General features: G+C 36.7%; 4 protein-coding genes across 4 annotated transcripts in view; all 4 read right to left on the bottom strand.

The window, feature by feature from the left end:
• Nucleotides 1-810: 810 nt before the first annotated feature.
• Nucleotides 811-3,113, bottom strand: LOC142354449 (dnaJ homolog subfamily C member 16-like). Its single transcript, XM_075406783.1, has one exon. The coding sequence runs from the start codon at nt 2,982-2,984 to the stop codon at nt 1,029-1,031; it is 1,956 nt and encodes a 651-aa protein (XP_075262898.1). The 5' UTR covers nt 2,985-3,113; the 3' UTR covers nt 811-1,028.
• Nucleotides 3,114-11,854: 8,741 nt separating this feature from the next.
• Nucleotides 11,855-14,038, bottom strand: LOC142354373 (centrosomal protein of 89 kDa-like). The gene has a single exon (XM_075406682.1). The coding sequence runs from the start codon at nt 14,000-14,002 to the stop codon at nt 12,014-12,016; it is 1,989 nt and encodes a 662-aa protein (XP_075262797.1). The 5' UTR covers nt 14,003-14,038; the 3' UTR covers nt 11,855-12,013.
• Nucleotides 14,039-17,290: 3,252 nt separating this feature from the next.
• LOC142354277 (chromodomain-helicase-DNA-binding protein 1-like) lies at nt 17,291-34,647 on the bottom strand. The gene is made up of 2 exons (XM_075406580.1): nt 34,189-34,647; nt 17,291-20,315 (listed from the first exon to the last, which is right to left on the bottom strand). The coding sequence occupies exons 1-2, from the start codon at nt 34,300-34,302 to the stop codon at nt 17,520-17,522; spliced, it is 2,910 nt and encodes a 969-aa protein (XP_075262695.1). The 5' UTR covers nt 34,303-34,647; the 3' UTR covers nt 17,291-17,519.
• A 26,247-nt stretch (nt 34,648-60,894) lies between these two features.
• The window catches only part of LOC142344301 (uncharacterized protein F54H12.2-like), a 1,284-nt gene continuing 1,230 nt past the window's right edge, over nt 60,895-60,948 (bottom strand). The window contains exon 1 of the mRNA XM_075395892.1: nt 60,895-60,948. This exon is cut by the window's right edge and continues 1,230 nt beyond it. Within this exon, the coding sequence (XP_075252007.1) occupies nt 60,895-60,948 (54 nt within the window).

The following is a 60,948-nucleotide window of genomic DNA, read 5'->3' as shown; positions in this document are numbered from 1 at the left end:
ACCACTAGGCTGTATACCTAACTTGTATACTCGAGTGTCATAATTTGAGGATCTATCAAAAATTAAATGAACAAATATGAAATACTAATATTATTCTGAACGCTTCCCATCTCTACTTCATTTGGTTGAAGCATTAAGCCAAGGCTGTGAATGAGCTGGGTCAGATCATCATGTGACAACGCACATTAGCGAGTCCTCTGTCATTTACTTTCATCAAATACCGGTGAAAAACATCCTTTGATGTTTCAATGATACCAAGCCTTTACAATGTGTTAACATAATCGACTTCAGTCTGTCGAATTGCTCTTAAACTACAAGGGGGTCAATTGTGCCTTACTTTGACCAAGAAGGGGTATAGTGTCACTAACGGCCTTAAATTGATGGTAATAGAGTTTATTGTAGACCTAAGAATTGAAATGATAAAATGAAACCATTTTTGGCTCACTTTTGGTTTGATTTTGTGCAGTAAACTGTCACGAATTAATTTTGCGACTTAAATTATGAACAAGAGCAATTTCGGTTGATCAAAAACTAAGAAGTCAGTTGCTCAAAAAGTCAAATGGTGAGAAGAAAAATGGATCAAGCAAAAAATGCATAAAACGATTATACCGAACGACATAAGTAAGTAAGCACCATAAGTAAGTAAGCGTCATACTTTACCTTTTCACTTTGTAAAACTATAGGGTGCTAAAATATTATGGTAGAAAGGTTCAGTATATTTCCAAAAAACTTCCTTTGAGAGCAATTAAACAAATTTAAATATCAGTTAAAAATTCCTCCAATGTGCCAAACTTTTACCCAGACAAAAACTTTGGTGTACACCTAATATATATTGGAAGTCGTGGTTAAGTAAATAAAGAATGCAAATAATTTATAAATGTACAGGGTAATTTGGAAAGAATTAAGAGCTAGCAACATTTTAATTTCAAAATGCTTAAAAGTGATTTAGCTATTCAAGTCTCGAGCGGGCAGAGTAACTAGACACAAGGAAAAAAATCTTAGCATAAGCTTCACAGCGACAAATTGCATCATTGGCTGAAGCAGCTATTTCCAACATCACCGTAACCGTTACTGGATGCCTGGCTGGCACTGGACGGCGAATTTGAAACCTCCTCGTCATCATCCTCATCAAATAATTCCTCATTTTCTGGCTCATGTTTTCGGTGCCTCAACGTACTGTCATTTCTGCCACTGTAGTATTTTTCACCCCCTCCCGAGAGTCTGTAGCTTGTTGATGATGGCGTGCTTGATTGACTCGAGTACTTGTTTAAGGTTCTACGCTGGTAATTGGAGTTTCCAGCTGGAACTGACGTCACGGAGGAGAACGCGCTGACGAGACTACCACCGAATATGAATATCATCATGAACAGAACAGACATCATGATGAAGCCGTCTTCAGAATGAAACATCCAGCTGATCCAGTCAAATATGACAAAAATAGAATCTGTGAAGGATTCCCACGCTCTTGTCAAAGTGCGTACAATAAACCCTGGAGCTTCTTCATCGCTTAGCTCAGCAAATTTAGCACTCGTTGACAATTTTGTTCGACCAGAAGCAACATTCATCAGAAAACTTTCAACGTTTTCATATGAAGCTGGTGAAGCCCAAGAGTGCCATTTGAAATACGTCTCTCGCTCTGAGATCCGCAGAAGAACTGCAATTTGAGGTTTGCCTGAGTAGGAGTAATTCAAAGCCGAAAGGAACCCGGCTTGGGAAGATTCCGGCGAAATATACGAGAAAGTAGTTTTCAGAACGTATGGCAATCCCGAACGCTTCATTTTCTCAATCTTTGCTGAGTAAGCTTCAAGCTCCGATGCATCAGGATGTACAAGTACTACACAATATTTTCTATTGCTTATTGAGGTAACTGTAGGGCATATACTGTCAAAAATCACATGATTCGAAAGTCGAGGGAATTTGACCAACTTGAATTTTTCGACCAAACTTAAAGTGCCAGCATACATTGCAGCTCGACTTATAGTTTCGGCAGGACTCTCTTTTGATACATATATTGACAGCATTCCATTCCGTCCCAAAAATTCATTTTCGTTGTCTTTATAGTCCCTTGCAGAAACAAATGCGAAAGAGTGACTTTTCTGCTTTGCGAATGCCAAGACTTTCACCCAATTCGGTGGCGCTTTCGAATCTGTATAAATAACAACTCGAGGTTTGTTTTCTGTGATTAGCTCATCCAAGAAGTGATCTAATTCTTGTTTAGACCTGAGTTGATGAATGCGAACATGTGGTATGTGCTCAAATAGAAACTGCTCAATACTCGATAAGGACCATTCTCTTCTTTGGTATAATTTAGGCTTGCCTTTGACAATAGCTAAAACTGAAGGTACTCTCGACAGACCCAGTTTGTAAATGAGGGATCTGTCAACGTCTGCATCAGCTGTCACAAATCTGATTCCTTTGTCTTGATACATTTTATGCAACTGATCAAACATTTTCCTCACAATTTTACAATTGCCACACCAATCAGAATATGCAAACATAAGAAACACTTGTTTATGGCTCTGCGGGAGAATGTCCTTTTCATAAACGTGCCTGTTTATTAACAAATCATCAGGCTCTGAGTCAAAAAAGGATGAAAACGGTCCACCGCGGAACCCACCACCAGGCCTGCCTCGACCTCCGAAGAAATCTGAGAACCCGAACGGGAATCCGTGACCCCCGCGACCTTGCTGCCCTTGAGGATTGTCGTCTGTGGCACCATACTGATCATAATTCCTCCGTTTGTCATCATCAGTTAAGAGCTCATAAGCTTTACTGATTTCAACAAATTTTCCTTCAGCTTCTGGGCTTTTGTTTTTGTCAGGGTGCCATTCACGAGCCAAACGTTTGTAAGCCTTTTTGATTTCTTGTCCAGTAGCTTGCCTGCTAACTCCGAGTATTTCATAAGGGTCGAAACAGGCAGTCAAAACAATCAGACAGAGAATCAGAAAAAATTGACTCAATTCAAGCACAGGTGTAGTTGCCATGCCTGACTGAAACACGCATTTACGAGTGTTCACATAGTTTTCAACATTCTTTATATTTCAATGGTCCGTTGTTCGTCACTCAAATAATGAGACAAGCTCAAACAAGGGACAAGAATTAATAAGATTTTCGAGAATTAATTGTAGCAGTAGAAATACTGGATGTATACCTCCATCCAATCAGAGACTGAGAAGACACTATTCTCTTTCATATAGCGCTTATATTGGGTCAGCCTTATAATCCTTGCAAAAAATTGCAAAGCTCTTGTTACTTAAATACAATACATATCTAAAAATGTTTAAGTTTGGTCTCTTGATGCCTACTGGCAAGAAAATATTCTCAAGGTCAATAAAACTTGGTTATGGAGATTCCTTCAAAAACGCTTGGTTGTTTCGGGTTCTCATATGCACATGATTAGCAAAAATGCCCATAAAGTTCATTTGCAGACAATTGCCCAGTTCACGCCCAGTAAATGAAAATTCACGGAGTCGGTTACAAGCGCTACTTTCTGCCTAAAAAATTCAAGCATAAAAAGTACGGAAAACGCAAACGAGAAAATTTTCCTCTTACGAAAATCTATGGAAATGAAGAAATCTGTCATCGGACAGTAAAATTCTCGGACCAAAGAAAATATGTGCACTGTTGATTGCTTGCTATTTTTCTTGGTTCATGAGTAACAGACAAAATCAAATTTTACATTAAACGACAAACAGTACATATTTCGACAAGGCGGCTCGTTAATGTGCGTTCGCACATGATGTTCCGACCCGCGCTCATCTACATTTTTGACTTAACTGTCATTTGACTTAAATTTTTGACAATGAGATAAACAAAAATAGATGTTTGAGTTTAAAAAAATTGTTACACAACCAAACTAATAATTGAATTAAATATTGCCATGCCTCATTACAATGAGATCTGCCATTAAAAAGAGTACGAGAAAAAACAACAACAACAAAAAGGAAAAACAAATTGCACGGCAAAAACTCAATATCTAAAATTAAAAGCACCTAGTATCAACATCAAATTACAATCAGACAAAACCCTAACTACATAAATTTAATTTTTCCTAACTACGCTGCAAATAGTATCTTTCCCTAATAAGACTAGGCAACAAGTCGACAAACAGAAGAAATAATGAGGCGATAATCAAAAAATAATAATTTCAAAAGTCTTAAAAAACAATAGCTTTTAACGAAATAACTCTTGATAAATTTACTAAAAAGTCATAATGAAATCAATAGGACCTAACTTTGGTTAGACTAAGCCATCGGAATGGACTAAAGAAGCAGAAACACTAAAAAAATTACGATCAGCAGTTTACAAACAATCCGAAAACACAAACTATTGGTGCCATTGAAATCATTAGCTATTGTCTGAAAATTATGCCCTTTTATTCCAATTTCTAATTTTACTAACTCAGATAAAACTATACTGAATGAACAAATAAGTTCAATTGGGTCATATTTGAAAATCATTTGGATCTGTTATTACGCGATTGTGCTAACGGAACACAAATACACCACTCACATAATTTTTTTTATCAAAAACGCATTTTGTCCAACAAACAAAACATCCTTTATTTCAGAATATCGGTAAACATGTTAATTTTGAAAAAACAAGGAATTGTATGGGACCTCTCAATGATGAGAAAAAGTCACAAGTTGACGAAAAGAACCACAAAAACTGAAAGAAATGACAAATCCATTAAAATCTTAAGTATTTATAATATCATAAACTTCAAAACTATTCGTTATAAACTAACTGCTTCGGGTCACATAAATTATTCGATCTTCAATTGCAAGCTGATGAGAATGGTCAACACTTTACGGCTACCTAAAGAATAAAAAACACAGCCAAGAGAGCAAATTCAAAATAAAAATTGAGCGAGAAAATTGTCGAAGCTATAAAGAAATGAATTTTCAGTAAAAACTTTTCTACTTTCAACTAATTTTATAACAGCAATGCGATACTTCTTTTTAACAATTTGACTCCAATAAATCAACAAACATGAACAAAACATTAAAACCACGAAATGTTTTAGAATACCCGTGGTATTAACGCAATTAAAATCAATAGCTTTCAACGGAAGCTAATAATGACGCTAAGTCATGAGGAGACAAAAAGGATATTTGTCATTCATAAGTCATCAGAAGGACATTACAATAAAAAATTGACTATGAAAACCAACAAAAACAGGCAAAATCCAAAAATTCAAAAATTAAGTAGAAAAGTGCGAGAAGAAAGTGTCGAAGCCGTTCAAAGCATAAACGTTTCTCTGAAACTTTTATGTATGATCCCTCTAACGTCCTCTCTAATCCAATGCAACAATCAGAAATAGGATAATTTGTTGAAATTTCAAAAGGAACCAAAATTATGAGAAAAAATATCTTAAAACTAAAAAAAAATTCGTGCATCGAAGTCATAACACCAATAGTTAGCAGATAAAACCGCTAAATAGATTATTTTTAGTTGAATTAGAAAATAAGGGAGTTTGGTCATTCCTGAGACTGACTTACAGTTCACGAAAATAAGTTTAGGACTGGTTAATGTTAAAAAAATTTCCCGAAAAATCATTTATGTGAAAGTCTTAACAGACATTAAATTCAATAGCTTTGAACTAAAATTAACAAATACGCTCAGTTATGCCTCAATTGGAGGATAAGGAAATTTGCCGTGCATAGGTAATCAATAAGACATCACAAAGTCTTATGGCTATGGAAGCAACAACAAATACAGACAAAAACCAAAATTTCAATAGAAAAGTGCGAGAAGAAAGTGTCGAAGCCATTTAAACCATAAGCTTTCCTCTGAAAACTTTAACCATGATCCTTTGAACAATTTCTCTAAGCCACTGGGAGATATCAGTATCAGGATAATGTAATATAATTTCGAGAGGGACCAATAATAACAAAATATTGAAACTTTTTTTTAATTTTGAAATCTTGTGGCATTGAAGTCATATAAAGAATAGTTAGAAAATAGAGCCACTAACCAGATTAATTTTGGTTGCAGTAGAAAGGAAGGGGGTCCTTTCATTACTGAGACTGACTTACAGTTCACGAAAAGAAGTTTAGGATCGGTTAATGTTAAAAAAAAATTCTCGAAAAATCTTTTTTTTAAGTCTTGACAGCCGTTAGCTGTCCACTCAAATCTCTAGATAGGTTCAATTATTGCTCCTTACGAAACTTATTGCACTTATAGTCAAAGAGTCTATGCAATAGGACTCCAAAAAATTAGTAAAACCTCAAAAAGGAAATCAAAAATTCATTTAAAATTAAGAAAACTATGAGTCGAAGCCAAAAAAAATACACGAGTGGTTCCCTGAAAACGAATTTTTTTGTTCATTGGGCTTCCATAGACTGTAAATCAGGTTTGTCATTAACGCAACCTCGATATGAGAAGTGACTAGTCTCTAGGTGACTTCAGAAAACAAAAAAAAACATATTAAAAATTTCTAAAAAGCTATAAAAAATTAATTTGAAGTTTTTTGATACTTAACTTCCCTATGAGACCATAACGAGACTTTTAATCGGCTTTCGTCTATTAGGGACTCGTAACCTCGTAACTGATCGATTTTGTGGCTTGAAATCAAATTTTGAATTAATATTTTTATTTAAAGATCTTTTTTTGAAAAGTTACACTAAATGTGACCAAAATCATGCTAATTATCCCGTTTTCGCACAAAACTTCAATCCTCGATAACTCCTCGAAAAAAACGAATTGCAAAAAAATCTTTATGATTTTGAATTCTACGCTGGACGAGCTTTTTAATGATACCACTCACATTTTTCTACGATGAATATATCGATCGGCCAAAATTGACTGAACAAAAAAAAACCCATTTGAGTATATAGTTCCTCCCCCACACAAGTGGGGTCGGAACAATTAAAACTATTTCTTGAATTGATTTCTGAAAGACTTAATTGATATAACCCATTTTCTAGGATAATCTGCAACCTCTCTTCTTGAACCACATTTAGTAATATACGCGCCTCGTTACTATAGAACCGACTTGAACAAAAACATTTACTTATTTCTTGATATTGGCACTTTTCAAAACAGGGAAGCTCGGTAATGTGCATTTGCACGTAAAGTTCCGACCCCGCTCATCCACATTTTCGATTTAATTATCTTCCGACAAATGAAGAGATAGAAAAATTACCAGACTATATCAAAAATTATTGGAGAATGAGTAAAAATGATTTAAACTAAAACCATGAAACGAATAATACAATACCGTTTCAGATGAGCTACGCCGTTAACAAAACTACGAGACAACACAAACAAAATGTATACTTTAAAAACATTGAACAGAGTCGGATTACCAAATTGAACAATTCAACTTGTTATTCACTAAACACGATATGGGATATGACCTTGATAAGACTAGATAACAAGCTGACCAAAAAAAGAACAAGAAAGGAACAGCTTAACAAATACGTTTACATTTTTTGAAAAAAAACTGAAGTCATGAAAACTGTTACCTAACAACTGAAATCATTAAATGGGTTCATTTATACTCCAGAAGAAGCCATTGAGACCTCTCGTTAGCCCTATTACGTCTTACAAATAAAAAAGGAAAACAAATACCGAAAACACAGACAAATTCAATAAAAATTTGTCTAAAATCAGTGTCCAATTCATTAAAATGCCAAGATTTTGTCTAAATTAAAACTACATATACATAACTGGGTATGCATTCAACGCCAATGAATTTTTCATTTAGTTTGCTTCTGTAACAAAACACAACAAAAATTCAAATCAAAAACATATTTATGAGAACTTGTAGAATCAAAGCAAGAAACCCAGCGTTGAACCACTATTTAAAAATGTAACTTCAATTCACAAAAAAACAGGAAAAGCTGACCTGAACAATTTGTCGGTAAATGAGTAATAATATGAAATCATTCCGGTGTAAGTACATTCCGGTAATTAACTGAGAGGAAACAAAGCGATTTTTTAAAAACAGCGACCTACACAATTCGATCCCGCTATCAGACAAAAACTAGCCCCGTTATTGTGGTCGCTGACCTGTTCTAACTGTTAGTGAGATAAAAAATTTCAGGGAAAATCTCAACAGATCAAAAATCATTGAAGAATGTTTGATAATTTTACGAAAAAGTTTATCAAAAATAATTGACGATTGTTTGATAACTGACGATTGTTTGATAACTATCGTGTTAAATTTGAAAACCAGCAGAAATTTAATTTCAGATTGCTCCCATAGATAAAAAATTGAAAGAGTAACCATTTTTAAAGTTAGAAAAAACTGTTTCAACAGTTTTTAGATTTGTACTTCCCACTAAATTATGATAAATGGGCTATAGAAGTGAAATTTTGATCAGGCTAAACATTGAAAATTTCAGCCAAAATTTTGGAGTACAATGTTGAGCGACTTTCTTGTCTTAAACGGCAACCACTAACACGTTTATTAACAAACTTGAAAGTTTTTATTGGCAATGATGACAAAATATTGAGCAAAAAACGGAAAATGTGAACAAATACAAATTAAATCCGCCAAATGTCTACAAAATTTGAGAGCTCGATAACTCCATGCAAAAACTAAATTTAAAAAAAACTTCAATCTATATTCAACGCTGGACGGGCTTTCTTAAGATACCACTCAACACTCTCCAATGAATACATCGATCGGCGAAAATTGACTGCATAAAAAATAAACCGACGAATGTCGGAAGACTTGCTCTTGAACGACAGGCGATGCAATTTAATTCTGGAGCTGTAGACTAGATAAAATTTTCTTTATGAGTCCAAAAATAGCTGCCCACGCCGGGTTTCGAACCAAGGACCTCACGATCCCTCACCAGCAGCACTGCCCACTCGGCTAACAGGCCCTCATTGTTGCGATACTCAAATCGATTTTATTTTAGCAAGAAGCCTTACTGCGGAGAGAGAGCAATAGAGATCACTCAAATATGAAGCACGAAAGCGTGAAAAGTCACTTGAGAAGTCAGAGAATGATCTACAAGAAAGCGCAAAAACGGTCAAGCAAAAAAATTGCATACAGAAGACCAACACGTATTAATTAAGTGCTACTAACTTTGTTGAGAGCAATTAAAAAACTCAAATATTTGAGAATATAGTTCCTCTCCCACCAGGGTGGCTCGGAACGAAAAAAACTTGAGGTGTACATAGCTTTTTGGTACCATATTGTATATTACATCTATTAGTTCCTTTAATTCATCTCTAACAGATATCGTGGAAATTAGGACAGTAAGCTCAAAGCAAATTTACGTTTTGCCGCGTAACGGCACTGAAACCATAATCAACACAAACAAGATAGAAAAGCAAAAAATCAATTTCAGAATGCTCTCATAGCAAGCAAATGTAAAAGTGGCCATTTTTTGAAGTTAGAGAAAAATGTTTCAGCAGTTTTTAGATTTGTACTTCCGGCTAAATTGTGTGCCATAGAAGTGAAAATTTAATGAAACAGGCTAAACTTTGAAAATTTCAGCCAAAACTTTGGATCACAATGTTGAGCGACTTTCTTGTCTTAAACGTAAACCACTAACACGTTTATTAACAAACTTGAAAGTTTTTTTGGCAAAGATGACAAAATATTGAGCAAAAAATGGAAAATGTGAACAAATACCATTTAAATCCGTCAAATGTCTACAAAATTTGAGAGCTCGATAACTCCATGCAAAAACTAAATTAAAAAAAAATCTTTTTAATTCTATATTCAACGCTGGACGGGATTTCTTAAGATACCACTCACAACTCTCTTCAATGAATACATCGATCGGCGGAAATTAACTGCGTACAAACATCAATCGACTAATGTCGGAAGAAATGCTCTCAAACGACAGGCGATGCAATTTAATTCCGGAGCTGTAGACTAGAAAAAATTTTCTTTAAGGGTCCAAAAATAGCTGACCACGCCGGGATTCGAACCAAGGACCTCACGATCCCTCACCAGCAGCACTGCCCACTCGGCTAACAGGCCCTCATTGTTGCGATACTCAAATCGATTTTATTTTAGCAAGAAGCCTTACTGCGGAGTGAGAGCAATAGAGATCACTCAAAATTGAAGCACGAAAGCGTGAAAAGTCACTTGAGAAGTCAGAGAATAATCTACAAGAAAGCGCAAAAACGGTCAAGCGAAAAAAATTGCATAAAAAAGACCAACACCTATTAAATAAGTGCTACTAACTTCGTTTGAGAGCAATTAAAAAAACTCAAGTAATTGAGAAAATAGTTCCTCTCCCACCAGGGTGGCTCGGAACAAAAAAGTCTTGAGTTGTACATAGCTTTTTGGTACCATATTGTATATTACATCTATTAGTTCCTTTCATTCATCTCTGACAGATATCGTGGAAAAAAGCGACAGTATGCTCAAAGCAAATTTACGTTTTGCCGCGTAAAGGCACTGAAACCATAATCAACATAAACAAGATAGAAAAGCAAAAATTCAACTTCAGATTGCTCCCATAGCAAGCAAATGTAAAAGTGGCCATTTTTTGAAGTTAGACAAAAATGTTTCAGCAGTTTTTAGATTTGTACTTCCGGCTAAATTATGTGCTATAAAAGTGAAAATTTAATGAAACAGGCTAAACTTTGAAAATTTCAGCCAAAACTTTGGATCACAATGTTGAGCGACTTTCTTGTCTTAAACGTAAACCACTAACACTTTTATTAACAAACTTGAAAGTTTTTTTGGCAATGATGACAAAATATTGAGCAAAAAATGGAAAATGTGAACAAATACAATTTAAATCCGCCAAATGTCTACAAAATTTGAGAGCTCGATAACTCCATGCAAAACAAAATTCAAAAAAAAATCTTTTTAATTCTTTATTCAACGCTGGACGGGCTTTCTTAAGATACCACTCACAACTCTCTCCAATGAATACATCGATCGTGGAAAACAGCGACCGTATGCTCAAAGCAAATTTATATTTTGCCGCGTAAAGGCACTAAAGCCATAATCAACACACAATATAAAAAGCCTGTTCATGGGCCACAATCGACGAGCTCAATATAATAACAATCTAGCTTAAATTCGCAACATGGAGCTATAAGTAAAATCAAAAATTTATTCTTTAGAAGCTTCTTTTCCATACAGGTGTATAGCTTGTAGCACTGTTAAGAAAACAGTTGTCTGTATGTTTTTCTTGACACATTTTGTCCCAAAATAAAGATTAAAAGTTCAAAAAGCAACCGAATTTTGATGTTGTGCCTTTGATTCAACATTTTCGAGGAAACTGAGCAAACATACATGAGAGGCTGCAATTCTAAACATATTAGCAAATAGAAAACTGCATGACTAGAATCAATCGATCAATGCAATTGGAAATTGAACATTTCGAAAGGAACCACAAACCATTATAATGAGAGCTTTAGGACACTTCGATCACTGAAAAGAAAAACATTTTTTGCAACCAAGAAAATTTGATTCACTACCTCTTACCCATAGACGATACGGCAAAAAGCACTCGTCAGAAGGAAAATCGGATTGCCTTGTTTAATTCATTTTCCTCAGCAGCCCGCAGTTTCTCTACTAACATTCTACAACTAGATTATTCAAAAAATTTCAAACTCAAATGTACCCTGACCGTTCACATTTTACAGCTTTTTCAAATATTAGATCCAACCTTTTTTGACTTCTTGGATGTTTTCAAGAATAAAAATCCAGCTCACTTATTTTTGTGTTAATCAAATCAAAAACAAGCCAATGTTCATGGCAATACTGATAATCTAGCCGAATGATTTCTAAAAGTCTAAAACCACTGCTAAAAACTTCCAACATCCGTCCTTTTTCAATGACGCTCGCCACAAACCTGGACAGAAAAAATGCTGACCACAAAAGTTGCTAACACAAAGGCTTTGAGGTCATAATATTCCAAAAAAATCAAGTGCGAAAGAATTTATTTCTCGACTAACAATACCAATAATATATACAAATTAGCGATGACATATACAATGGATGTTTTATCTACAGCGTAAATTTCTAGAAATAATTTACAACAAAGTGAGCCTCTGAAAAGAGTTGATGAAACTAAAGCATATTTTAGAAAGGACTTTTCGATAGCCTGACTGAGCTCAACAAGTGCTCATTTTTCACAGTTTCGCTCATCAAACTCCTCCTCAAACTCTCAATTTCCATCTTGTAATTCGCCTCTTTTAAGTCAAACTCTTTTTTGGCCGATATGTGATCTTGGGCTACTCTTTTAAACTTTTCTTTCATAACCAATTTGTAAGACTTCAAATTTTCGTCCAATTCTTTCTGCATGCTCTGTTCATCTTGCAACTCCAAGATTGTCTGATTTTTCTCGTCAATTTGAGCCCTCAATCCTTCCGCGTATAAATTGCGTTCATCTGTGGCACGCTCTGCAGCAGTGAGAGCCAACTCAAGCTTTTCACTCAACAGTCTTTCCTTTTCCTCAGCAGCCATCAATTTCTTCTCCAAGATTGTAGCTTTTCTCTGCCACTTGATCTGGGCTTTCAGAACGGATTCCACTTTTTCCTCAAGTCCTTCGAGTTCAACCTTGCTCATGGATCTCTCATTCAGCAAAGTATTGAACTCCTCTTCCGATTTTTCAACTTTGGCAACAAGGCCTTCGATTTCAGCCTTATGATGGTCCTCAATGTTCGCAATTTTTAAGTTCAACTCGCTCAAAGCATTTCCGTGCTCTTCGATTGTTATTATTTTGTTAACACCCATAGCTTCAAACCTTTTAATCATCAACGCGTGGTTCTCACTAACTCGCTTCAGTTCGCTGGCGTAGAAGTTTCGATCGGCCTCAGCTGAAACCAGACTTCGTGACAATCGGCTAATCTCACTTTTGTGGACATGGTTGACCTCACTTGACCGTTTACTTTGCACGCTTAGTTGCTCAATTAAGATTTGGTTTTCTTCCAGTACCAACTTGGCTTGCTCTTGAACGTTAAGCCATTCCGCATTTTCTGCCTCTCGTTCTCTGGCAAGATGCAATTGTCTGTTCTCTTGAACAACTTCATCAACTGTTTCTTGAAACTCCTTCAACTTCTTTTCATAATTATCAAGTTGAGCGTCTTTCTGATTTATTTCATCTTCGTATGCGAGCATTAGCGGCGACAGTACTTCATTATTAGTTAGCCAATCAGGTTTCGACTTCTGAAAACGATCGTCAACTGGTAGCTTTTCAGGAGCAATTCCCAATTTATCTTGATATGCCTTTAACTGATCGCTCATTTTCAACATGGTAGTGTGCAACTGTGAAACTTGTTTTGTTTTAGTGTCTTTCATCTCCGTTTCGTTAACTGTGCGCTCTCTCATTCCTGAAAGTGATTCGCGGAGCTGTGTATTCTCTTGCTGTAAATTATCAACAGTTTTGTTAAGCGTCCTAATCGTGTACTCTCGTTCGTTTAAACTTATCATGTAGTTTTCTTTCTGCGTCTGCAACTCATTAATCTGTTTAATCACATCACGCAGTTTAAGCTGCAACTTTTGGTTCTCTTCCTTCAAAGATGAGGTCAAATCTCTTTCTGTATCTTCTTTGAAGCTCACCCGACTTGCACTTCTGGACAAGTCATTTTCATCATTCAATGTAAGCCCACCAGTGGCCACTTTACTGTATTGATGAAGATGACTTGACGATTCCATCGTATCTTCGGCAACTTTAACCGGCGACGGCGGAAAACTTCCTCTCATCGAAAGACTTCCTTCCAAATCGGAGCGTTGATCAACTTCATCCTCATTCCCGGAATGGTAGCCTTCAACGTCAGGGTATGTAAGATCATGTCGCATATCCTCGTAACCTTCGACGTGAGACAGAGTACGAGCGTTTGCAGAGCTGGCACCAGATTGACGTGCGTTTTCTTTTGATGACTTGTAATTGGGATCGATGAAATTGAAGGAAGCGGCCATATTACCCGCATTGACGATGGCCATGTGAATTGGATTGGCATTGTATAGTTCAGGTGAAACCTCTGGAGTTGCAGCGATCAGAGTGTGAGGTAGGAAAGCTCGTGCAAGCAGCATGCTTCCATCGTCTGGCTTTTCCTTCTTCTTGCCCATTACTATTCTTAAAAATATAAAGCGCTCATTACCATCCTTCAAGTCTTAATGCGCTAATCACTCGATATGATCACTTACAACAGATTTCTGTTGTTTTCTCGCCATGTTACTGCCAATTTTGAATTAGGGGAAAACAGCGCACGATGAAAAGACATTCTAGTTTCTGGTATAGATTCGACATTATAGAAATTACATAACGCCTCAACTCAAAATCTACCCGCTCTAGTGTAACTCATGTATCACTTTGGTTTAATTGAGACAAGTAAGCAAATAAGTCAGCAAATAACTCTCTTAAACGACTTGACTGCACTCAACGATTTAAGCGAAAGTCATAAAAAGAACCAAGAAATGCTTTCCGGGAAAGCTGATTGTTCCGATACTGCGTTTAAAAGAGACATGAACCATACAACAAATTGTCTTATGTTGCACGATCACAGTTAAGACAATAAAAAAGGTTTTAAAAGTCGATCGTCACAAATCAGTCGTTGATATCAGATTTCTGAAGAAGTTTTCCAATGAATCGAACTGATCACTCGTATTACAAGTAAACATTACCAGATTCTCAATCCAAATCAGCATCATTGTAGCTGAGGTGACAGAAGAAAGCCAAAAGAAGTCTTGAAACAAAATAATTTTTCTCAACTAAGGATAAATATCACAGCCAAAATTGTTTAGCCCAAATTTCGTTCTCTTCGCATTTATCTATGCCGCCTGTCCCCAACTCATTAAATGTTCTAAAAGCAAAGTTGATTCAGCATGACAAAAATTGAGAGCAAGAAGAGCGACTGTCAATTTTTTCATCTTCGAGCAAGCATGGTGAGATACAAAATGCAACGACTAATATGAGTGTCATTTTCCTACAACCTCAGCAAAATGTCCATTTATATGTTGTTATATGCTCGTTTTAAACTCAGAACAAACAACTCGCATATTAATATACACGAAATACGCCATTTTCAGTATCTGACAGATTGATTAATTTCAGTTAAGAAATAGAAGGAGGAAGGAACAAATAAATCAATTGCTACGAAAATTTTTCAACTGCTTAAATTTTTCAAACTACTAATTCAGGGAGAAGTAGAGTCAAATACCTCATCATTATCAATTCGGACATCATTATCAATTCGGATCTTCGATTGCGCCCCCCCCCCCCCCCCCCCCAAAGGTGCATGGGTATATCATTTGCACCCCCAAGAGCACGTGCCATATTTTTAAATAATGATTTACATAATGATGTAATGGCACATGTTCTGTAACTAGGGTGTACAGTGTGCATAATGTAGTGGGGGGGGGGGGGGGTACCAACGTAAAATATCCACTTATTGTTCTTGTCACGAAAACATTCCAAATACTTCATCAATCTTCCAGAAGCGTTCTTCGTTTTATTTGAAAATTATGCTAAAATTTATGCCCTGATATGCTAGTATCAAAACAATCTGAATTTAAAGAAATAACGAATCATCCACCTCTCAGATACTGCGAAAACCAGATGCTATTGCTACTCATTTTCGCACGACAATAAGTACGCAAACTGTCAAAAGCTATTGCAAACGTTATTTTGCTACTTTATCTAAGTTTAGGTGCTGGCAATGAGTTCACTGAGAGGCTACAATGACATTATCACAGAACACTATTAAAACTTGGGGTGATAAAATGACAATTTCTGGAGCTCATTTCATTTGACTATAGAAGTAATCTACTACCAATTGAGTACGTCTGCTTCGAATTGTAAACGAGAGAGGAGCTCTTTAGACAACTATAAACCCAAGAAGTCACAGAAAGTCAGTCCGATAGTCTAAAACGGTCAAGCAACCGTTTTGCATAAATAAACGCAGTTCTACAATAAGTGCTTCAAACTTAGTTCAAAAATTAATCGTCGAAAGGCGTTGTATCACGAATTCAAGGTCATTTGAGACAAAAGATATCAAACATACACGAATAACCTCGGGCGATTTGCTTTCAAACGACCGACACGAGCGCTTGGCTTCGGTATTCCCAGCTGCGGCTCAACGCTCAGAGACGCTAGCGTTGGGGACGGGGTTAGCAGAGTAGGGGGGGGGGGGGGTTCAAGCGATGGGGGGAGGGGAATTAATGGAGGGCTGGAGACAAGGGGGTCGAAACCGCCAGGCACTGGAGGGTGGACTGGGAGTGAATGTTGGGGGTTGTAGGGGGGAGGGGATAATTGAGAAGGGGATCTAACTTCGTCAAGTTTCAAGATCAAGAACCCCCTTCACACCATTTGTCTCCGCAAAACAGTTTTGGCTGAATTGCATTCTTAAGAGACCGTTTAGGCGTAGGGCTCTTAGAAAACTTAATGCCCTAGCGTTACCTGAGCGTTAATGCCCAAGCGTTACCTGTTTAGTCTATCCCGTTTTTAAGGACGAAAAGTCAAAAGGGGTCAGACGAAAAATCGGTCAAGCAAAAAATTGCATTAAAAAGACCGCGGAACTATTATAATTGCTACAAACTTCGTTTGAGAGTAGTTAACTACAAACTTCGTTTGAGAGCAATTAATAAGAGACCCATGTCTCACAGTAATCGACCCTCCAACGTATCCGTCTGGCAAAATTGAGAACAGGACACTGCCCCCGGTCAACTCCTACTTGAGTATGATTCGTAAGAGCATTAAAAACCGCTGTAAAAAATGTGAAACACCTCATGAGGTACAACCACATTTTCAATTGCGCTAAGAAGCCAACGGACCTCAGGATAAATTATGTGAGAACGACCAGTACAGGTAGCGAACTGGCTGGACTTAATACCATCAGTGAAACACGATCGCACTGCACAGTTATCCACCTTCCCAACGAGTATGAAGATGCCCCCCTGGTCCCCATTACCCAGGGACTGCATATGACCCACAACTGAGATTAAGAAAAGTAGCCGCACCATTTTGTGGATAGGGAAGCACCTTCTTATTTATACTTAATAAAATAATTAAATGAACTAGGTGACCAGTTAAAAATGACAAATAAGCGCCGAACTTCCGCTGACATTACTAACTATTCGCAGATCTGTGAAGCCGCTACAACAAGAAGTAATAACATACAGTACAAGAAAATAAAACTAACCAATGGCTCTTCTCGAAGAATAGATTTGCTTGAGACAGTTAACACACTACACTAATCACCCTGAAGAGCGATCATCATCGTCTTTCTTCATTCCTTTCATGAGCTCAACATTTTTTCATATACGAAGCATCATTTTTTCCTATATGCATTTCTCGAACTTTTTACCCCACAAACACCTAAGCTCATATCATCATTTTATTTGTCCATCAAAACACCATTGAGAATAAAGTGTGAATTGATTAGCTGCGTGAGCGCACTCATGAGGATCCTCTTCTGTATAAACGTAAATTACATTGATAATAGCTATGAAAAACTCACTCAACATGCTTTCGCTGCAGCAATTAAAACTATTTCACAACAATCATTTTTTTTAATCTGATATTTTTAGTTCTAACATCAAAATATTCTATAGACAAAAATAGCTCATTATTTACAAACTAATTTGTTCAAAGCTTCGGGCGTAACTTTAGTTTGATACATCGGACAAGCTGTTGTACTGACAAAAACTTTGAATTACTCCGATCTGTAATCTCATTTTGTTCACCAACATACACAAGGCCCTCCTCAGAAGATTCCGAATCATCTTCGCTTACAACTTCACCATCAAACGCAATTATATACCGTTCTAATTTGGAGGCCATATCACTGGCTACACACGATGAAATCTCAAATTTTAAATTATTGAATATATTCGGAAGTGTAGTTTGAATATCGTTGATATCGTCACATTTTACATACTGATCACTTGTATCTGCATTACGTTCGTTAATCTCATGTGCTCCTGAAGTATTAACTTGAGATGTATTTGACGATGTTTGGCTTGTACCATTAACTTCTCGTAGAGAATGATTCCTTGATATTCTTGACCTGGAATAGTAGTAGACACACGTCTTCAGCCCTTTGCTCACAAAATGTTTTCTCATTAGCCTCTCGGCACAGTACCAGTTGAAAGTTTTCATAGAATGACCTAATCGAGGCGAATGGATTCCCACAATTTTCCCTTCATTGCTTTCCTTCTTCGCAAATTGGGCAATAAGTTTAAATGACTTGTCCAAAACTGTGTTGTCAATATCAGATATCGTACCTTTTGAGCTTCGTTTTTGCGCAACGATTAGAGCAACACAGATATTAGTTTTGCTTAGTTTAATTAAGTGAGTATCACCGAAAGTTAAGTCTTTCATATCAGCCGCCAATTCGTACCTCTCGCCGATAGAGGACCCGAGGTTATTCAAAGCTGAAAACATGCCACCTTCTCCCCAGCCTCCAGAATTGTCAACACAATGTATAATTACACAAACTTCACCACTGTCCGAAACCGGCTTCGTAGCGTCACCAGACACGAAACGGATTGTCGATGATTCATCTTCAGTTTCGGGAACATCTTCGACTCCATTTTGTTCCCTTCGTTCTTCAGATTCGACTAATTTAAGTGACTCATAGCCTGATTCTTGCCACATTGCTTCCAGTTTCTTTTTCCGTTTCTCTTCTCGCTCCAACTTTTGCTCTTCTTGAAGTTTTGCCCTCTTAGCTTCATTTCGTATCCTCTCCTCCAATTGCGCTTCAATCTGTTCAGCTGTCAACGTTCGCTTCGGTCTACCTTTTGGAGCTGCATTTGAGCTCTCCGCTTTCGGTATCTCAGTGAGAAGTGACGTCACAAGGTTGTCCAGGGCGGAATTGGACTCTTTCATTTTAGTCTTGAAGTTCTCCCCGTCAAAATCATAAATTGTTTCAGGTATCACTTCTGTCTCCTCTTCAGCTTTTAAACTTTTCTCACTATCACTGACAACTGAACTGTCTTCAGACCAACAGCCTTTAGAGTCAGTAATACCTAAAATGTGATCAAAATTGACGTTAAGGTTATCTGTGGAATCAACGTCGCTCAAAATAACATCAAGGCCAAATTTTACAACTTCAGATATGTCCGTAGGAACATTTGGCTGATCGTCGTTTGCCATGTCTTTGCCTTGCAAATCACCCGTGTCTAAAACATCATGCGATAACTGTGCTTTCTTCTGTGCGCGTGATATAATTATTTCTTCAACTGAATTGCGACACACAAGTTTGATTACTTTTACAGGTCTCTCCTGACCAATGCGATGAGCTCTAGCTGCCGCTTGAATGTCATTTTGAGGGTTGAAATCACTATCGCAAAAAATGACAGTATCCGCGCTTGTCAGCGTAATACCTTGACCCCCAGCTTTCGTGCTCAACAAAAATACTGCAGTAGTTTGATTTTTGTTAAAATTTTTAATGGACAAAAACCGTTCCTCGCTCCTGCAAGAACCATCAAGTCGTTCGTAAACAAAGCGTTTATACTCAAGATAGTCTTGTAAAATATCAAGCATTGTCGTGAATTGGGAAAATATGAGCACTTTGTGTTTCAACGGCAGCAAATATTCCAGCAGTAAATCAAGCAAAACAAGTTTTTGGCTGGCTAGAATAAGATGATCGCCAATCATGAATGGTTCCGGCTCTACTCCTTGAAATAGATATGGATGAAGGCAGCATTTCCTGAGTTGGATTAGAATGTTATTGAGGGACGTGCGTTTAACAATTGCTGTGCTTTGGCTAGACAATGAATAAAGTGTCTCCGTGTCCTTGAGAAGTATAGATTTGTACAGTTTCTTTTGTATTGACGTTAGGCCGTGATAAATCAAAACTTCAGTTTTTGTAGGCAACGTTATTGAAACGTCTTTCTTCGTTCTTCGAAGAACATAACGTTTCAACACATTCAAAAGCTTTTCATTTGACTTTCCATTTTTAGATGAATATTCCCTGAGAAACGTATTAATATCATCTGATTGAAAACTTTTGTGATCAATCAAAGACAACAAGTTGTACAACTCTGTTAGGTTATTTTGGATAGGTGTACCAGTTAAAAGAACTGTTGTTTGAATTTTCACTTCTTCTGAAAGGATGCGATATAAAACGGCGTTGGAGTTCTTCAAACGATGTGCTTCGTCAACAATTAGCAAATCGAATGACAACCCAAGGAACGATTCTCGATCGTGGATCAATGTTTCATAGTTCGTAACTATTGTCAAGGGCTTTTTAGTTAATAAATCGTCGTAGCAATTTAATCGTTCTTCTTTGGTTCCATGAATAATTGTTGAGCTTGATTTCAAGTTCTCGGAGAACTGAATTTCGTCCTTCCAAGTTTCAAGGACAGATAACGGACAAAGAACCAGGCATCGGAGATTTGGGTTACTATGTGTGAGTATTGAATCGATAAAAGACACAACCTGGAGAAAAAACTGCCAATGATTGAGTTAGACACACCTTTCAACCCTGAAGATTGCATGATTGCTCCGCACTCAGAAATTATTTGTTGGATGAGAGCTTGATCATAGCCTGACTATTGTTAAGTCAATTAAGGCAGATCTGAACATTTTGCGGGAGTATATAAAACTAGTGTCAATGAAACGCTATCGAAAAATTGAATCGAACTGAATCGAACTTAAACATAGCCGACAGACTGCCGGAATAGCTGCGCAATAGACTTGCGTGAAGTATAATTTAGTTAGAAACAGATACAGATATAACTTGAAAAAGTTATCGACGCCAGTCAAAAAGCTATGTAAAAAACATTCAGCGATAAAATAAAAACCCAGTTAAAATTCATTCCACAGAAGTCTTTTTATTACGGGCCTTTATTGCACGAGTTCCTTTGACCTTCAATGAATTCAAATTAAACCTAAATTTGAAAGTGCCAAAGTCAATTTGAGTGAGGTCACGTATGATCAAAACCTAAATCCCGCAGATGATCCAAAAACCTTCGCTACAGAGACTGAGAAATGACGTCACGCAAGCAAATACCGTTAGTGAGTGAAAGAAATTCAGAAATTTTGACGGCTTTGCTGAATGAACAAATGTAAAATGAAGAGCTTCAGACGAGGAAACAAAAAACATAGCAGGACAAATCCTGAAATACAATCCAAAGAATTTAGGACTACTGTGACTGACCAGCAGATCAATCGAAGAATGCCAGACAGAAAAACAATGAGAAATTAAAATAATCAAACAAATTAAACAAAAATAAAATCATTCACAAAACTTTTGAAGCTATTAACATGAGAGCCAAATTTGAACCATTCAAATATACTCATTAACCCACGCACAAGCCTTCTAAGAAATTTATGGGCCAAAAAACCGAGAAATGACACAAAAATTAACAATTGCAAGGTTGAAGTTTTTCTTTCACAAAAATAAAAAGTTCAAAACCAATTTTTTGTCTTTGGAATCTGTCAAGTAACCCATCTGCAAGAACAAAAAAAGTTTCATTAATACGTAAAGATCAACAAGCGTAGACAAAGACAAAAAATTTAAAAACAATTGCACATTTTAATGAAAAATTGCTAAAATTTGTAATATCATTACCTTCAGAATCATTTCCTTCTCTCCAGAGGCTAACTCAAAACCAAGACTTAAAGTTTCATTAGCTCACAAAGATCGATAAACTAGGAGAAACACAATACTATTCTGAAAATTTCGAACAAAAAAATCGGAAAGTTATAAATTTATATAATTTTCTTCAGCAAAAAAATGCATTCTATAAAACTTTGAACTGTCAAATCTTAGTAGTAATACCTATAAAACAGCTCTATGATAAAAAAGGATAACGAACAGTTGTTGCCAAAAGCCTACTTCTGAAGAAATAGGCAAAAACTTTAAAATATTCATAAATGGGCGAAAATTCGATTATAAGTACAATTTTTTTAGCAAACACAATTCAAATTTAAAATCCATTAAATCAAAAATCAAAAGTCAGGCCAACAAAAATGAATATGCTCAATGCCTTAAAAATGGTTTGAAGAACTTGTAAAAAGGATCCAACAGGGTAAATATTGCGCCTATAAGTCAAATATTTTTTATCAGATGATCAATAAGGTGTCCAATGGCACTAATACTTATGAAGTTAAATGATACAAACACCGTTATTCGATAAAATTGAGTTCAATGAAAAATGTGCTTCAAAAAAGCCGCACGTGCTGGCGAAGCCAGAAATCAAAAATCAATAGTCTCTAAAAATCTAAAATTCTCTCAAAACGATTAAATGCGACCTACCAAACAACATTCAGAGAAAACTGCTAGATCAGACATCCAACCAATAATTGCCAGAGAAAAATCAAATTGAGAACTATAAATTGAAAAAAACAGGCAAAAAATCTAAAAATCGACAAAAATTAGGCAAATTTCGTTCAAATTTACTCAATAACTGTCTTTAACTAAACACGTCACAGTCAATACTAATCAAATTGAAAGATAATCAGGATGTCTCAGAACAACTGATTTTCACCACGTAACTCCAAAAATTTCAACGCTATGCTGAACTCCACATATAACCAAGCTGACAAAAATTAAAGTATACAAAAATTTCTGAAAAATTTAAACCAAGGCAAAATTGAAAAAATAGCTAAAAACTGACACAAAAGTCAAAACAAATCGCTTCATATGACCAAAAAACTTCCAAACGCACTACTAGCAGTTAAGATAACTGTGCAAAACCCCTATGACAATAAAAGTTGGCGTTAATTAACAAAATTGCTTTCAAAAAGCCGAATGTAATCAAAGATGTCCGCTCCAAAAAAAGACGCTCCACCAATACTGCTCTTCGAGTCGCAAAAAAACAACCCCAACTCAATCCAATTCTTGGATTGTAAAAACCAAAAGCACCACAATATAGCTCCACTCCGCTTAAAGCTTCGCAGCTGTAAAAAGAATTCAAAATTCCAAGGAAGAAACAAGGCTTGAACTTTGAAAATTCTTCCTTCAACGCTACATATACGCTGAGGTACATATGAAAGATGGATCTTGTCCTTTTGGGTCTCTCCAGTATGTTATGCACCCCACTTTAGCGCAAGTACCATTGCATAGTAAAACATTAAGTAAAATATGGTACGTGCGTCTGGGGGTTTAAATGATACCCACCAAGTAAGCTGGGGACAGAAACGGAAAAAATCCAGAAAAGTACACAATTCATACACGTTAAGTTTGCAGTTTATGCAATTTTAATTTACTTAGAGAACGTATGATCAATTTTTAGACTTCTCATCAGTTTCAGTCGCTCCAGTAAGAAAAGATTTTAAAAATTGCTCAAAATTTCTCCTCAAAAAATAAGCATTTTTTTCATTTTGTCACCACAGAGTTAAATTTTATTTCGAGTAAGGAGCAAACGTTCAACCGCACTTCACACGTTGCAAAAATTTTTTATTGTGAAACTCAGAAGCAATTCACTAATTTTTGAAAATTTTCAGATAAATTTTCATAAATATTTATTTCAATCTAATTTAAACCATCAAAAAATGTAAATTTGTTTAAAATGCACTTCAATCCAGCTACCTAGTTTCATATCCAAAATTTTAATGAAGACCAGAGATGATTTAACGTGAATCTTAATCAAAAGTGGACTGCAATATATTTATTTGAAAAAAACCTTATTAAGAAGACAAGTGATATAATGTTAGCTATGAAAGCAGACAAATTCGATATCATTCATGTTTAGATGAAAATTAGATGAGTCACAAGTTTAATTCATTTGTTACGATTAGTTTTCTTTTTTTCATCATATGAAATAGAGAGGACCCGAAACTCAAACTCTGGATGGGTAAAGCAGGACCCATATGGTACAGCTTCAAGATCTTAGAAAATTTGAACTCAAAAATATTGGCGTTTCCATTTCTTTTTCTTTATGGAATTTTAAAAATACACAAAAATGCTTGAACAGAAGCTCAGATCTAATTTTTGACAGATTTTAGACAGATCTGATTTTTGACAACTCCTTTGACAGCTGTCCGAATAATACTTTTTCCACAAATAAGTCAGTATAATGTCACAATTCCGAGATGTCTGACCTCAATTTTACCAGTTGGCGGTTTGGATAATGAAAACATCTATCATGTGACATTTTTCAAATATAACCAGCAGATTCCCTCGAAATGATAGAAGCGATAGTTCTCCTTGTGATTCATTGGAATTGACAAAGCAAAGAACAGAGACAGATAAAATGACATGTTATTTTCTAGGAGCATTACTTTCCTGACACAGGAAGCAAAAATAAAGCAGCTCTGTTAGAATTGGATGTTCCCAATGAAAAGTCCAAAACTCGAGCACTTAATTTATTCAAACACCATTATCCGATATAAAGTTAAGTTAGAGTAAACAACTGCTTTGAAGAAGCCGCACGTGCTGACCAAGGCAGAAATGAAAAAAGTCAATGAAATTCAAACAAAATTCTTTAGAGACGATAAAATGAGACCTCCCAAACAATATTTGAAGATAACTGTTTATTACATCTTCTGCTAGATGAAATTGCCAGAGAAATGTCTTAAAAAACAGTAAAAAAGCAAAGGAGAAAGAACCTGAACAAAAGTAAGAATTTGTATCACTTATCTCAGTGAAAGGCGCCCTGGCCTGTCTATCTTTAAAGTGTCACTTCAATGTAACAACGCCTATAAAATTGCTCCTAATCAAGAACTGATCAAGAAAAACAAAAATGAGAACCATAAATTGGAAGAAATAGGCAAAAGAAAATTAAAAACCGACAGTAGGCAAAATTTGCTCAAATTTACTCAATATGTGTCTCGAACAGAACTCTTCACATTCAATACTAATCAAATTGAGAGATAACCAAGAAGTGCTAGAACGACTGATTTTAACCACGAAACCCCCAAAAATTCGACGCTATGCTAAACTCCACAAATGACCAAGCTATCAAAGATTTAAGAATACAAAAAATTCCGAAAAACTTAAAACAATGCAAAATTGTAAAAATAGCTGAAAACTGACACAAAAAAGTAAACAAAATTTAATAAAGACGATTAAAAAAGCACTATTAGTAGTTTTGATAATTGAGCGAAACACCTATGACAATAAAAGTTGGTCTTTGTCGCTCCAGAAAATGTAATTCTTTTCAAAACCTCTTGGAGACAAAATTGGTTTGAGATATTTGTCAAGACAAACTGACAGAAAAGCAATTTACCGGAAAATTTCAAAACTTAAATATTTACAAAATTTTTGTGTGGGCTTTGGGAACGACAAGAGGCAATTTTGACACAAAAATTGATCATATTATCAACAAGAAGGCTCGCTTGTTCTGTATAAATATATCGAATATGATATCTCAGAAACGTTTGTTTTAGCACCCCACATCGTTTTAATCAGGCTGCCGCAAAAAAGTTAAAGTTAGCTGAAGTTTTCATAAAACGTGTTGTAACCAAACACGAACCCTTTAAGTTTAAATTCCTTTGCATTATACGCAAATTTGATTGAGCTTCATCGGTTTTTATCTAGAGCACTTCGAGGAATTAAAGATTTTTTTAAAATTCAACAGTCAAATTGATAACTTCTGATTCAACGTTAAGCTTCAAAATTTTCGTACCCTGTAATTTTCTCATCACGAACGTTTTAGTTAAAAACCAATTGTGAATGTGGCTGTAGAAGTTACAACAGTTTTAATAAAAAATGTTTTCATGTTTTATCTAGATAATCAAAACCTAAAAACCATTAGGGAACCACAATCTCCACGTCAAGTGTATTCAGTGGATGCTTTCTCATCTTAAGCTTTTACTAGCAGTGCCGTAACAATTTTTTTTCTAGAAATGCAAAAAAATGGAAACAAACGTTTTTTTAATAAATATCACATTTATTTCGATTTTGTGGCACCCATAATAAACGGGAAAAAACTGTCTCAAGTTTTCTCAAGTCTATGTTCAACAAGCATCTCCAAACGTTGTTTTGGTAAAACGAAAGAAAGCAGCATGTAGAGGTCAAAATGAAAAAATTGGATGTACCAACAAGCAGCAAAATTGGGTAAAACAAATCAATCAATCAATCCATAAACCTAGGACATTAAGGGCATCAAATTCAAAACAACAAAGGAAACTCAACTCGGACAAACTAATTGTTTTCATGACTACTGAAATGTTCTGCTAAAAATAAAGCAGAGTGTTACACAATTGAGAAAGAACTGATAGTTGGACAAAAACTGTGGAGAGCTGGAGGTCTCGCGAAATTAGCAAATGTGATTAGGTTTTCCAAAAAAGGTGACGTTTTATTTATTCCAAAACTGCTATTTTTTATAGCTTTGAAAAGAACCAAAATAAAAATATAAGGCATAAAAACTAAATTAGAACAAAGTAACAGTAAAAAAACATAGGATTTAAATAAGATAGCTCAGCTTACTCCTTCACATCTTGAGACGTTTTTCTATGTGACAACACTGAATCAGAAGAAATATGTGGTAAAATTATAAACCTGCAAATTTAAATTGAAAAGCTCTCTGAGGCACGATAACAAATAGTATAGTTTTATGCTGTAGTTTTGGTTCTGACACTAGGAGAAAGAATACATAATTATATGAGCATCAAAACTAAATAAATTCACATTCTCAAATTCACAAAAAATATCATATCGGAGAACCATCAGCTACGTACGAGAAGGTTCAAAAGGATATATATATATATATATATATATATATATATATATATATATATATGAGAGATGATATCGGAGAACCATCAGCTACGTACGAGAAGGTTCAAAAGGATATATATATATATATATATATATATATATATATATGAGAGATGGACCCGTTGAAATCCGAATTGTTTCAGACTGCTTCAGTTGGAAGCTAAATAAAACTGTCAACAACAGGAAGGAAACAGAACAATGAAGAAACGTCATTCCAGAACAAAATTTAAAAACGTAAATTGCGCTGTTTTGAAAAACACATCGTTTCTAAGCACGTCATTTCCGTGATTAGGTATAATATTTATTGCACTAAAAACTGACTCTGCTCAATATAAATTGCCACCATTAATGATAATCAGGCAAACTGACAAAAAAAACTATGAATAGAACTGGAAATGAAAATGCCAACATTTTTTAAAAAACAATTATTTTCAAAGTCCAAAAATTACCATTCTAACAAAAAGGATTCACACAGATGAAGCACTAATGGATTTAACTTGTTGCTTTTCAACAGTCGTAAGGAAATTTAATATGGAAAAGGGATACAACAAAAGCAGCAGTCAACAAAAGCAGCAGTAAAAAGCAGCAGTCAAATTAGCAAATGTGATTAGGTTTTCCAAAAAAGGTGACGTTTTATTTATTCCAAAACTGCTATTTTTTATAGCTTTGAGAAGAACCAAAATAAAAATATAAGGCATAAAAACTAAATTAGAACAAAGTAACAGTAAAAAAACATAGGATTTAAATAAGATAGCTCAGCTTACTCCTTCACATCTTGAGACGTTTTTCTATGTGACAACACTGAATCAGAAGAAATATGTGGTAAAATTATAAACCTGCAAATTTAAATTGAAAAGCTCTCTGAGGCACGATAACAAATAGTATAGTTTTATGCTGTAGTTTTGGTTCTGACACTAGGAGAAAGAATACATAATTATATGAGCATCAAAACTAAATAAATTCACATTCTCAAATTCACAAAAAATATCATATCGGAGAACCATCAGCTACGTACGAGAAGGTTCAAAAGGATATATATATATATATATATATATATATATATATGAGAGAGATGATATCGGAGAACCATCAGCTACGTACGAGAAGGTTCAAAAGGATATATATATATATATATATATATATATATATATGAGAGATGGACCCGTTGAAATCCGAATTGTTTCAGACTGCTTCAGTTGGAAGCTAAATAAAACTGTCAACAACAGGAAGGAAACAGAACAATGAAGAAACGTCATTCCAGAACAAAATTTAAAAACGTAAATTGCGCTGTTTTGAAAAACACATCGTTTCTAAGCACGTCATTTCCGTGATTAGGTATAATATTTATTGCACTAAAAACTGACTCTGCTCAATATAAATTGCCACCATTAATGATAATCAGGCAAACTGACAAAAAAAACTATGAATAGAACTGGAAATGAAAATGCCAACATTTTTTAAAAAACAATTATTTTCAAAGTCCAAAAATTACCATTCTAACAAAAAGGATTCACACAGATGAAGCACTAATGGATTTAACTTGTTGCTTTTCAACAGTCGTAAGGAAATTTAATATGGAAAAGGGATACAACAAAAGCAGCAGTCAACAAAAGCAGCAGTAAAAAGCAGCAGTCAAATTAGCAAATGTGATTAGGTTTTCCAAAAAAGGTGACGTTTTATTTATTCCAAAACTGCTATTTTTTATAGCTTTGAGAAGAACCAAAATAAAAATATAAGGCATAAAAACTAAATTAGAACAAAGTAACAGTAAAAAAACATAGGATTTAAATAAGATAGCTCAGCTTACTCCTTCACATCTTGAGACGTTTTTCTATGTGACAACACTGAATCAGAAGAAATATGTGGTAAAATAATAAACCTGCAAATTTAAATTGAAAAGCTCTCTGAGGCACGATAACAAATAGTATAGTTTTATGCTGTAGTTTTGGTTCTGACACTAGGAGAAAGAATACATAATTATATGAGCATCAAAACTAAATAAATTCACATTCTCAAATTCACAAAAAAATATTATATCGGAGAACAATCAGCTACGTACGAGAAGGTTCAAAAGGATATATATATATATATATATATATGAGAGATGGACCCGTTGAAATCCGAATTGTTTCAGACTGCTTCAGTTGGAAGCTAAATAAAACTGTCAACAACAGGAAGGAAACAGAACAATGTAGAAACGTCATTCCAGAACAAAATTTAAAAACGTAAATTGCGCTGTTTTGAAAAACACATCGTTTCTAAGCACGTCATTTCCGTGATTAGGTATAATATTTATTGCACTAAAAACTGACTCTGCTCAATATAAATTGCCACCATTAATGATAATCAGGCAAACTGACAAAAAAAAACTATGAATAGAACTGGAAATGAAAATGCCAACATTTTTTAAAAAACAATTATTTTCAAAGTCCAAAAATTACCATTCTAACAAAAAGGATTCACACAGATGAAGCACTAATGGATTTAACTTGTTGCTTTTCAACAGTCGTAAGGAAATTTAATATGGAAAAGGGATACAACAAAAGCAGCAGTCAAATCACGGCAGGTCAAGAAAAAGTCTCTTACGAAAATTGATTTTCTCTTAGCACAAATCCTTACAAAAAATTAATTTTCTCTCACAAAAAATGATTTTCTCTTACAACTGAAATCCTTACAAAAACTGACTTCTCTTACAAGAACTGAATTTCTCAGCAAAAATTCGGTTTCTCTTATCTGAGAAACAGCCGTCCGCGCACTGCACACTAATGTTTTCGTAGCCTGTGATGCCTTAGTGTTCCATTGTGTCGCCATCGTTCTGCTACTGCTACTTGATGTGCCCTTATATATTTGACTTCCAATTAACCTGATAAAAACATCAAAAAATTATGAACAAAGTCTTCTTTAAAAAGGTTGCATCCAAAAACAATCTAAATTATATAAAATTGGAACTCAATTTAAACTGACTGAGAACGTTAAGCCGCTCTTAACAACTCATGTTCGTTGCTGTTTTATTGAATTCACAGAGATGAAAATATTAGTATCATAAAATGTGATCAAAATTTTAAAAACGGCAAAAAAAATGTATATGATTTCTTCTTCAAATCTCAGTCAAGTCCAAAAAAGTAGAAAAGGCAGAATTAGTCATCGTTGGTTGGTGGTGTCAACTGTAGATGAGTATAAAGTGCATGCTATCACTTAAACCTGAAATTTGTAAGATTTTTAACAGTAAACCTTTAAGGGACAGATCAAGACAATTTTCTCCCTGTTTATTAAGATATAAACAAGGATCGAAACAAACTGCACTTTGCAGTAAATAAAAAACAATTTTTTTCGTAAACCTGTACTATTTGGAGACATTTACAGAGCAATGAAACACTACTTTTTCGAAGACACTCGAAAAGAAACGCTAGCAGTTGTAAATGATTGATTTTATACAAAATTGTAGTTAAACTTGATAAAAAAAAATATAGGCTAAATTGGCCAAATCTTGGGAGGAAATTGTTGAATTCTATTCGAAAAAAGAAAAATTAGTAAAAACTTCTCTTTGTAGTGAAATTCTCGGCGCACAGGTCCACAACAAAATAAGATTTCCCGCTTGTGACTTCTTGTACCTTCTCTCTCCCCTCCCTCCCCCGGAAACATAGCACGCGCTTTTACATTAGGTAAAAAAATGGCACGCAATCTGGGGGTTTGCAATTAATACACACTAACTAAGCTGCTGACACAAAGCAGAAATATGTACAAATTAAACGCCAAACATTTCCGCAACATCCGATAACCGAATTTTCAAAAGAAAGACTCAAATGTTTAAACATAACTGACTAACGTCTGGCGAACTGCTCTCAAACGAACGGCGAGCGGTTGGCTCTGTCAGTAGCTAATCACGGGTTAGTGAGGTTAGCTTTAGCTTAAATGAGGGGCGTGAGGTGAGCGCAGCAGAAGGGGGAGGCAAAGGGGATCTACTAGTAAAGTGCTAGTAAAGTCATTTATGATAAAAACGATTTTATAAAAAATTCAGCGTTTTTGAAGCTAATGGATGAAGACATCACGCAACATAACAGCAGCTGATGCGCGGCACCAACAAAAGAGTTAAGAAAAGAGAGAGAGAGAAAAATAGCGTGCGAGAGATAAAAAGTCAACGAGAAAGGGAAAGAAACCTCAACCAACACACACACACACACACACACACAGAGAGAGAGAGAGAGAGAGAGAGAGAGAGAGAGAGCGAGGGAGAGAGAGCCAGGAATATTTTCAATGATGAGATTCGACTCTGCAACTTCTAGTTTTCGAGACTTGTTAGAAATTAAATCATATAGAATACCGAAAAATCAAAATTCAAGTTTCCACATTTCGCATTGAAAAAAGAAATCAAAACCATTTTTTTGTCCCTGGAGTTCTGTCGTGTAACCCATCTGCAGGACTGAAAAAGTTTTGTTGGCCAGTATTGATCGTTAAACTCGCGGACAAAAATAATCAAAAATTATTAAATCAACTGGAAATTCTAATAGAATCTTGATAAAATTCATGTTTCTATCTTAAGAATCACTTCATCATCTCAAGAGACTATCCAAAATCCCATTTCAAGCCATGAAAAGTTTCACCGGCTCATAAAGATCTATAAACTAGAAACATAACAATTTTTCGAAAACTTCAAAGCATAACCGACTAACGTCGGGCGATTTTCTCTCAAAATGACCGGTGAGCGGTTGACTTTGTCAGTTCCTGGCCACTGTTTAGTGAGGCTAGCTTTAGCTTGATTGAAGGGGCGTGAGGTAAGGGTAATAGACAATGACATCATGCCACATAACAGCTGCTGATGAGCGGCAAAAACAAAAGAGTTAAGGAAAGAGAAAGTGTGAGAGAAAAATCCGCAAGCAAGAACGAGAAAACAAACCCTAACCGACAGAGCCAGAGAAAGCTGGAAAAATTTTCCATGATGAGATTCGACTCTGCAACTTTTCGTCCTCTAGCCTTGATATCGTTAGGGTTACTTAGAGGAGGCTTCTTTGCTCTTGAGGCTGGAGAAACCCAAAAAAGGACGAAAAAAAACTTGAAAATTGCTAGTTTTATTTTAAAAAATGGTAAAATTTGTGATATAAAACAGTTTAAACTACTCCATGGCCAGTAAATCTTTTCAGAAGCTTAATATCAAACCCCTAAGGAGATTTTCTAGCCCTTGGGGCTGGAACAACTTTAACAAATGTTCAAAAAAATTGAAAATGCAAGTTTAGTAAAAAAAAAAAGATAAAATTTGTAATGTTAATATCTTGAAAAACATTCCATTGCATCCAAAAACTATGCAATAAACTTTCATCAAACCTTTAAGGACGTTTCCCTGCTTTTGAGGCTGGCGAATCCCAAAAAATAACAAATTTTAAAAAACTTGAAAATTGCTAGTTTTATCAAAATGCTAAAATTTGTGATATAAAACAGTTTAACTACATGGCCAGCAAAAAACTTTTAAGAAGCTTAATATAAAACCTTTAAGGAGGTTTTCTAGCCCTTGGGGCAGGAACAACCTCAATAAATGTTCAAAAAAAATTTTAAAAAATGCAAGTTTCGTAAAAAAAAAAGCTTAAGTTCCTAATGTTAATATCTTGAAAAACATTACATTAGATCCAGAAACTATGCAGTAACCTATTATCAAACCTTAGAGGTTTCTTTGCTCTTGAGGCTGGAAAAACCCAAAAAACGACAAAAAATTTTGTGAAAAAAACTTGAAAATTGTTAGTCTTATAAAGAAAAATTGGCTAAATTTATGATATTAAACAGTTGAAAACTACTGCATGGCCAGTAAATTTTTTTAGGAGCTTCCATGACACACCCATTTAACCTTATGTTTGAAATAAAGTAAATAAAAGTCAATTTCTAAGTGAGGAAGTCATTTTTGTGAGTCAGGCAAGTCAAATGTGATCAAAAACTTAATCACGCAAATGAACAAAAAACTCGCTCCAATAAGAGCGAAAAATGACGTCACGCACGCACTTCAGTTGAAATTGCATGAACGAATGAACAAAACCAGATTTGATGTGGCTGTGACCTCATATGTAACGAAATTAAAAAAAAAACAAGAGAAGGCCAATAATAGCCCCCGCTATCGCTGTGCGGCTGTTAAAAAAATGCAAGTTTTATTTTTAAAAAAATGGTAAATTTCGTGATGTTAAAATGTTGAAAACCATTCAATTACCACGAGGAATTACGCAGTAAACTAAAATCAAACCCTAGACGGGTTTCCATGAAACCTGGCTCTGAAAATGACAAAAAATTTTAGTGAAAGAAATTGAAAATTAGTATAAATTGAGTCTTTGTTTGGAGTACATAAACATATAGCTCTTAAAATGGTTATTTAGTCTTGCAAAAGACATTTATCAACCTTACCCAGCATCAACTTCAGACTGGTACAACAAAAAAAATGAAAAAAGACAAACACGAAAAATGAAACATTTTGGGCTATAACTTTCTGATGGGATTTTTTGATCTTTCATCAAAACCGAAGTTGTCCAACCTGATATCCAAAATTTCGCAATTGATTGAGTCAAAAGCTTTTGAAAAATCAAGGAAAGCTGCTGTGACAAATTGCCAACGTCAGTTTTGCTTTTGATGAATTCTGTGCAAAATATTAGGAAATCGATTGTTGAGAATTTTCTCCTGAAACCATTTTGATTTTTACATAGTAAGTTGTTGTTGTGAAGGTACTGACAAATATGATTCTTCAAGATGGTTTCAATAATCTTAGGCACGGATAGTCACAGGTGATGGAGATTGGGCGAAAGTTATTAGGTTCTTCAGGGTCATCTTTCTTGTACAGTGAGCTTGTTTAAGTTCATTAGGAAAGCAAGATATTCTGATGCAATAGTTCACAAGAAAATTTAGATGAGGAACAATTACAGAACTTGAGTCTTTAATAGCCCATGCTGGAATGAGCGATGGTCCGATTGATTTAGTTCTTCCCAGTGCTTTAATTGCATCATGACAGTCTTTTTCCGTTGCAAAGTGAAATCTAAAGTTTTTTGTTTTAGAAATGCACGCCACCTGTGTCCACCTTCGAGCCACCTCAGTGTCCTAGGACCTCGGATGTCGCAAAAGGACAAATATGCTTTCTCAAAATCAATAATGCGTTGCAGGTATTATTTTCTTTAGTTTCGTGATAGTCGTAGACCTTGTCGAGATTTCGACGCTATAAATCGCTTTCAAGAATGTAAGAAGCGCGGTGAATGGCTATTCGAATTGCAGTTTTTTGCATTAATTGCGGTGAAAATAAAAGCTCAGCGCTTAAAATAGAGCAAATAACTTGCGGGGAATTTGTAAGAATTTGATTTTTAGCGATGAAATTTTGATTTTTATCACTTAAGCTGACAACTGCGGTTCTTAGTCTATACGCAATAAGTGACACAAATATTACTTCTGAATAAACCAATCAAACGCAGAAGACTGGTGCGGGTGGAAACATTAGTGCCCCCAAATACTTGGATTGGAATCTGAGATAAAGCGGGGATTTTTGTAAGAACTGTTGTTTTTCCGTTTAAAATACAGCAATTTTTTAATTACTTTTCGGTAAAATATTGACCCCGAGTATTCACTACTTATCTCAAGGCAGCCTTTTATCAGTGGGTTAAAGAAATTGCTTCACTTCTATGAACTTACTTGAAACGTCTTACCAAGTCCCATTTCGTCCGCCAAAATAGCCCCCTCTCCTGCCTGATACTTCCGCAGCAACCAGCCCACACCCGTGATCTGGTAATCTTTCAAAGAACGCATGCTGAGATAATAATTAAATCTGAAACTTGACAGTAACCCATGGATTCGTTTTAAGGCATGTTACGCTCAGTTGACAAGTGACTATGAGACTCAAAAACTATGGCAATTTCGCATTCCTCGATAGCTCTGGCCCATATAGGAGAGGGATTGGGAGGAGGCGCTATATACACAACTGGTTTATTTTGTTCAATCTCTCTTGAATAATCTAATTCAAAGATAGCTGGCAGATCAGAAAAACAGCTTCGTAGATCTGCAGTTTTTTTCTAAATTACAAAATAAAGTGGGTTTGTCCTTAAGCCGCGTAGGACAAACCAATGGATGAGTAGTGATCACCCGATAAGAGACATCACTGCATCTTATTATTTTAAAGACAAGGCACTATAGCTCTTTTAGAGCTGCGTCATGAGAAATTTAGGATCTTTTCCGTTCCGTTTGTGCCTTCCAGTACGTTATGCCCCCCCCCCCCCCCCGTTACAGAGCACGTGCCATTACATAGTACATCACTATGTAAAAATATTGCACGTGCGTCTGGGGGGGGGGGGGGGGTGCAAATAATATTCGCCCACTAAGCTGGGGGGGGTTGGCACAGACGGAAAAGATCCGAAATTTAAACAAACATCACTGCATCGTATACAATTTCAAAGACAAGGCACTCTAACTCTTTTAGAGCTGCGTCAAAAGAACTGAATTCCTCTATAACCTAATTTGCTATGAACATAATCTCTTCTCCCGCACTATGGCACTGCAAGACCTATCAATGTCGGTCGGGCGTTTGGAACCACAGACCCTCTGAGGCATATGATAGCGCTGCGCAGAAGAGCAAAACTTGTTTTCGTGCGTAGTCCACATCTGCAAATCACTCTCCATAAGCATTTGTTCTCTTCCACATAATGATTTGTGAAATTCCAGTATAATTTCTGTAAAGTAATTTTGTTTACGGTCTGTCCATAATCATTAGAGACTCTAGGAACGTAGTTGAAGAGCAATTTCGTTCCTCTAAAAAAGTTATCATGTTTTGTTAACTCTCGCTTTTGTGATTCGATATTCACCCAGTTCAGTCTGTTGTTTCTATTGCTTCTTCAACATCATCATAAACAATATCTACATCATAATCCCGTCGAATAATGGATAAAAGAAGCAAACGATCGTGCATTTCTGCATAGACTCAGTGGAAACGGTTTTATGGTTACTAAGCGATTCCGGTAGCTCTGATTCCAGTTGGTATCGACTTCTTTGCATGGTGTTGGAGTTTTTCAAATTCCACTGCAGTCCAAAGATTTGCACTAGTAGAACAAGAGGATATGAAGATAGTTCATCTTGGTTTAGCAACCCTTCATTTGTCCAGGTTTGCATGTTATTAAATAGATTGGTGTAGAAGAAACTAATTCAACAAACTAAAATTTCTTTGCGCCTGAATTGAAGCTGATTGTACATGCGTAAATCAGACGATATTGCTTCATTTTTCTGCAGGTGATGACACGGTTTGCTGCACAGACCCTGCCTCGGAATGCACAAGATTAAGTAATTGGCGCATTCAGGACACAATATATTGAAGACAGCGCAGTCGGAGCATTTATCTACTCATGTCGCGGAGGTAACATAATCCACAACCATTTACAAGGGGGAGGTAACAACCATTTACAAGACGACAGATGCAAGACGACAGATGAGGAGCTAGATGAAGAGTTCGCAGTATAACACTTTCTCAGCAACGACGATAAGCCGACTTAGTTAATCTCTTAGTCTCTTTTCCAAGAGGCGAGGCTTTCGTTGCGCGCCACCCCCCTTCCCAAAGGCCCCCTGCCAGAACTGCGCTGCCAATCTACACTACGCGGGAGTTGAGGCTGAGTCTACGCGGGACAACCCGGGCACCAAAGCACTTACTCCTGAGCTAGCTCGCACTAGGTCAAGAGTACCTGGTGCTATAAGTTAGAGTGTTGGCGGTACCACTTGCACTTCGGTTCCGTCGAGAGCACAAGCCCAGGTTTAGACACCAAAGGGTTGGCGAACTCTCACGAACGCAACACTCGCCACCCCGAGCATCCTTTTCAGGAAGCTCTTGCTAGCTCAGTCGACCTTCAAGCTCCCTGGTGTACCCCCGTACCAAGAAGAAATCCCTCGAACAATAACCCCTAGTCTGAAGCAAAGGAATCACGGTGTTAGCCGTCCTGAGCTGAGGGCTTGATTCTAGCACTACGGCCTATATAGGAGGTAAGCTGCTAGTTTCACGCTTAGTGAGAGGGGGACCGAGCAAGACGCCGCGAGGACGATCTAAGAAAGTGCTAGACGCCGCGATCCCAGACGAAGGAAGTGCAAGACGCCGCGATCCCCGACGAAGAGAGTGCAAGACGCCGCCATCCCAGACGAAGAGGGTGCGAGAAGACAACTCTGCCCACATAGTGGGTGAAGACCAGAAGCACCGCCTGGAAGTGCCTCTCTCCCTAGCCTCTGACACCTCAGTACACGAGTCCTTCTGCTGAATGCCCCCAATGGCACACCGAAACCCCCTCGCTCGACCCTTCTTCCCCAACAGCTCGATGAACAACGCAGTGAACTGCTCAGATGCCAACCAGAGCCTAAATATGACCGCCTTGACCAACATTAGCTCAGTCAGTCTACAAGGAACCAAGAGGAAAGCCCAAGACAATGGTCCCCGAACAAGCTCCAAAGTCCGACGAACCCAAAGTGACAAACCCAAAGCGAAGTGATCTACTTCTCCTTTGACACAACAGTACCGAGCCTCAAAGACTTCAACCTCAAGCTGATTGCCCTGACCAACTGCCAGAACTATGGAGAACTAAGGAAGTCCAAGAACGGCAAAGGCTACTCCATCAAGCCAAAGACCACTGACATAGCCAAGACAATTACCCCGAGCAAAGTTACCGCAGCCTTCCCTAACAGCAAAGTGAGACTGAGCACCATGGCCTCCAACAACTCAAAGCCAAGCTTCGTGATCACTAACATCGATCTCGATGTACAAATTGATGACATAAAGACCGAGCTACAGAGCCAACACATTGACGCTGAGACTGTGCACAAAATTACTAGCAGAGCTACCAACAATCCAACCCGACTAGTTAGAGTGTTCACCACCTCTGAAGCCAACGCAAGAGAAGCGGTAGAAAATGGAGTCTCTATCTTCAACCAACGCAAGAGATGTGAGAAATCAAGACAAGAGCCTCAAGTGATCCAATGTTTCAAGTGCCTCGAGTTTGGACACAGGAGCCATGAATGCTGTAACAGCCTAAATTGTCGAAGATGCGGAGGCGAGCATCTCGTAAAAGACTGCGCACAAGCTGAACAAGAGACTAAGTGCCCAAACTGTGGCGAGAACCACTCCTCCAACTACCGAGGATGTGCAAAGTACCAGGAGGCAAAGTCAATCAGCTATGCTCAAGCAGTCAAGAAGAGCCAACCAGAAACCTCTACAGCTTTGACGAAGATAGAGAAGATGTTAGAGACAATGAATGAGAGACTCAGCAACATCGAAGACAAACTAACGCAGAGAGTAAAGACTTTAGAAGACGAAACAGCCCAGCTGACCATAAAGACACGTTCAATCGAAAACAGCCAACTGAACAACTTCATGACCCTCGCAGCCCTCATACAGTGCACACTAGACTCCTCACAAAAGAAGATTAACATCATGCAAGCTCTAAACTTCATCACAGGACAGACAATCAGCAATTCTCAGTTTGACGGAAAAGTGAAAGAATTCAAACAATACTTCGCCAGCCACAAAATCACATCTCAACATGGCAGATAACTTGACAGTTCTACAACTCAATGTTAGAGGGATGAGATCCCAACTTAGTCAACTCGACACTCTACTAAGTGACAAAGGCGCTCATGTTGCCTGCTTCAATGAGACCAAGACAAAACAGCCGCCAAGACTCAAAGACTTCATCTTAGCTGCAAGCATTGACGATAACAAACATGGCTCAGCCATCTATGTTAGAAGCGGACTCAGCTTCAAGCTCATCAACATCAATGTTGTAAAATCAGACTCCAAGACCAACGAGATGCTACACATCAGACTCACGGACTCCAACATCGACATCATACTAATCTACTGCTCTCCTGACTTAGCCATCGAAGTGACCCACCTCCAATACTCAAACAGAAGAACTCTCATACTGGGTGACTTCAACATCAAATGTCCATACATCAACCCCAAATCATACAGCTTCAATGCAACTGGACGAACAGTAGAGGAACGACTAGATGACGGCCTTGTGCTGCTGAATGACGACAGTGCAACGCACAAGAGTGGCTCAATCCTAGATCTCCATCTCAGCACGATTGACCTCGCCTTCGACCTTGCATCTTTTCACACTGCAGACGGAACTTTAAGTGATCATCTAATGACGATAAGCCAATTTAACATCAATGCTCCGAAACCCTACTATCTAAGACCAGATTGGAAACAGTTCAAGAGGAAAGTGGCGGAATTCACCAAGAGCACAGATGAACTAGATGAGAAGGCTATAGAGCTGGCGACTCACATCAAGCGCTGCTATGACGACTGCCTAAGACCTCAACGACGAAGCTCCAACAAAGAAATAGCCAATCTAATCAAGACCAAGCATCGAATACAGAGGAGAGTCAGAAAACTCAGACGAAATGGACTAAGGGGTGATATGGACGAAAGAGAACTGACAGCTGAACTAAACAGAGTCTCAAAACAACTGACCAGAACAATTAGGCTTGAGAAGCAACAACAAGAGAATAAACTGATTGAACAGCTCAATGACGACAAAAACTGCCAGAACTTCTGGAAGGCCTTCCACAGACTCAACAAAGACAATCAGCACAGCACAAATCGACTCAAGATGACTACACAAGAGGCTGCAAACAGCTTCGCAAACTCCCTCCAGCAGACCATGGTGACGCACAGACCCGAGACAACTGAAGCGAGCGATCATCAAGAAGAAGTTGAGAGAAGTATTGACGAAGCTGCGATAGACGCCTATGAAACACCAAGAGAACACTGGCAAACTGATGTACGACCACAACTGCTTAGACGAATGATTTCTGAGAGAAGGAACACAGCCCCAGGCGATGACCAAGTTTCTTATAAGATCCTGAAACAACTGCCAGACAACATCATAGAGAACCTTTGCGAACTCATTCAAGAATCGCTCAAACGAGGCAAGATACCAACGTGCTGGAAGAAGGCCAAAGTCTGCATGCTCCCTAAACCAGGCAAGGATCACACAAACATCAAGAATTACAGACCCCTCTCTTTGACAAGCTGCATTGGCAAACTAGGCGAAATTATCGTAAAGGAGCATCTGATCAAACACTGCGAGGACTTAAACGTATTCAGAAACACCCAAGGTGCATACAGAACGAAGAGATCAACTGTTGACAATCTGCTATGCCTGACTCAACACGCCTTCAGCGAAGCTCTCTGGAAACGACCAACTGCAGCAGTCTTTCTTGACGTACAACAAGCATTTGATGCAGTGTGGAACAAGGGACTACTCTACAGACTCCAGGAGAACAAAGTTCCAATGTGGATCATCAAATGGACCAAAGACTACCTCAAGAACAGAGAACTGAAAGTTGTGTACCAGCAAGCTATAGCAGAGAGCTTCGTCCCAAGTGCCGGTGTCCCTCAAGGAGGAGTTATAAGTCCAGTTCTTTTCAACATCTATGTCAGTAAACACGAAGTAGCAACAGCCAATGTCTCCCAGTATGCAGATGATATAGCACTCTACACGACCAACGTAACCTGCAAAGCAGCCACTCTAAGACTACAAAGAGCACTCGACACACTTGACCACTGGTGCAACCTGTGGAAGATCAAACTCAATCCTGTCAAGACGCACTTCATGCTCATCACTCGACTGAAAGACAAACAACAACTACTGACCCTCAAAGGAGCGCAATTGAAGACAACAAAGAAAACAACTTTTTTAGGAGTAGAAATATCAGACAGCTTGACTTGGACAGAGCACATCAACAAAGTTGAACAGAAAGTTTTCGCCAGGACAAACGGACTCAAAATACTCAAAGCTAAGGAATCAGCTCTAAAAGCCTAATCAAGTTTTACAAGATGACTATCAGACAAATCATGGAGTACGCCTCACCAGCCTGGGCCAATGCTCCGAACTCACTCTTACAAAGACTATAGATACTACAAAACAGAGCACTGAAGACAGCACTAGATCTACCTTCTTGGACATCCACGACAGAAGTACACAGCAGAGCTAACATACCGACCATAACTGAATACTTAACAAGTCGCAACATCAACTACCTGAAACGAGCATCGAAGTACAACTCCTCTATAAGAGAACTCATCCAAGATGAACTGAAGACATTACAAACCGACAGCAATCTCAGGACTCCGATACAGACGATACTGTTCCAAACAGCAATTGAGCGGCTTTCAAATACATCAACTGACCTTCCAACTTAAACGGACAAACCTCTAAATCTTTACAAATACAATTCAACTTTTTCTCCCCGACCTTCAAGACATTAACGACTTTCTTACTTCTCTTTTGGTGGCCTAAGACGACAAAGCAATGTAAGGTGCAAACTGACATCTAACTCATCTCTCTTCTCTTACCCAATCCTGACGAACAGACGCAAAACCAAGAACTGACCAAACAAGAGACTGCAAAGCAAGACGCGAGTTTACACGGCTTCTTGAAAAGAGGCCATAGAAGCTCAAGACAAACCCCTTCAATTCCGTCGCGGAGGTAACATAATCGACCTATTCAATGTAGTCAACCAGTATCCTCCCCTCAATTTGGGCTCAGTTTGCATTTTCGCTGGATTCAATGATCATCACTACTCATGCTCTCACGTCAAGATACCGAGTTCTGTTGGATGTGATATGTTATAAACTCCATTCGTTTATTGTCGTGTCATCTGAAATAATGGCCACTTCAAATAATAAACTTGTCAACAGGAAAATATATTTCATGATCTTGGCTCTGCATCAATTTTTTCAATTTGAAACGGTTCCTTTGATCATTTTACCACATTTTTTCTTCAGAAAGTCTGCTTTCTGTTGGAATGAAATCCATTTCTCCTTCTATGGCAACCATTTGTTTACCATGTATCTACATAGCGTGATATCCTTTTGCAATGAATTTTATGCATAGTTATATTCACCTGTACCAAAAAACTACGCTCGGTAAACCTCTTGCCTCTGAAAATGTCAGATACTCAAACTAATTGCTCTAAGTGTTCTTTTCACCTGGGGGTGGAGTTTGGTGCTACGGTTGCGGTACACTTATGCATATGAAACGCAGCGGCTTGTCAACTAAAAACGATCACCATCCAAACGTCATTGGCAAACACTGCAGTGTACCTGCAACAATTGAGCCTCAAGAAACAGCTAAACATGGTCAACCATCTTTAATTGAAACACCCCCGGAACCATGTCATATTTGGAAAAATTTTCCAAAGCAAACGAATAAGAACATTACGGAAAATTTACAATGAAATAGTTCACTGGAAGCCAATCTTCTTTACCATTAACAAATATAAAGTAGAATTCGAAGCAGAATTGCAGAAGTCATGAACATCATTATCACCAGGACGCTTGAAGATGGGCCTCAGACTGAATCCGCTATGATTTGCACAATGGTAATGCCGCACTTACTTCTGGCAAGGTTCAAAAGTGAAAATGATGCTTAAATAACAAAAACTTTGTCTAGAAGGCTCAATCTGTGCATCAGGTGCAAATTCTTTTTTGTTGAGGCCAAGGCACTTCAGGAGCGCTTAAGGAAATTAAATAGAAAACGAGAAGTGGATGAATTTAAAGCCTTTGAAAAACAAATGGAATCTGGTAAGATATCGAATGCTTAACGATGTCTTTCAGACAATGCAAAGAATGCTGTGCTATCAACAACTGATAAATAAAAATACTAAAGAAAAAAACTGCACCGTGCTCGATCTTCTATAAGAAAAGCATCCATGTAGTCAAAAACCTGATCTTATATACGAAATAACGGACCTGAAAAATTGGGATTTGCCTTTCCATCCTTCTATTTTTGAAAAAAAATTGCTCTGTAAGAAAATGCGCCGCAATGAAAACAAAGGCAGCCATGGCCCCTTTGATTTTGATGCAGGCAAATTAGGACGACGGTTGACATCATACAAATCCTCCTCAATTGATCTTTGAAAAACAGTGTCCAAAGTTCCAATCACAATTGCCGCAGAAGAAATAATTTTTTTGAGTTCTTTTAACAATTGTCGTCTGATCGCACTAGATAAATGCTCTGGGGTTCAACCAATTGGCATTGGCGAGGTCTTAAGACGAATTATAGGTAGGAGTATAGTGAAATACGTTAAACGAGATCTCCAGTTACTTGGGGGAAACGTACAGATGTGACTTGGACAAAAACGTGGAATCGAACATGCTATCAATGCAGTCCGGTGGCGCTTTCATGAAGGTCGTACTGAAGGGATACTAGTGATTGATGCCAGGAACGCGTTTAATGGCTTGAATAACTCTAAAAAACATCGGAAAGTTTTGTACCTCAGTTTATACAGCAATGAAAAACTCATATAAGAACCTATCAGTCCTTTTCTTTGATAAAAGAGTAATCAAGTCTCAAGAAGGAACAACACAAGGTGATCCAATACCCATGGAAATGTACGGAATTGCTACATCTCCTCTCATCGACAAGCTCGAAGATCAAAAATTGACTCATAAGTAGTGCGCAGATGACGATGATGTGACCGGTAGCCTTGAATCACTGCAAATTGTGCTAAATAAGCTCTCTGAACATGGTGTTGAATTCGGTTAAATTGTGATCAATTGTCATATCATTACAAAACCTGAGTTTGTTCAGAAGTCGAAAAAAGTTTTCGGGATTGGATGTTAATTTTATTGAAGGTTATCGATTTCTCGCTTCAGTTATTGGTTCTGATGAGAACGGTATTTATTTTCTGAAAAAAGTCAATGAACTACTCTAATATGCTTGTGAAAATCGCCAAGCATATTAAGGCGTCCCCTCAGAACGCGAAAAAATCTTTTACTAACGGATTGCGACAAAAATTGAATTTTATTGCGAGGAGTACTCCACACTCAGACAGTCTGCTGAGAGAAGCCGAAAAAATGATAAAAATCTTATACCTTTAATGTTGAATCATCCCTTTTACAATGACAGATACCGAAAGGTTTTCTCTCTTCGTCTTAAATAGGGTGGCCTAAGCATTCTTCTTCCTGAAGTTAGAGCAAAGAAATATGCAAGATTTATTTCGATTTGTTAGCCGTTACAGAATCATAACGTTATAGATGCAGAATTTCATCAGTAATAAATCTTTCAGAAAATCAGAAAGGAAAAAAGAAAAACGGGGACAAGCTCGAGCGAAAAAGTTGGCAATCAAGGATCTCATCATTGATAAATAGGCATATTCTCTGGATTTGGCTATGGAAAGGGAGCATCATGCTAGATAAACGCATCTTAACTGAAAAGATATCATTTTGATTTTACCAAGCAATAGTAAAATTGCCATCAAGAGGCGCATGTGAGGAAAACTTTAATTAGCAAATGTTCTTCATTGTCCAAAAGGTGGCTTTACGCACATTAGACAAAATGAAATCCGTGACTCTTTCGCCTACCTGCTCAATGAGGTCTGCCATGATGTAGAAGTGAACTCCTGTCTTCAGGCTTTGCATGGGGAAACCTTCGCAAAAAGAACTAACTCTATTGATGACGACGCTCGACAAGATATCAAAGCTGATGCTTTCTTCGATTCACGTTTCAGCAGAACATTCTTTGACAAGAAACTGTTTAATCCGTATGCGAGGTTTTGCCCAAGAAGCAGACCGGGTTCGTACAAAAACCAGAAGTCCATCAAGAAGCTGAAATACGAACAAACCATAATCAAAGTCGAGAAAGCTAATTTCTGACCATTAAACTTGTCGTTTAAAGGAGGAGCTGGATCGTTAGCATCAAAAGCCATACAAAAATTGGCTTCCAGAATCAGCGATAGGAAGGACGTGAGTAGTAAGGTGTCTTACTGGGCACGCAACGGGGGGGGGACATTTGGGTGTTACTGTGTTCGCAACGCGACACAAAAATTTTTCCCAATTTTTTGTAATTTTTCGGCGTTTTGGCGAGAACAGTCCCCCGTTGCGAACACATAAACACCCAAATGTCCGCCACCCATTGCGTGCCCAGAAAGACACAATTTCTTTCAAAAAATTTTCATGGGTTAAAAAGGGAACCTATTTATTACTAAAGAAATTGTATTTGTACACTTCATGGTAATAACAAGCGGATAAAGCTTTCTGGTTTTCCCCTCAAATATTCCAAACAGTTTTCGGTCATTTCATTTTGTTATTTGGTTTTGTTTTGATTGTTTGTTTCAACTCTCGACTTTATTTATAATTCCCTCAAATACTTTGCAATTGCGTTCTGGTCATTTCAGTCTTCTACTTTTATTATTTGTTTACTAATTATAGTTGAAGGACTGTTCTGTCAATTTCGCCTGAAATACTTTCTTTTAATTACAAAGTGGAATGTTCACAATTGAATGCTTGAAAGCGGCGAGGGAAAACTTCAAAGAAGGATTGCCTGGGTGCAATAAAACTGTATTCAGTGTACTATGAAACATGTAACCGCGCTGGTTTGAGAATGCTGTTGAGATAAACGACAAAATAGCCCGTCTGTTATTAGCGCAAACACATTTGATTGTTTGCGGGCATTTAATTAGAAAACAGTGAGAATCGTTTCTGTTCTGTCTCTAATGAATTAAGCACCGCAGCTATTTCAAGCAACCCAAATTTTTAATTATCTCTGCCTACGGTGCCAAAAGGGAATTCTTGTGTATTAAGGTTTAGAAAGAAGCAAGATGAAGCAAAATTTTTGCAAGCTGCGAAGTTGATAGGAGGTTTCAAGCTGCTTGAAAGCAGAGACACTAATTATTGTGAGTGTTAGACAATTTACCGCTACTATTACTTCTTTCAAAGGATTTCTCCCAAGGAAAGCTAAAACTTGTTAGGTTTCCGACAAAAAGCAATTTTTTTCATAGGGTTTGAAGGCCTTAATTACTTCTAAATATATCTGTTGAACGGACCACCTTGCTGGTATCAACTTATCTGTTTCTAACTTGTATTCCAGTTAAATTTTCAATCTTTTTAAAAGTTCTAACTTTTTCAAAGTCCTGAAATACATCAAAAGGCACTGATAATAAAAGTTCAAACAATAGTAGTTTCTCCTGAAATGTATAAGAGAATTGCAATTGCAAAAATCAACCAATATTTAAAATTTCTCGAGTTTTTCTTTTATTCGAAATGATAGTCTATGTAACACAAGAAGCTCTTCTGACAAAATTTTCAAACACTCTGCCTAGATTTTTCACAAGTAATTGTCAACCGAACAAATCTTTTTCATTGATTTTTCTTTCAGAAACTTTTGTTTATTTAAAACTCTAAAGCTTTCGTCCAAAAACAGACCACAGCAAGCAAGGTAATTTCTTTATTGTTTATAGTCTCTTCACTTTTCACAACGTTAGTCTAATTCTAAAATCCGAACAACTGATTTCTGAAATTTTTCAATTTTCAACAGTAAATTAATCAAGCACATTTTAAGTCGTTAAGAGAGCTAAGATCAATCAAACTGTCATTAAAATAAATATATTTCAAGCATCAATCTGAATCACTTTCGATTGAATAGATGCGTCGTCGTTTACGACTCTGTTTATAATTTTGTTGAATTGGTGATTCCTCCCCTTTCGATGTTGACTGCTCTGTTGATTTCATTCTCTGTTTTCTAGATTTAAAACGACTACTTTCTATTTGTTGTTCAAATTCACTTTCTACTCCAGACTTCTCAATAGCTTCATGAATAATGAATGGGTTTCTCTCCTCACTGTTATCGCTACTATTATTAATTGCACTTTCTTCATCAATGTTTACTAAGTCTCCCTCTAACTCACTTTCAGTGTAACTGATCTGTTGATAGAAACCTGGATCAGGAGGTGTGAAGAAAGGTTGTTCATCTTGCTGAACAATGGTTCTATCTGATAATTCAAATGTAGCATTCGGGTTAGATTGGTCTCCTTCCTCAATTTGTTCCTCAATGTCTGTCAAACCCCATTCCTCATCCAGTGCTATTTCTTGATACACTGCGTTCTCCCGAATGGCTTTATGACCAAAAGGGAGTGAGTGTATTGAGTCAATGTAATATCGCTTGTCACAAAAGGCGGTCAGTGCTATTTTGTTTGTCTTTATTGTGTAAAGCTGGTGATTAATCGAACCGATTCTGTAGTTTGGCGTTCTAATTAAGCCATGATCCCCCATCAAAACTGATTTAAACACATCGTGGGTGAGTCGAGCCTGGGCGTAATTAGTGATTCCTTTAACAGATTTTTTCTGCTCATCTGTAAACAAAATAAAAAGCTATCCGTATCATGACTACGTATTTGTGCTTCAAGTTTCAGACTTTTTTCATGAAAATGTTTTTTGTTTTGAAATGTCAAAAATCTAAACAATTTTCTGCTTTTATAAAAAACTTTCCTTAGTCAACACACTGCTTAGGATATCGTAGATGCTATCATAAAAAAGAAAAAAGTAAATTGATAACTAACCTTCAGTTGTGATGGAGTACATTTTCGATTTGAGAGCGCAGAAGCTTTCCATCGGTCGTCCCTTCAACTCATCTTTAAATTTCAAAACCACCATCTTGTTTTTGTCATCAAACAAATTGTTGTCCCGCTGATAGTTTGAAAAGTCAAATTTCTCATTCAAATTGTTTGATTTCTTTAGATCCGTGTACAGGTCGATTGTTCTTATTTCATAGATCAACGAATCTGTGTCTGAGTATAAAAACAAACAGTCAAAATGTTTCTTCATTGTGTTATAATGAAAATCGAACATGTACATTTTTGACAAGTCCAATATTGTTGCACCCACTATTGTCGGCTTGTTCCAAAAAATTTTGTATTTCCGCATTGTAACCGCAACCAGATCGTTATTGAAAATTTTTAATGTTTTAACGTTAAACTTTTCTGTGTTCGTCCAAAATTCTTCTTCAGTACGAACCAGTGAAAGTGACTGATGATTTCTTTTACTTTCGCAACATTTACCATAAGCACAGTTTGACATCAGCTTGAAAAAATTTTCTTCAAATTTAATAGTTGCACATGGCGCATATCTGTGTTTAGATCAATATAAGCCGATAACCATTTGCTCTGGGAAAACTTACCAAATTAGTAAGGTGTCTTACTGGGCACGCAACGGGGGAGGGGACATTTGGGTGTTACTGTGTTCGCAACGCGACACAAAAATTTTTCCCAATTTTTTGTAAATTTTCGGCTTTTTGGCGAGAACAGTCCCCCGTTGCGAACACATAAACACCCAAATGTCCGCCACCCATTGCGTGCCCAGAAAGACACAATTTCTTTCGAAAAATTTTCATGGGTTAAAAAGGGAACCTATTTATTACTAAAGAAATTGTTTTCGTACACTTCATGGTAATAACAAGCGGATAAAGCTTTCTGGTTTTCCCGTCAAATATTCCAAACAGTTTTCGGTCATTTCATTTTGTCATTTGGTTTTGTTTTGATTGTTTGCTTCAACTCTCGACTTTCTTTATAATTCCCTCAAATACTTTGCAATTGCGTTCTGGTTATTTCAGTCTTCTACTTTTATTATTTGTTTACTAATTATATTTGAAGGACTGTTCTGTCAATTTCGCCTGAAATACTTTCTTTTAATTACAAAGTGGAATGTTCACAATTGAATGCTTGAAAGCGGCGAGGGAAAATTTCAAAGAAGGATTGCCTGGGTGCAATAAAACTGTATTCAGTGTACTATGAAACATGTAACCGCGCTGGTTTGAGAATGCTGTTGAGATAAACGACAAAATAGCCCGTCTGTTATTAGCGCAAACACATTTGATTGTTTGCGGGCATTTAATTAGAAAACAGTGAGAATCGTTTCTGTTCTGTCTCTAATGAATTAAGCACCGCAACTATTTCAAGCAACCCAAATTTTTAATTATCTCTGCCTATGGTACCAAAAGGGAATTCTTGTGTATTAAGGTTTAGAAAGAAGCAAGATGAAGCAAAATTTTTGCAAGCTGCAAAGTTGATAGGAGGTTTCAAGCTGCTTGAAAGCAGAGACACTAATTATTGTGAGTGTTAGACAATTTACCGCTACTATTACTTCTTTCAAAGGATTTCTCCCAAGGAAAGCTAAAACTTGTTAGGTTTCCGACAAAAAGCAATTTTTTTCATAGGGTTTGAAGGCCTTAATTACTTCTAAATATATCTGTTGAACGGACCACCTTGCTGGTATCAACTTATCTGTTTCTAACTTGTATTCCAGTTAAATTTTCAATCTTTTTAAAAGTTCTAACTTTTTCAAAGTCCTGAAATACATCAAAAGGCACTGATAATAAAAGTTCAAACAATAGTAGTTTCTCCTGAAATGTATAAGAGAATTGCAATTGCAAAAATCAACCAATATTTAAAATTTCTCGAGTTTTTCTTTTATTCGAAATGATAGTCTATGTAACACAAGAAGCTCTTCTGACAAAATTTTCAAACACTCTGCCTAGATTTTTCACAAGTAATTGTCAACCGAACAAATCTTTTTCATTGATTTTTCTTTCAGAAACTTTTGTTTATTTAAAACTCTAAAGCTTTCGTCCAAAAACAGACCACAGCAAGCAAGGTAATTTCTTTATTGTTTATAGTCTCTTCACTTTTCACAACGTTAGTCTAATTCTAAAATCCGAACAACTGATTTCTGAAATTTTTCAATTTTCAACAGTAAATTAATCAAGCACATTTTAAGTCGTTAAGAGAGCTAAGATCAATCAAACTGTCATTAAAATAAATATATTTCAAGCATCAATCTGAATCACTTTCGATTGAATAGATGCGTCGTCGTTTACGACTCTGTTTATAATTTTGTTGAATTGGTGATTCCTCCCCTTTCGATGTTGACTGCTCTGTTGATTTCATTCTCTGTTTTCTAGATTTAAAACGACTACTTTCTATTTGTTGTTCAAATTCACTTTCTACTCCAGACTTCTCAATAGCTTCATGAATAATGAATGGGTTTCTCTCCTCACTGTTATCGCTACTATTATTAATTGCACTTTCTTCATCAATGTTTACTAAGTCTCCCTCTAACTCACTTTCAGTGTAACTGATCTGTTGATAGAAACCTGGATCAGGAGGTGTGAAGAAAGGTTGTTCATCTTGCTGAACAATGGTTCTATCTGATAATTCAAATGTAGCATTCGGGTTAGATTGGTCTCCTTCCTCAATTTGTTCCTCAATGTCTGTCAAACCCCATTCCTCATCCAGTGCTATTTCTTGATACACTGCGTTCTCCCGAATGGCTTTATGACCAAAAGGGAGTGAGTGTATTGAGTCAATGTAATATCGCTTGTCACAAAAGGCGGTCAGTGCTATTTTGTTTGTCTTTATTGTGTAAAGCTGGTGATTAATCGAACCGATTCTGTAGTTTGGCGTTCTAATTAAGCCATGATCCCCCATCAAAACTGATTTAAACACATCGTGGGTGAGTCGAGCCTGGGCGTAATTAGTGATTCCTTTAACAGATTTTTTCTGCTCATCTGTAAACAAAATAAAAAGCTATCCGTATCATGACTACGTATTTGTGCTTCAAGTTTCAGACTTTTTTCATGAAAATGTTTTTTGTTTTGAAATGTCAAAAATCTAAACAATTTTCTGCTTTTATAAAAAACTTTCCTTAGTCAACACACTGCTTAGGATATCGTAGATGCTATCATAAAAAAGAAAAAAGTAAATTGATAACTAACCTTCAGTTGTGATGGAGTACATTTTCGATTTGAGAGCGCAGAAGCTTTCCATCGGTCGTGCCTTCAACTCATCTTTAAATTTCAAAACCACCATCTTGTTTTTGTCATCAAACAAATTGTTGTCCCGCTGATAGTTTGAAAAGTCAAATTTCTCATTCAAATTGTTTGATTTCTTTAGATCCGTGTACAGGTCGATTGTTCTTATTTCATAGATCAACGAATCTGTGTCTGAGTATAAAAACAAACAGTCAAAATGTTTCTTCATTGTGTTATAATGAAAATCGAACATGTACATTTTTGACAAGTCCAATATTGTTGCACCCACTATTGTCGGCTTGTTCCAAAAAATTTTGTATTTCCGCATTGTAACCGCAACCAGATCGTTATTGAAAATTTTTAATGTTTTAACGTTAAACTTTTCTGTGTTCGTCCAAAATTCTTCTTCAGTACGAACCAGTGAAAGTGACTGATGATTTCTTTTACTTTCGCAACATTTACCATAAGCACAGTTTGACATCAGCTTGAAAAAATTTTCTTCAAATTTAATAGTTGCACATGGCACATATCTGTGTTTAGATCAATATAAGCCGATAACCATTTGCTCTGGGAAAACTTACCAAATTAGTAAGGTGTCTTACTGGGCACGCAACGGGGGAGGGGACATTTGGGTGTTACTGTGTTCGCAACGCGACACAAAAATTTTTCCCAATTTTTTGTAAATTTTCGGCTTTTTGGCGAGAACAGTCCCCCGTTGCGAACACATAAACACCCAAATGTCCGCCACCCATTGCGTGCCCAGAAAGACACAATTTCTTTCGAAAAATTTTCATGGGTTAAAAAGGGAACCTATTTATTACTAAAGAAATTGTTTTCGTACACTTCATGGTAATAACAAGCGGATAAAGCTTTCTGGTTTTCCCGTCAAATATTCCAAACAGTTTTCGGTCATTTCATTTTGTCATTTGGTTTTGTTTTGATTGTTTGCTTCAACTCTCGACTTTCTTTATAATTCCCTCAAATACTTTGCAATTGCGTTCTGGTTATTTCAGTCTTCTACTTTTATTATTTGTTTACTAATTATATTTGAAGGACTGTTCTGTCAATTTCGCCTGAAATACTTTCTTTTAATTACAAAGTGGAATGTTCACAATTGAATGCTTGAAAGCGGCGAGGGAAAATTTCAAAGAAGGATTGCCTGGGTGCAATAAAACTGTATTCAGTGTACTATGAAACATGTAACCGCGCTGGTTTGAGAATGCTGTTGAGATAAACGACAAAATAGCCCGTCTGTTATTAGCGCAAACACATTTGATTGTTTGCGGGCATTTAATTAGAAAACAGTGAGAATCGTTTCTGTTCTGTCTCTAATGAATTAAGCACCGCAACTATTTCAAGCAACCCAAATTTTTAATTATCTCTGCCTATGGTACCAAAAGGGAATTCTTGTGTATTAAGGTTTAGAAAGAAGCAAGATGAAGCAAAATTTTTGCAAGCTGCAAAGTTGATAGGAGGTTTCAAGCTGCTTGAAAGCAGAGACACTAATTATTGTGAGTGTTAGACAATTTACCGCTACTATTACTTCTTTCAAAGGATTTCTCCCAAGGAAAGCTAAAACTTGTTAGGTTTCCGACAAAAGCAATTTTTTTCATAGGGTTTGAAGGCCTTAATTACTTCTAAATATATCTGTTGAACGGACCACCTTGCTGGTATTAACTTATCTGTTTCTAACTTGTATTCCAGTTAAATTTTCAATCTTTTTAAAAGTTCTAACTTTTTCAAAGTCCTGAAATACATCAAAAGGCACTGATAATAAAAGTTCAAACAATAGTAGTTTCTCCTGAAATGTATAAGAGAATTGCAATTGCAAAAATCAACCAATATTTAAGATTTCTCGAGTTTTTCTTTTATTCGAAATGATAGTCTATGTAACACAAGAAGCTCTTCTGACAAAATTTTCAAACACTCTGCCTAGATTTTTCACAAGTAATTGTCAATCGAACAAATCTTTTTCATTGATTTTTCTTTCAGAAAATTTGGTTATTTAAAACTCTAAAGCTTTCGTCCAAAAACAGACCACAGCAAGCAAGGTAATTTCTTTATTGTTTATAGTCTCTTCACTTTTCACAACGTTAGTCTAATTCTAAAATCCGAACAACTGATTTCTGAAATTTTTCAATTTTCAACAGTAAATTAATCAAGCACATTTTAAGTCGTTAAGAGAGCTAAGATCAATCAAACTGTCATTAAAATAAATACATTTCAAGCATCAATCTGAATCACTTTCGATTGAATAGATGCGTCGTCGTTTACGACTATGTTTAAAATTTTGTTGAATTGGTGATTCCTCCCCTTTCGATGTTGACTGCTCTGTTGATTTCATTCTCTGTTTTCTAGATTTAAAACGACTACTTTCTATTTGTTATTCAAATTCATTTTCTACTCCAGACTTCTCAATAGCTTCATGAATAATGAATGGGTTTCTCTCCTCACTGTTGTCGCTACTATTATTAATTGCACTTTCTTCATCAAAGTTTACTAAGTCTCCCTCTAACTCACTTTCAGTGTAACTGATCTGTTGATAGAAACCTGGATCAGGAGGTGTGAAGAAAGGTTGTTTATCTTGCTGAACAATGGTTCTATCTGATAATTCAAATGTAGCATTCGGGTTAGATTGGTCTCCTTCCTCAATTTGTTCCTCAATGTCTGTCAAACCCCATTCCTCATCCAGTGCTATTTCTTGATACACTGCGTTCTCCCGAATTGCTTTATGACCAAAAGGGAGTGAGAGTATTGAGTCAATGTAATATCGCTTGTCACAAAAGGCGGTCAGTGCTATTTTGTTTGTCTTTATTGTGTAAAGCTGGTGATTAACCGAACCGATTCTGTAGTTTGGCGTTCTAATTAAGCCATGATCCCCCATCAAAACTGATTTAAACACATCGTGGGTGAGTCGAGCCTGGGCGTAATTAGTGATTCCTTTAACAGATTCTTTCTGCTCATCTGTAAACAAAATAAAAAGCTATCCGTATCATGACTGCGTATTTGTGCTTCAAGTTTCAGACTTTTTTCATGAAAATGTTTTTTGTTTTGAAATGTCAAAAATCTACACAATTTTCTGCTTTTATAAAAAACTTTCCTTAGTCAACACACTGCTTAGGATATTGTAGATGCTATCGTAAAAAAGAAAAAAGTAAGTTGATAACTAACCTTCAGTTGTGATGGAGTACATTTTCGATTTGAGAGCGCAGAAGCTTTCCATCGGTCGTCCCTTCAACTCATCTTTAAATTTCAAAATCACCATCTTGTTTTTGTCATCAAACAAATTGTTGTCCCGCTGATAGTTTGAAAAGTCAAATTTCTCATTCAAATTGTTTGATTCCTTTAGATCCGTGTACAGGTCGATTGTTCTTATTTCATAGATCAACGAATCTGTGTCTGAGTATAATAACAAACAGTCAAAATGTTTCTTCATTGTGTTATAATGAAAATCAAACATGTACATTTTTGACAAGTCCAATATTATTGCACCCACTATTGTCGGCTTGTTCCAAAAAATTTTGTATTTCCGCATTGTAACCGCAACCAGACCGTTATTGAAAATTTTTAATGTTTTAACGTTAAACTTTTCTGTGTTCGTCCAAAATTCTTCTTCAGTACGAACCAGTGAAAGTGACTGATGATTTCTTTTACTTTCGCAACATTTACCATAAGCACAGTTTGACATCAGCTTGAAAAAATTTTCTTCAAATTTAATAGTTGCACATGGCGCATATCTGTGTTTAGATCAATATAAGCCGATAACCATTTGCTCTGGGAAAACTTGAGACAACGATGAACTTTTTTTACCCTTAGACCTAGTGACACATAAAGCTTCAGTTTGATATAATGCAGTGTATATCGCTCCTTGTTGTAAAGAGTTTGTAACAGTTTTTTCACTTTGAAATTACCCTTCAGATTGATGTCATTCAAAAGTTCAAATTGATACTCACTCAACCAGAAATATTTGACTGACTCTTTTGTTGGTGCCAACGGAAAGTCCTTGTGGTCATCGTGTAAATCATCAGGATATTCAAAATCGCACTCCACGATGAAACCACATGGACTTTCATCATTGGTTTCGAGAATTGTTTGCAGGCTTGTTGTTGTGTCAGTCTCAAAATTTCCATGAGGTAGTGGGAAATTCTTCATGATTCCTCCATACAAGTTGTTCGCATCCATCGTTAGACCGAAACTATGCTCCTTGTACGGGTTAAATTTGTTGGGAAGATATTCATTATTGGCTTCAAAAAACCTTTTCTCAAACACAGAAGCCACACCACCTCGCATCAAGTTTTGCACAAAATCTAAATGGTCTCTGTTTGTGAGTAATTGAAGTTCCGGTTCACAAATTTTCAGGAAAGCATCGCCTTTAAGATTTGGTGCCGAAAAATATTGAGCACAATCTAACCCATATGTTTGAAAGCATAGGGTACGAAATTTTTCAAAAACATCTGCTAGCTGCAACGTATCTACTGACAAGTAAAGATCGAGATAGTCACCCAAATTGAAGCAATCAAAGTTTCCAAAAATTTTTGGTGCTTTTTCCAATTCAGATTTTGTGATAGACTGTATGTTGTTTTTACCTGACAATGAATTGACCCATCTGCTTAGAGGCGGAAGTTTTGATTCTTTGAATCGGTCAAAAGAGTCTATATAAGAATAAGGATAAAATCCTTTGCCGTTTAACAATTTAACATCACTCGTCTGATAATCTTCAAAATGCTTATCCAATATTCTAAAACTGTCGTCTGGCAGTGAATCAACCAATTTTTCTAACGAAGTGTTCATAAATCGAAATGAATCCAAAAAACGAAGATCCTCATAAACTTGAATAAGCCTGTTCTTTCGGCCTGGACGTTCTTCTATAAAAACTTTAAGCGTTAAACTGATATATGTCTCATCTGTGTTCGGTATTATTGTAAACTTGTTCCTGGAGTGACAATTGTGTAATGCATTGCATAGGTGGTGTAAATCGTAATGACTCAAATTATGAGCGATAATAGGAGTAAAATTTTGGGTTTTTCGGTTGACATTACAAACTTTATGAGCCCAGCCCAGAAAATTACCTTTGAAATGACAATGGTCCAAAACTTTTACATCACTGTCATCAAATCTCTTTCACAAATCCAACAACTTTTTGCTTTTGATTTTTGCTTGTCCGTTAGAATAGTTCCAGAAAATACACGATCATGTTGTCTTCTGTAGTGAATGTCACGCGCTAGTTTTTCCATTTGGTCTACAAAATCTATCATGCAGTCAGGTCCTCGTTTCAGTCGGTATCTGAACAGACTTGAGCAGTCGTGTTCAACTGCAGCAAAACATTATCCGCTCGGTGTATGCTTTTCTATTAACCTGGAATTACTTTTTTCTGGGTCATTTGGCACGCTATGAACTTTTTCCAATATTGATTCAAGATCAAAGTACACAACAATTGGGGAAAAGTTTTCGCTTTATGTTTTTTAAAGACCAGTTCTTTCTTCGTAGACATTGTGATAATTGCAGCGTCATAATCATAGCACAGTTCTTGATGCTTTTTCAATAATTCCGAGCTGCTGCAAAGGTGGAAACAGTTTCTACAAAGAACCGAGCGGTGATTAACGATTGTGCCTCTTATGTTTGATACCAGTTTTTCTAGATCTTTCATCAGAACATAGTGAAAGCGTTGGCCATCAGAAATCAGAAGCAAATCGATAACAAAATTGTATCTTTTCTTGGATACTCTGAGAGGTAACAATTGTTTTTTATGATATCGGAAAACATTAACGTTTACTTGTTCAAATGTCTCAAAGGAATCAATTTTATCGACAGCCATTGGCATTTCATACTCGCCTTGAGTTTGATGAGCACTCACGTTCGTACTGTTATACAGGGCTGGGCTGGTAATCAGTCGCCAAGAATTAGACTCTAGAGTAGGACCGAATTTCATGTGGTAAGCTGCGGTGTAGCAGTAGAGAAAACATTTCGAGTCATTTATATTGCGGATGTTTAGTAGATTTCGGTTATTCACCAGTTCTGATGGCAGCGCCAGATAGGACGAGCCACGAATAGGGTTGAACTTTACAACTTTTAATTCCAAATTGATAATTTTCTCTAGCACCCATCCACTCCCATTCGATGCAAAGCATTTCAGAACACAGATCATTTGTTGAGCCATTGTGAAATACTCTTCTTCGGATAAACCATCGTAGTAGACAGTTTTCATGTCAGTCTTGGCAAAAATTGTAATGTGTTGGTCTTCGTCGTCAACTCGTGGCTTCAATAGTTTCAACTCGGCTGTCAGTTGAACTTTCTGAGCTCCATGACTTGTTTTGTTCAGTAGAATTTCATCTATCTCCGGCTTCACCGAATTTAGATAAGCCAAGAGGTCAATTTCCAATGTTGGCTTGATATTGTAAATCTCCACACCACCGTTAAAGGCTGAAGTTACAGGTTTTGGCCAACTGTCCCTCTGTCTTGGTGGTGCTCTTTCAAACATCCGGGATCGGGACGGTCCAGCTTGGTTCGGAGATTCAGGTTCAGTTGCTTCATTTGTATCCCAGACAGGTAGTCCGTGCCTATTTCTCATGTGTTGGTCAAAGTTATCTTTGCTCATGAAGCAATGATTGCAGTATACGCACACACTCTCGACTGTTTTCCCTCCGTGGCGGCTGCGGCAGTGACCAGTGATCCCAAGTAGGGTTTGACTTTGCAAATTGCATTGATTAGAAATTAGAGTAGGACGCTCCGGCTCAATTTTGTGAATCAAATATAGAGGTCTTCGCAGACTTCTTTTATCAGAGAGTTCTCGATTGCAATGAGGACAAGGGAGAGTCATTTTGTTGTAACTTTGTTTTCTGTGTTCTTCGACAAGAAAGAGAAAGACCAACTGATTGCTGAGAAATTCAGAGTTTTTGTGATCAACTTCTGATTATTATTATTATTATTATTATTATTATTATTAATATTATTATTATTATTATTATTATTATTATTATTATTATTATTATTATTACAATATCTTCTTGATCCGTGTTTGTTTACTTGAAGTTGAAAGTTTTGTGACGGATTTTGCTCGCGGAACAAGTGACTAAGAATTGAGATTCTAATTCCAGTTCCCGTAGTTTCCTGAGACAAAAGTTTATACAAGTCACTGATAATTTGTTATTACTTTACCTACGCATACAACTATACACGCCTAATTGAATACATACCATAAATAAAGAGCTTGTTTATATTAGATCTGAAGGAGTGTAAAGTTATTTCGGTGCGGTTGAATGTTAGGAAAATATAACTAAGTGTTTGTTGATATAATGTTTTTGGTCTTAAGGCATTGATTACTCATTTTCTACTCACAAACAATTTTTAGTATGATTCTAACTTGAATAGTATAGGACAACATAGAACTGCACTAAGTTAAAAACTAATAGAGATTATGTTTGAAAACTTTCTTTATTTCAGATGTCCTCATCAGAGGGAAGTCCGTCCCGCTGGAGCACAACAGGTGTTGCTGCGTATCGCAGACGTAGAGATGCTGCAACACGGACTCCAGTGGGCGGAGAGATTGGGAATTCGAACGGTATTGGGCAGGGCGATCAGATGGAGAAACTTATTGCTTCTCAAAATTGTCTTGCCGCTGCCATCGAATTCCAAGGATGGCAGAGTGCGAGGCTAGTGGAGGTACTTCAAATGCAGAGTGCCGGCCACCCACTATGCGTCAGATGTGGTAGATGGGGTCATCTTGCTTCGACCTGTGGTCGATCCTGACTATGTTAGTTTGTTTCCAACTAATTGTTTTATTTACTAACCCAGATTTTCCGTATACCAAATAATAACATTTATGCTTGTCTTTTAGATAATACATTATATTGAATTAGAAACATTTCATTTCGACTCCTCTACAGTACTTTTAAAACTCTGACTACAGTGAAATCAATCAGTTTGTTGTTCGATACATTAACTTAAAAAACTACAAGTCTCGAAATCCTTAATAGAGTAGGAGATGAAGCAAAAAAAATCAATTGAATTTGTTTTTATTTTAATGCATAAAATAATTTAATGCAACACACAGACACACAAACAGTGTTAATTCAAGTTTTAATCATAGTTTTGATTAGAGTTGTCGTTTTTTGCCTGCATCATCTTCGTAGAACAGGACTCTATCACTTCGCTGCAACTTTTTTTGGCCGGGGCATAAGTAATTGGGGGTGTTTCTTCATTGAGTGGTGACAGACGTTGCATCGGAATATCTATAGCACTCTCTTCAGAACTGGCAGCAATGGTTGACATGCTTTGTAGACGTTTAAATTGGGGAGTCTTTTGCGTACAATTATCGAAAAGGCAGGGTGACGTTGGACTAACGATGTCCATAATTCTTTGAGAATCATCGACTGAGTTTTTCTCACATGAGCTTGAGACCCCTTGTTGTAATAAATCATCTGCTTTTTCTAGGTTTTTTATTCCATAAATTGAATCTATCTGATGTAAGTCACGAATTGTCCCTTCCTGATTATCATAAAAGGGGACGGATGAACAATCCACTTCATACAGTGATTTCAAAGTTGAGCTATCGAGAGAAGAGGGGTCTGAAATAAATTCTCTTTCAAGTCCTGGAATAAGGTCGATCGGTGCAAGATTTCCGAGAGAGGATCTGGTTTCTGATAAAAAGAGGAACAAGTGATCGTAGACGTATTTTGGTAGCATAATCCTATTAATGCTCACCCACTGACTGTTTTCGCGATTTTGTTCAATGACGGCCGCACACCGACGTTGATAATTTTCTAGAAATAGGTATCTGTGGTGAAAAAAGCCTGTTTTTTTGTAGAATCATTACTGAGAAAACCATTATTGTCTAGTAAAACAAACAAATATTTAGAATTGAACAAGTTTGAACTTGTAAGTAGCACAATACTCAATTAGACTAGCCTTTAGCCAAAACAGAGATGTTTACAGGGTGTGGTGTCTAGTACATGTATTTGAAGAATAGTTGTTTGTGTATGTTTGTGAGTGTGTATAGGTGTATTTGTGATCCGAGAATTTTTTTTATGTGTGCAAAGTTTTACGAGCTTGTCTATGAGCAAACACAGTAGCGAAAGAATCACAGCAAAAAAAAATGAATCATTTCCTAAATTTAGACTATTGAAGTAGGTTGTATTGATAACCTTTAGTTAAGCTATGACATCGGCAATTGAAAAAGAGTGTGCTTATTCTGACTATTCTTTATCGATTTGTGAGAGCGACAAACGAACTGTAAGGGCTTATGTGAAAATTTATGATAATACTGGTACATAAGTGTTCTTGACATTACACAAGCGCAATGAAGTTGGCGATATGAGTTTTAGTCAACGAATATCTTTGTCTCTATCAGAGTTTCAAAAACTTAGCAGTAAAATTGACAAAATAAAGCGTTTGTTGTCGAAAAACCCGAAAAACCATCAGTTTCATCAGAAATTCAAGGAACCAGATGAAGAGCTAAGAAAAAGTACTGCGCGAAAATTCTCAGGAAGATTGAAAAAGAGAACGATTCAGTCAGATGAGGAGAAAAAAAATTTGTCACCTACTAGAAAATGAAACAAAAAGTGAGATCGTGCTCAGAGAATTGCTATTCGTTTTCCAATTATCGCAATATGGTTGAAGCTATGTATGAACAGTCTCCAGAATTTTTCAGAAAATTTCAAAAGTCCTTCAAGTTTTGTATTTCTAATACGTTGCCCGAATTGTTGTTCTCTCCAACAAACAAGGAAGATAGTTATGCTTATTCAAAGCACTCAGGGGATGACACATGCACCTTTAAAAATGGATTTAATTTTGACAGTCAATTTCACTATCACATTCTGATTGAAATTGACAAATTTTCAGCCGAAGACCGAAAGTCATTGACGTCAAAACTCTTCAACGTTCCATGCTTTTCTACATGTTTTAAAGAACTCATTTCAAATGTGGAAGATCACGTTGCAGTGGGATCTATAATGGATAATTTGACTGCAGCGGTTTTATACAATAGTCATCACAGCCTGGAAACACCGTGCCGGCGTTCCAAGAAGAAATTACCACAAGTTTTTGTCCAATGGAACTGCAAACGGACTCAACAGACTCAAACTAACTTATTGCCTTTTGTTACTATCAACCGTATAACAAATGTTCTTTATAATTCTCCTCATGGTGCAGTTTTAAGTAGAATTGCAGACATATTACAAAGTGGTTATGGAGAGTTTGATTTCAAGATTGATGACTACAGATTCCAATTTTCTATGGATAGTACTGTTACTAACTTCAATTAAAATTTTCCTTGGATGTTTTACCTCTTGTAACTTTGGAAAAGAGTGGTAAATTTTCAAAAGTTAAATTACAACATGTTTTTACTAAATTGCATTAAATCATTGTCATTCATTAAAATCAATGATGAAAATTTGGAATCGAACAAAATATGAGCTATATAAATACAATAAAGACCACAAAGAACCGAGTCCATGGGTTGAATAGGTTGTGATTTGAATACTTCAATAATTTGTAAATACATTTGACACAATCGCTTGAAAACTTCTTGATAGTTTTCGAGAGAGTATCCCAGGGGGTCGGCAAAGTACACGATGTTTTGGCGTCTGCATAATAAAAGCCAATGCGTTCCTGGTTCTGACGATTCGGATGCATTTACAATAATGAAACTCTCTGGTTTGAGTCCAGGAAAGTTGTCAGCTGCAAAGACACCCAAGAATTTAGCCTTGAGATGGCAACATTTTTGCACAAAGTTATAAATTTCAAATATCCATGTCCTGGGTAAGTTACCAGAGCATTTTTTGTTACTTTACGGTCCGAAGTAATATAAAACGTAGCGTTCTCCTAATAGAAGAATTTCTAC

Source organism: Convolutriloba macropyga, chromosome 1, assembly GCF_964194025.1.
Source record: "Convolutriloba macropyga chromosome 1, txConMacr16.3, whole genome shotgun sequence".
NCBI classification, from domain to species: domain Eukaryota; kingdom Metazoa; phylum Xenacoelomorpha; order Acoela; family Convolutidae; genus Convolutriloba; species Convolutriloba macropyga.
The sequence above is the reverse complement of the archived record's forward strand: the minus strand, read 5'-3'. Positions and strand labels throughout refer to the sequence as shown.

Excerpts from the sequence above, each read along its gene's own strand:
- LOC142354449 (XM_075406783.1), bottom strand. The coding sequence starts at position 2,984 with ATGGCAACTACACCTGTGCTTGAATTGAGTCAATTTTTTCTGATTCTC.
- LOC142354373 (XM_075406682.1), bottom strand. The coding sequence starts at position 14,002 with ATGGGCAAGAAGAAGGAAAAGCCAGACGATGGAAGCATGCTGCTTGCA.
- LOC142354277 (XM_075406580.1), bottom strand. The coding sequence starts at position 34,302 with ATGCGTTCTTTGAAAGATTACCAGATCACGGGTGTGGGCTGGTTGCTG. Across the intron at positions 20,316-34,188 it reads GACTTGGTAAGACGTTTCAA|GTTGTGTCTTTTATCGATTC; the intron begins GTAAGTTCATAG and ends TTTTTTCTCCAG.